A 72,089-nucleotide genomic window follows, 5' to 3' on the forward strand; every position below is an offset into this window, starting at 1 on the left:
GATGAAATCATCAATGAGAGGGCTGGAGGAGAAGCTTAATCTTCTTGGATTCATGATGATTTTGCAAGAGTAATCTCACAAACAAGGAATAAAGGAGAGAAACAATATGCAATGAAAAAGAGTGATAATAGAATACCTATTTATATCGTGGCATCTCAGGATTTGAGTGTGTCTTCTAATCAAGCATTAAGTGCACTGTGCTAATTGAAAATTAAATCAAAAGCCTTTCTTTTTTTACTCTTCTAATTGATTAGCTAGTGGATCTCATCAATTATATTTGTGATTATCTCCAGATTTTGCAATATCTTTATTAATGTTGGGATTTAATCTTCTTGAGGCGCAGGGAAAGCTTCGATTTAATCTAGAAATATGTATTTCAAGCTTTTCTAATTGATTAGCATAACATGCTAATCGATTAGGCTTTTGCAGCTCATCCTTCTTTATGCATTGTTGGGCCTTATGTTGTCTTTTAATTTTTAGCACCCCCAAATGCTACTTTTTAACACCCCTTGGTTAGAAAACACTCTTTTATCAAGAATTCTTTATAAGTATTTTCCAAAAGGGAAAAACACCTTACGATATATCCTTCTTCAGACATCATGGATGTGAGAGTTGGTAAATCTATAAAATGAATAAGTCCATCATAGACTTATTCATTCAACTAATCATTTCACATCATTACTTTTGAGATACCCTTAAATATTTTTCTTTGATCATAATGGTTGACATTTTCCATCATCGTTTATCTTCGGGATTGAAAACGTATATCCCGCGTTGGATGCCTTTGAGCATATTTTTTATTTTTCGTTGTAAGAAGATTCTTTCATGTTTCTCCCTGAGGTTGATGTCTCTCCTTCTCTTCTTTATTCAAATGTAGAAAAAACTTATTCATCTTCTTTGTCGTTTCTTGAACAAGATGATCTTTCATTGGATGTTGAATCTTCTGAAGATCGTTCAACTACAAAGTATGCTCTTTTGAAGGATTGCACATGATTTGTATGATAGGAGCAAGATGAGGATGATGATTCTTTAGTTTGGATTCCCTCATCTTTGAGTAGTTGAACCAGTTCTTTCATCTTCTTTATGATTTCGTTCTTTCTTGATTTTTCCTGAAATTCATGAAGAATCTCATCTATTGATTTAAGAGTTGGATTAAATTTCCAATTATTAATTCTTAGATATTTGTTAGTAAAATATTTTCCAACAAAACTTCCTATATTTATAAATTTAGAAAGACATCCATGACTAGTATATACATCTTCTTCGCTTCGTTTGTTCATATAATATTGCTTGATACTACGAGAAACCCCATATATTTTTTATAGAGTATGCCATATTTCCTTGGTGGTTTTATAATGGCGAACATCAAAGAGTTTACTATCATCTAAAGAAATTATTATAAAATTCTTATCTTTGAGATTTATATCTATCTTTCTCTTTTCTTCTTTGGTCCAAAGAGAATATGATTTTTCCACTACTTCATCATCTACTTAATGGGTAGGGTAAACCAGACCATTGATTAGTGTTTCCCACAATTTATGATTTAAACTTTAAAGAAAAATTTTGAATCTAGCTTTCCAAATATTAAAACTACTTTTTTAAAAATGGTGGTGTATTTAAAAAATATCTTCTATCGGAAGTCATCTTCCTCTTGAGACGGTTAGTCCTTAAACAAGAGTCAGACTTTGATGCCACTTGCTGGACTTGAGAGTTCACACACAAAAGGGGGTGAAATGTGTGGTTTGAAAAAACTAGATTTTGAAAACTTTTGGAAAGTGAAATCAGAGTTTAAAATCATTTTCAAAAACTAAGTAGCAGAGAGAATAAATGCAGAAATTAACTTGCGGAAAATAAAATTTAAGAGAAAAGAGGAACACCAAGAATTATAGAGGTTCGATCAAATATGAAGAACTTACTATTCTCCTCAAGAATTGATCTTGAGAGTTTCCAGTAACATTTTAGAGCTTTTAGTAGGAAAGACTCACAAACCCCCTTATACAAGAAAATGTTTGTTGATCTTCAACCAAATGTTACAAGACGATGGATGTGGGCGTTTAGAGCTTTTAAGAGTGAAGTGGTCAATCTTCCTTCTCAACAGTAAATTGAAGTTGTAGTCTTCTTTCCATGAACACGAACCTTGGAGAGGATAGTCTTCAAGTTTCAAAAATATGAGCTCAATACCTTGGTTTTAACCCGGCTAACCAAAAACTTATGAGCTTTTAACCAGACTGATCTTGAACCGATGAAGCTTTTAATACTCAGCTGAGTTTTAACCTATCTTGGTTTTAACCAGGATGACCAAGAACCTATGAAAATTTTAACACTGGCTAATTTTCAAACAAACCTAGGATTGATCACACAATCCCCAAATATAATTTTTTTATAAGATGAGCTTATAACCCAAATAAATTCATAAATGTACAATATTCAACCAAGGTGTATACAAAAGGTCCCCTTGATGAATTTTACAATTCTACCATTTCCAAAATTAAAGATATATCCTCACTCACGAAGGAATTTTTCTCACTAATGTATTTGGCTAAAATATTTAGTGAGAGAAAGTTAAATTAAAATTTAGAGTGAGTGTGAGAGATGAAAGTGTCAAAATACGATTCTGGATGATTTGGAATGAGAAAAGAAACCTCTATTCGTAGGCTTGAGGTTTTCTCAAAAAGGAATTTACAATCAAGAATTTTATTGTTATCTAATTGATTAGAACATATTGATAACACCTTGTCGAGATTCTGGACATGTTTTGAAAAGAGAGTGATCCTAAGCTTGTGGATCTGTTCCTGAGACTCTTCCAAATCAACCGTAGCAAGCTAGTTGGGCCATCTTAGTCAACGTGACTAGTGTGTCGAAGACTGAGTCTCTTCATACTTAGTTATTTTTCAAATGTGGTTATCCTAATTCTTGATAAATCCTTTAGCTAGAATTTTCAAGCTAACACTATACTACTAGCAAATCCTTGTGTGAGGATTTTTTTGATATGATGCATAATGAGTTTGAGATGTCCGTGATGGGGAGTTTTGTTACTTACTAGTGTCATACCCCAAAATCTTCCCATCATATTTAATCATATTTCAGTCCATTTGACTTTCAAATGCTCAAAGATACACAAAAAGGAAGCATGCAGTCTCTCTCCTAAACAACAGCCTCTAAACTAGGGTTTTGTATTTCTCAAAGTAAAATCAAGTTCTAAGACCTCAAATGAATCTCATGGCCTCTCATATGCTTCAAAGGGTTCTCGTGCCAAGTTTCAAGCTCTGATTCATAGGATTGCTCAGTCAACTACTCAAATGGTCAACAGTCGACTGATTTGACCTAAAAGTCAACTGTGGTCAAAGTACAGCCAAAATTCCTGATTTTTGGTCAACATCATTATTTGAAGTATCATTCATCATTTGATCAAGTGTTGATCATGATTCATCACGGAAAGATCAGAAATCAACAAAACTCAGTTTCTAAATTAGGGTTTTTTGACCTAAAGTCAACAAAACTTTGACCAGCCATAACTTTCACATGGAAAATCAGAAATTTCCCATCCAAATCTCATTTTTAAGGAAATTGAATTCTCTACAACTTTGTCTCTCACATGCCAAGGCCAGAAATGCTTCATTTAAGAGATATAAGCCAAAACATTACAGGTCCTTCTAGAAGCTTGCAAAAAGCTGTTTTTTGTCAGGAGCTATATCATTAAGATAAAATCTCCAAATGCAAAATATGTTCAAAAGTGGCTTGTAGAAGACATCTTGAGCTTTCCAAAAAGTCCTAGAACACCTTCATAGAACAAAAATTGAATGAGTTATGGCTTGCACAAGTTGAACTATTGGGCCTAAAATATGGATTCCAAACTTGTCCATGGGCCTTAAAATGATTTTTTAAACTAATTATTTTTATATTTACAATATTTATTTCATTTACTTGAATTTTAATTCATTTAAATATGGAATAAATCATTATAAAATATGAAAATTAGTTTTAATCAAAGATTTGATTTTTAATCAATTTTAATCAATCAAGATGGTCCAAATAATCACATGGGAGAGTCTAAATTCGTGGAATACACCATGGAAAAGATGTCATGCAAATTTGGAAAGATTTAGAATGATTTTTAAAACAAATATTTTCTTTTTCCAATAACTCAAGGACCAAGCCCATTCTTTGCCCTAGTTCAATCTCCTATAAGTATACAAGGAAATCCTAATGATGGAGGACGAAACCCTAGCCTAAAAAACAAGCTCTCAAACTTCCAAAAATCTCAAAAAGAAGTGAATTTTCATTCTCATATTGGCAGCCTTGTTCAAATCCAAATAATCATCCCAATTCAATCCTCAGGTGATATAGAGTAAGAGTGCATTCTTAACCAAGTCTCATAATACGTATAACCATGGTAGCATGCTCATCATATTCATTCATGTTCTTGAATTTCGTATGTCATGATTTATTGGTTTTCAATGCAAACTAACCATACATCTGAGTTTATAATGCTGTTTAGAAGCTATTTGGACCATCGTTTTGAAGATTAATCGCATGACTCAAAGGATGCCATGGTTAGGGCAAGAGAGGTCACTCTCTTCGGTTTCGCGTGTGCAGTCCGTTTTAGGGCTTGAAACTTACACCATTGAATTCGTAAGGTTTGTTTTAGGGGGTCTGGGTACTTTTTCTAATCATGTAATCTGTATTACGTGAGTTTGATTTTTGCAGATAAACGCTACGAAAATTTGTAGCAAAAATCCTAGCAAAAACGAAGCTGATACTATGCATCGTTTGAAGAAGATGATGAATAGCGATGAAGACCCTTTGACGACGTGTGTAATGCTGTGATTCGTTGGCCAATAAAATTGATTCCTCTCTCCCAACGTCATTGGTGCACGCAGGATGATGTGGGCCCAGTTCAGTTCCTTTTTTACTTTTCCAAACGAATATTATTTTTTTTTGTATATCATGTTTTTCGTGTAGGTTGTTGACAATAAAACTGAAGCAGTATAATTGGCAAAAGGAATGCGTTGGCAATCGTGATGGGTCTGGTTCGAGCCCCGCACAAGACATCTTATTTTTATAAATTTCTTGTTATAATGTGCCTACAGATCCAATACTCCCATCACACGCGCGACCACCATGGGGCTTCATGTACTGGCCGTAGGATTATTCTCTGGGCTGATCAAACGCATGTGAACCTGCATCCTCACTATACACCCTCAAGATCGCACCACACGGGAGCAAAGCTAAGTTTCTTTTAATTTTAATTTTTTATTTTGTGAACCCTTTTTATTTATTTTCTTTTCTCTATTTTTTTTATTTTATTATTTTAAAAATTAGTTTTTAAAACATGTTATTTATTAATTAAATAAATATTTTCACCATTATTTCTTTTAATCGAAAACTCGATTTTTCTCATAACATTAAACATAATTGTTTCTAACAAATTATTATTTTTGTATATACTTTTAACCAATTAATTAATTAGGTTAAAAACCAATAATTAATTTTTAGGTTTGTTAACCTCGATTCATTTATAAACCCTAATAGCCTTAGGTTTACTGGTGGGTGTTGCCCATGTAAGTCTATAAGTGCGCCTAAGAGGGGGGGTGAATTAGGTTTTCAAAAATAATCGGTTTTTATGACAATGTGTTTACTAACTTTTTGGTTAAGTGTTTGAAGGTGTTTGTTGGTTCTTATCTTTTTCTTGGTAATGATGATGAATGAGGTAAATGCGGAAAGATAAAGAACACGGCGATATATACTGGTTCCCCTCACAATCCGAGAGTACTCCAGTCCCCTTTCAAACACGAAAGAGATTTCACTATAGTTAGAATTATTGTACAAGCCTATGCTTTACTATCTAACCTATAGGGTGATCAAAGGTTCTTAACACCTTTAAGATCAAACAACACTAATGTGGATGAAGAACAATCCTCTTCAAACACAACACTTACTTCCAACAATCCTGGATAGTAAGGAATAATAACTTTGAATTTTTACAAGAGATTTAGATGAAGTTTGTATAGCACTTATCAATCTTGGATTGATCTTCTTCTTCAATAAAACAATTCTCAAAATGAATATAAGTGTTCACAATGTATGCATGAAACTTAGAATATTTTTCTCAATGAAAGAGTGTATAGCAAGTTTCACTTTGAAAGAGATGAATGATGAACACTTTGAAAATATTTGAAAAAATGAATAATATATGAAGTTGAATTGTTAATGAAGAAGGTGAAAAATGATTATGAAAGATGTGTAATATATATTGTGTTAAACACCTTTTCAAAAGGGTATTTTTCCATGTAGGAATGCAATGTTTCAATGTGAAGAATATATTTTCGTTTATGTGAAACAAGCAATGGAAAAGTCACACTGGTTCAGTAGGAACCGGTTCCTGTATAGGACAACCCGGTTCCTGCTGAACGTTACAGCAGAATATTTGAATTTTTGCACTGAGGAACCGGTTCCTGCATAGGGACAACCCGGTTCCCCATAGTAAACCACAGAGAGTGAAAATTTGAGAAATCTGGGAACCGGTTCCCCTGTAGGGACAACCCGGTTCCTAAAACCTTTATTTTGAAATTTAACTATGAAAAAGGTTTTAAGTGGTTTCTATGGTATATGAAAATTGTTTATGATTATGATATGCATGAGAGTAGATATTGTGAACAATTATATGTCAAAGTGAGTATTGTTTATACCTTTGCCATTTATTTCTTGATTCTTGAATCTTCACAATATCTTCAAGACTTTGAAAGATGTTTCTTTAGCTTTGACAATCTTTTTGCACATCCTTTATGAGAGCTTGATGTCCATGTTGTCTTCATCAAAACACATATGCTTGAGAAGCTTTTGCAACTACATTCTCCCCCTTTTTGATGATGACAACCAAGTCTTGAAAATGTTTTGAGATTGAGTTGTTTTGTGCTTTTGAAAAAATTGTTGAATAATGCAAGGCTCCCCCTATGTTAGAAACTCCCCCTAAATCCATGATTCCTTTGATTTATGGTGATGAGTTTTAATGTTTAGCAATGGCCTGCATTTTTTCTTTTGAACAAAACAACAACACAAACATGCATACTCTTCTCCCCCTTTGTTATTATCAAAAAGGATGGGGAAAAAGATAATCTTGAAATGAAATTGAAACATAACACAAATATCACACAATGAAATGTAAAACATCACAACATAACACGAATGAACGATACGGAACGTAGTTTTTACGGTTACAAACAAAGACATAATTTAATCCTAAACATCACGAAACATAAATTAAGACAATGTCTAAAAACATGAAATTAAAAGACTAATAAAATAAAAACATAGTAATTAAAAAGCAAAGAAATTAGTCACTTTCATCCATGTTTTCTTCATCTTCATCATCTTCTTCTTCTTCTTCATCACTTCCCTCTTCCTCTTCCTCATAATGTGCCAAGATCCTTCTTTGAGTCCGTTGGATATCCCTCATTTGTTTCTTCATAAGATTATGCTCATAGTTGTTATCCCTCCTATTGTTGTCAATAGATGTTTGGATAGAGCAAAGCTTTTGAAACATCATATCCATGGTAAATCCTCCTTCGGGAGGTTGTTGCATTTGTTGTGCGGCGGGCTCAACATCAACCTTGTAAAAATATCTTCCATCATTACCCATCACAATTCCGGTATTTTTTAGAGCGGATGTTGTGGAGATGGCACACTCGGGTCTATTCATACTCTTCTTTGGTTCCCGTTGAAGAAGAACACCGGCATTTTGAATAATGCGAGAAATTGCCCTTGCATATGGGAGTCCTCCTTGAAGGGAAGCCATTAGTTGCATATGGCGCATGATTGAAAGAGACCAATTTACCTCTATGCCACGTCTTAGAGCATGCAACACCATCAACTCGAACTCGTTTATCCTGGAATGGTTAGAATTCTTCGGAAATAAAACATAAGCTATGATAAGATGAAGCATCCTATCACTTACAGATAAGCTTGAACCGAACATATTAAATTTGGTAACAAGTTGTTGGCGTGCCGTCTCGCGTTGAGTTGGTCGGCACATACTCACAAACACATCAACCTTACTATAAGGTAGCCAATCCTCCGGAATGTTACCTTGAATAAGCACTAAACCATGTGATGGAATTCCTAATACTCTTCCAAAATCTTCAACATCTAAACATATATCTTTATTTGAAACTTGAGACAACAAGGTAAAATCTTCAAATTCATCGGTGACTATCCTAAAGTTGTGATAAAATTCTCGAACTAAATCCGGGTAATAATCACCATGGTCAAGAACAAAGTTAGCTACACCGGCTTGTTCTAGTCTTGCCGGAAACATGAAGCTATGTCTAGGAAAGTCGGGAAGATTACCGTATTTTGCCGGAAGAAGTTTCCGACTCCGAATGTTGAATGTAAGTCTCCGACTTTTGAGAGTTGGTTGTTGTTCTTGTGGATCTTCACTTGTCTCACCAACCTTATTCTTTCCTTTAGCATTTCTTGAAAGTTTGGGTGCCATGGTTGAAGGATTGAGAACTTAGGTTTTGATAATGTATTTTCGGATTTGGTGAGTGAAGGAAATTTTGAGTGGGATATATGGAAGAATGAAGGATGATTTATAGTTGTGAGGTAGTGGGTAATAAAAATTTGAGAGTTATGGTGAGATAGTGGGGTTTAAAGTTTGGTTGAATAATGGAGGTGGAAGGGTTTGGAGAGGATGAAGATGAGAGAATATATATTAAAGTGAGTAAATGAGTGGATGTGAGTGGGTGTGAGTGACTTAAATGACAATAAAAAGCTTTTAAAATTCAAAAATTGAAACAAGTTTACGTTACAGCTACAAGACAGAAAATCTGCAAAAATCACGTGGGAACCGGTTCGTCCCTACATGGGAACCGGTTCCTGAAGCATACCAAAACAACGCCTCTGGAAATTACTATGGGGAACCGGTTCGTCCCTACATGGGAACCGGTTCCTGGACTCAAAAAGTCCAAAATACTTTATTTTATGAAAAGGAAAGTATAGCATATATAAAATTTAAGACATAGTATATTTAGAGACATGCACCTTTGTTTTGTGATAATGAGGAATGAATTTAAACATCACCTTCATCTAAAATTCCAAGTTCTCGACGAATTTTATAAAATGATTCTTTCGGGAGAGGCTTGGTGAAGATATCCGCAAGTTGATTATGAGTATCGACAAAAGTGACTTCAACATCTCCTTTGAGCACATGATCACGAAGAAAATGATGTCGAATGTCTATGTGTTTGGTTCTTGAATGCATGACCGGATTTTTTGTGATATTTATAGCACTTGTATTGTCGCATCGAAGAGGAATGCATCCGAGATCAAGTCCGTAGTCACGAAGTTGTTGCTTAAGCCAAAGGATTTGTGCACAACAACTACCTGCCGCTATGTATTCTGCTTCGGCCGTGCTAAGAGCAACACATGCTTGCTTTTTACAAGCCCATGATACCAATGCATTTCCAAGAATGTGACAAGTACCACTTGTGCTTTTACGATCAGTTTTACATCCTGCATAATCCGCGTCAGAATAACCAATTAAATTGCAAACACTACCTTTAGGATACCATAAGCCAACGTTGGTTGTTCCTTTGAGATACTTCATGATCCTTTTAACCGCCATAAGATGTGATTCCTTTGGATTTGCTTGAAAGCGAGCACAAAGACAAACACTAAACATTATGTCAGGACGGCTTGCCGTCAAATATAATAAAGAACCAATCATACCTCGATACTTAGTGATATCAATTGGAGTACCGGATTCGTCTTGATCAACATATGTACCGGAGCCCATTGGAGTATTCATTGCTTTGCAATTATCCATATCAAACTTCTTCAATAATTCTTTACAATATTTGGATTGATTGATAAAGATTCCATCTTTGAGTTGCTTAATTTGTAGTCCAAGGAAGTAATTCATCTTTCCCATCATGGACATCTCAAACTCTCCTTGCATCATCAATGAGAATTCCTCACACATTTCTTTGTTAGTTGATCCAAAAATGATATCATCAACATAGACTTGAACCAATAAAGTGTTACTCTTGATTTTCTTAATGAACAAAGTTTTATCAACCTTACCCTTTTCGAAACCCTTTTCACACAAAAAATTGCTAAGTCTATCATACCATGCTCTAGGTGCTTGCTTTAATCCATAAAGAGCCTTTCTCAACTTAAAGACATGTGAAGGATTCTTGAAGTCTTCAAATCCCGGGGGTTGTTTGACATAGACTTCTTCATTGATGTAGCCATTTAAGAATGCGCTCTTGACGTCCATTTGATAAAGCTGAAAATTTAATGAACATGCATAAGCAAGTAAAAGACGGATAGCTTCTAACCTTGCAACCGGAGCAAATGTTTCTTCAAAGTCGATTCCTTCTTCTTGATTGTAACCTTGGGCCACCAATCTTGCTTTGTTTCGAACAATTATACCATTCTCATCAAGTTTGTTCTTAAACACCCATCGAGTACCTATGATATGTTTATTACTTGGTCTAGGAACAAGTTCCCAAACTTGATTTCTTTCGAATTGATTTAATTCTTCTTGCATTGCATTTATCCATTGATCGTCTCCTAAGGCTTCATCAACTTTTGAAGGTTCAATTTGAGAAACAAAAGCCATGTGTAAGCAAGCATCTTTGAGATTTAATCTTGTTGCAACTCCTTGACTAATATCACCAATAACTTTATCAATAGGATGATCTCTATGAGTTCTCCATTCTTTTGGTAGATCATTGGTGTTCGATTCTTGTTGTACACTTTCTTGTTGAACACTTTCTTGTTGTACTTCCGGTGCCTTCTCAATTATATCATTTGAAAGTTCTTCCGGTGCCTTTACAATTGTATTATTTGAAGGTTCTTCCGGGGGTAAATCTAAAGGATCATCATCATCACAAACAACTTCTTCCTCTTTGGAAGTGTTAGTCTCATCAAAAGATACATGCATGGATTCTTCAATAGTTAAAGTTCTTTTATTATAAATTCTATATGCTTTACTAGAAAGAGAATAACCAAGAAATATACCTTCGTCGGATTTCTCATCAAACTTACCAAGATTGTCTTTGTCATTGTTAAGAACAAAGCACTTGCATCCAAAAATGTGAAAGTGAGCAATGTTTGGCTTTCTTCCTTTGAAGAGTTCATATGGAGTCTTTTTTAAGATAGGTCTAATGATTACTCGATTTCCAACATAACATGCCGTACTAACCGCATCCGCCCAAAAATATTTAGGAAGATTTGCATCACTAAGCATTGTTCTTGCAAGTTCCACTAGAAACCTATTTTTCCTTTCAACTACTCCATTTTGTTGTGGAGTTCTTGGTGCTGAAAAATTATGAGAGATACCATGTTCTTCACAAAATTCTTCAAATGATGCATTTTGAAACTCTCCACCATGATCACTTCTTATGGATACAATCTTTAATGATTTCTCATTTTGGATTTGTTTTGCATACTTCTTAAAGGCTCTAAAAGCATCACTTTTCTGCACAAGAAACAAAGTCCAAGAATATCTAGAATAATCATCAACAATAACTAAAGCGTATACATTACCTCCGAAGCTTCTTGTCCTTGATGGACCAAATAGATCCATATGCAATAATTGAAGTGGTCTTGTTGTAGTCACCACATTCTTTGGTTTGAAAGAAGATTTGGTTTGCTTTCCCTTTTGACATGCATCACATAGTTTATCTTTGACAAACTTTATCTTAGGTAAGCCGATAACAAGATCATGTTTGGTTAACTTATTTAAATGATCCATATGAATATGGGCTGCTCTTTTATGCCATAACCATGATTCGTTATTGTTTACCAAAAGACATTTTACTTTCAAAGATAAATCATTTAAAGAAATCATAAAAATGTTATTAATTCTTGTACCTTTGAGTTTTACCTCATTGGTGACTTCATCGATGATCAAGCATTCTTCCTTAGTGAATTTGATCTTGAAGCCTTTGTCACAAAGTTGGCTAATGCTTAGAAGATTATGCTTTAGTCCTTCAACATAAAGAACATCTTCAATGGATGTGAAAGGTGGTGCACCAACTTTGCCTTTGCCAAGAATTCTTCCCTTATTGTTGTCTCCATAAGTGACAAAACCCTTGGCCTTTAACCTTAGATCTGAAAATTGGTTTAGATCACCCGTCATATGCTTTGAACAACCACTATCTAGATACCATAGGTTTGAAGTGGTCTTCAAGCAAACCTACAAAACAAATTAAGTTTTGTTAGGTACCCAAATGGCTTTGGGTCCATCATAGTTAGTTCCTTTCTTCACCCATACATAATGTCCACTAGGAACACTAAAGTTCCTTACATAACAAGCATTGGGTGTGTGACCAATAATACCACAATAAAAACAAGTAGGTTCAAAGTTACTTCTATATCTAGGAGGATAAGATTTCTTCTTAACAAGATTCTTCCTTTTAGGATAATGTTGCATTACTTTAGGCTTAATCACTTTCTCTTGAATTGGTTGGTTACTAGCCTTGACAAAGATAGTCTTGTTGGATGTTGGTTTATCAAATTTAGAGAAACCAAGTCCGCTCTTATCATTGGAGTATCTTTGTATGCTAAGAACATTTTCCAATCCAATTTGCCCTTTTTCATATCTTTCTAAAACACGTTTTAATTGGACAATTTGGAAGGAAAGTGATTCACAATTCTTGCATACAACATTATCTTCTTGAACACTAATCATTTTTTCTTTGTCATCTTTATGTTCTACTTCAATTATCTTAACCTTCTCTTCTAACGATGATATTATTTTCTTTTGAGATGAGATAGTTTTATAGAGAATTTTGCATTCTTTTAATAATTCTTCTATTGCACCTTGCGCACCATTATCAAAAAGAGAATTATCATAACTAACCTCGCCTTCTTCATCGTCGGAGTGGTGTGATGCCATTAGTGCTAGGTTTGCACTTTCGTCACTATCGGAATCCGATGAGGAACTTACTTCATTATCTTCCCATGCTATGTAGGCCTTTTTATTTTTGAATTCTCTTTTGCCTTTGAATACATTCTTCTTCGAAAGCTTTGGACATTCTGGCTTTATGTGTCCTTGTTTCCCACATTCATAGCATGTAACTTCTTGTGATGAAGTGGATGCTTCTTTATCTTTATGCTTTGAGAATTTCTTCCTTTTGACATAGTTAGTATTATCAATATTATTTTTATTTCCAAAAAATTTGCCTAACCTTTTTACAAGAAGCAAGAAGTTTTCATCTTCATCTGATGCATCTTTCATTTTGCTTTCTATTGAATCTACTTTTAATGCGATGCCTTTGGATTTCTTCTCTAAGTTCTCATGCTTTTCCAATCTTCCAAGTTCTGTCTCATATTCTTGAAGTTTTCCAAATAGTGTTGCCGAAGTAAGTTTTGATAAATTCTTCTTTTCGGATATCGCCGTCACTTTTGGTTGCCACTCCCTTGTCAAAGATCTGAGCACTTTAAGATTAAGTTCTTCGGTAGTAAGAGTCTTGCCAAGTGCCTTCAAGTGATTTGTCAAATGTACGAATCGTTTTTGCAAATCGAGAATAGTTTCTCCGGGCTTCATTCTAAACAGTTCGTACTCTTGGCTTAAAGTGTTCAACCTTGATCTTTTAACTTCAGCGGTACCTTCATGAGTTTCTACAAGAGTATCCCAAATTTCCTTTGATGTTGTACATGTTGATATTCGGAAGAATTCATCCATACTAAGAGCACCATGAAGAAGACTGATCGCCTTTTTGTCAGCAAGAACCCTTTTTCTATCATTATCATCCCATGACGCTTTAGGTTTTTCCGATCCAACACCATTAACGACCGTTGTAGGAACATGAGGACCTTGTAGGACAGCCTCCCAAACTTCTTCTCCTTGTGCTTCTAGATGAGCCTTCATTTGGATTTTCCAAAAGTCAAAATATTCACCACAAAACAATGGAGGCTTGTTGTTAGAACCACCATCTTTGAAAACTGGTCTTTGATTTGCGGAAGCCATTCTGGATCTTTAGGAACAAGTTACCTATAACTTGCTCTGATGCCAATTGTAAGTCTATAAGTGCGCCTAAGAGGGGGGGTGAATTAGGTTTTCAAAAATAATCGGTTTTTATGACAATGTGTTTACTAACTTTTTGGTTAAGTGTTTGAAGGTGTTTGTTGGTTCTTATCTTTTTCTTGGTAATGATGATGAATGAGGTAAATGCGGAAAGATAAAGAACACGGCGATATATACTGGTTCCCCTCACAATCCGAGAGTACTCCAGTCCCCTTTCAAACACGAAAGAGATTTCACTATAGTTAGAATTATTGTACAAGCCTATGCTTTACTATCTAACCTATAGGGTGATCAAAGGTTCTTAACACCTTTAAGATCAAACAACACTAATGTGGATGAAGAACAATCCTCTTCAAACACAACACTTACTTCCAACAATCCTGGATAGTAAGGAATAATAACTTTGAATTTTTACAAGAGATTTAGATGAAGTTTGTATAGCACTTATCAATCTTGGATTGATCTTCTTCTTCAATAAAACAATTCTCAAAATGAATATAAGTGTTCACAATGTATGCATGAAACTTAGAATATTTTTCTCAATGAAAGAGTGTATAGCAAGTTTCACTTTGAAAGAGATGAATGATGAACACTTTGAAAATATTTGAAAAAATGAATAATATATGAAGTTGAATTGTTAATGAAGAAGGTGAAAAATGATTATGAAAGATGTGTAATATATATTGTGTTAAACACCTTTTCAAAAGGGTATTTTTCCATGTAGGAATGCAATGTTTCAATGTGAAGAATATATTTTCGTTTATGTGAAACAAGCAATGGAAAAGTCACACTGGTTCAGTAGGAACCGGTTCCTGTATAGGACAACCCGGTTCCTGCTGAACGTTACAGCAGAATATTTGAATTTTTGCACTGAGGAACCGGTTCCTGCATAGGGACAACCCGGTTCCCCATAGTAAACCACAGAGAGTGAAAATTTGAGAAATCTGGGAACCGGTTCCCCTGTAGGGACAACCCGGTTCCTAAAACCTTTATTTTGAAATTTAACTATGAAAAAGGTTTTAAGTGGTTTCTATGGTATATGAAAATTGTTTATGATTATGATATGCATGAGAGTAGATATTGTGAACAATTATATGTCAAAGTGAGTATTGTTTATACCTTTGCCATTTATTTCTTGATTCTTGAATCTTCACAATATCTTCAAGACTTTGAAAGATGTTTCTTTAGCTTTGACAATCTTTTTGCACATCCTTTATGAGAGCTTGATGTCCATGTTGTCTTCATCAAAACACATATGCTTGAGAAGCTTTTGCAATTACAGCCCATTAACCTTGATTAACTTGCTCCCCATTTGGAGTTTTGCTTGTTTATTTGTTTACCTAAATTATTACTATTTTAATTTTTGATCTGCCACGTCAAATCTTTAATGCACTAACATTTCTCTTCTTTGTGCCTAATTTTCAAGGTTAACCAAGATCCTTCAGCCATGCGCCACACCCAACCAAAAAGCTAAGTCTCTAACTCTCTCTTTGTTTAAATATCATTTTAATTTTTATTTTGCCTTTTGCCCAAAATAGGGTTTACTTCAAATAGTCAATGAATCTCTCCTACACTCACCCCTATTATTTCCCTTTTAATTTTCAGAGTCAACCGAGGGTTCGAGGAAGATGAAGGCATTCAAAGATATTTAAAACTAATTATTGATCCCTCTTATTTTCTGTCTTTTCTCGTAAAAGTTTATTTACCTCTACTTTATGTTCAAGAGTGTTGTAGCCTATAAATTCTTTATATGTTAATTCCATTATTAATTTAGCAAATTGTTGATTATTTTCTACCATCCATGTATATTGATGTCATGTTTCATCATCAATACTTGTTAAGGATTCCAGCACATTTCCTATTGTTCTATAAGCTATTAAATTCTTGACATCCATTAGATTTATCTTAGAAAATTTATCATTGGTTGCTATAAGCATAATCATATCATTACATTAGACCACCTTTGTATTATATCTTCTGGATTTTTTATACAGTCTAAGTTTAATAATTTTTAGATTTAATTTCTTCACAATGAGGTTTAAATTCTTCCAAAACTTTTGTCCATTTTCCACTAGCCTTTGTATAACCTCTTCGATTCATAGTTTCATTACCATGGTTTTCCCAAGAATTACTTGTTTCTCCTTTTCCATAAATATTTCATTTATATCTGATTCAGATCCTAATTCTGATTCTATTTCTGAAGAGTTATAATTTAATATTACTTCTTCATTTTCTTCCTTAGTTTCTATTTTTTTCTATCTTTTCTACTTGTTTATTTTCTTCTTCTATTATTTGTAGTTGTTCCATTAATTGTCTAATTTCTTCAATACCATTAGATCTTCTTAATGCTTCCATGTATTTAATTTTTATCCCCTTCATGAAGATGATGGATTTATCAACATAAATGTAGTTATAGGTTCTTGTTTAACTATTTATAGTTGGTTTACTTCTTTTGATCTAACTAATATTTCTTCTAAATCTTTTATTGTTATACTTCTATTATTTTCTTCATGTTTTAACAAAGTTCCTAATTGATAAAGAATTTTTCTAATTTTTTGAATATTTATATCTTCATCAATTTCCTTATTTCTATTAATTTCATCAAGTGTTTCTTGTATATTATTTATTTCATTAAGACCATTTTTTATTTTATTAAATGTATAATCTACAATTTTATCGATATTTTCTATTAATAAAATAATATTTTTATTTTATTTCATTCATGTATATTAATTAATTTTTTCAAATAATGCCATTATTTTAATTTTCTTTTACTATTTTAACTTTTTCTAGCAGTGACCAGCTAAGTCATTAGAGAGTTAGTCTTGGTTTCCCTTCCATATTAAATTCTATTACTTTAATTTTTTTTTTATTTTGAAAAAAAACTAACATGTGTCCCAAGGACACAGATTAATATGATATTTATAAAAATATTTTCTTGGAACACATCCATTGAATGTGTTGAAATTTTAAATAAATACCCTAATGTACCTTAAGGGTACATGTGTCCCTTTTATTTTTATGCACACTCAAAAAATTGTTTCTACATACAAGTATTTGTTTTATAACTTGTTTCTTCTAAAGTCTAAAATATTAAGACAACACTATTGAAAATGGAAAACATTCACATACATAAATAAATGCTTGAGCAGATGTTAGACGTAGTATTCATGTTCTAGAAAAACAATCATCCGCTAATAATTTTATTTAAATCTAAAAATAAAATAGAACATGCTTTTCATAATACAAATCATTTGAATCATTTGTTAAGCATCATAAATAGACTTTAGAGAAAAATGATTTTATATATATATATATATATATATATATATATATATATATATATATATATATATATATATATATATATATATATATATATATATATATATATATATATATATATATATATATATATATATATATATATATATATATATATATATATATATATGTCCAATTAATTTCTTGAATTAATTTGTCTATGATTCTATTTCTTAAACATGTCCAAAAATAACAAGTGTTTACTTTCATGTGAGATTATCATTTTCAAGAGAATTGAAACCTTTCAAACAAATAGTATATGTTAAATTTAATTTATTTGTTTAAGAGTAAGTATCATGCATAACTAAATAAAACTTATCTTGATCATAAATACAAACCTACCCTCTTAATGTAGCAAAATCTAAAAATATAATTGTTATTTTTTTACTTAGTAAATTAAAGATAGGATAAAACATTCAATTAATTTTTCTATTATAAGTCAAGTTTTCCATTTTTTAAGCTTAACCTTAACTTTCTTCATCTATATAAATCAAGGATCTTCCTCCTTGCTATAACATCTTTCTTTAAAAAAAAAATATGGTTTTCTCGAGCTTGATGAACTCCATTGCTTTGACCCTCTGTATTATAATTTTAGCAGGTTATAATCATCAAGCTCGGGCATTGAATCGCGCCTTTTTTGGTAATTTCGGAAAGCCTAGACCTTATGAAGAAGGTTTATGTGCTTCTTTGATCACCATTCATGGTTACAAATGCCAGGAACTTGAAGTAAGAAAATTTTGAATTAAAGGGTTTTTGTTTAAATTATTTTTAATTATATACATAAATCGCAAAATTTTGTTTTCATAAGCCTTTCCTAATACGTAAAGATTTAAATTATAGTTAAAATTTTCATTCTAAGCATAATATGTGCGATTAATATTTTCAGGTTACAACTAAAGATGGATACATTCTTAGCGTTCAAAGGATTCTAGAAGGTCGAGTTAAGGCTGGTAATGTCACGAAGGAGCCTGTAATTGTACAACATGGAGTTATGGTGGTAAGTGAAATCAATTCATTTTAATTCATAATTTTACTTTATAGTTTTTTTTTTTTTTGAATTACAATATCTAAGATAAATCATGTTTATATGATATATTGTTGAATATTTTGAGATATGGTTGTATATAGGATGGAGCAACATGGTTTATGAACAGTCCAGAGCAAAATTTACCTATGATTCTTTCTGATAATGGCTTTGATGTGTGGGTTGTTAATACTAGAGGAACCAAACATAGTCGCAAACACACTCACCTAGATGCCTCTAGACCGGTATTTACCTCAAAATAAAAATAAAAATTTATTTTGATGTTTGAACCAAGTGAATTAAATTTTTTTTTTTCTATGTAAAAAAATTGTAGGAATATTGGTCTTGGTCTTGGGATGAATTGGTGGCTCATGAAATGCCTGCTGTTTTTGATTTAGTCACAAAGGAAACCAAACAGAAGATACATTATGTTGGACATTCTATGGTAATGTATCACATGAATAACCTTTTGTTTATATTAAAATAATTTATAATATCAATTGCGGTTGGGAGGGATTGGAATCACTAGTGGTAAAAATAAAAAAAATAAAAAAAATTATAATACTAAAAATGAGATTTTGTTTCGCAGGGGACTTTAGTAGGTTTGATATCATTGGCAGAAGGTAAATGGGAAAATCAGATCAAATCGGTAGTATTGTTGAGTCCTATCGCATATTTGAGCCGAATGACAACGGCAATTGGACGTCTTGCTGCAAAATCCTTACTCGGCGAGGTAGATAAACTAATCAATATCAGCAACTCTTGTTATTTGGACTTGAATTCTCTATTGTCTAAATTATTTTACCGTCATTGCAGCTAGTTTATCTTAGATGAAAATATATCACATAATGACTTTTGCAAAACAAATTTTTGAAATTTAACTAATTGATCTTGACCAAGGTCATTGATTAGAGTGAATCCATCTTAATCATTGGATAAAGAACATATGGCTCACTTCGTGATTTATCAAATAATTTTTTTGAAATTTCCACCATTTAAACTTTACCAAATAATGAGTTTATATAGCGCACTTAATACATTTGATTTGTTGGATAGAGATACACAACTTATATCATTGCTTTAAAAAATCAAAAATTTGAAATTAAACCATTTGATTTTAATAAATGATTAAGATACTTAATCGCGACAAACATGTGTTTGTTATTTTAAAAGTATAAAATTTTATATTAATGCATATACGTTCCTAATTTAAATTAATTATTTTGTTTTGTCAAACAGAGTCTTACTGTTATGCGGATTGCCGAATTTGATCCCAAAGGGTAAGAAAATAGAAATTACAATTTTATCTCCTCATATTTTAAAATATATTAGCATATATTTCTATTATATATATTAATATTATTTTCTTTTCAACATATTTTTTTAGGATTCCTGCCACCACCTTCGTCCAGGGTGTTTGTGCTCAAAATGGACTAGATTGCAATAATTTATTCACTTTAATAACAGGTTTGAATTTTCTTTCATTTATCAAAATTTAAATTTAAATTGACACAAATTCACTTTTTTTTACTAAATGTATAATATTTTTTTTAATTGTCCTATTTTAGGTGAGAATTGTTGCTTAGATAAAGCAGCTTTTGATGACTTCATGAAAATTGAACCCCAATCATCATCAACAAGAAACCTTTTACATTTAGCTCAGAGTAAGAATTGTTGTTTGATTCAAACAAATTATAAATTATATATCTTTTTAATAGCAAAGCAAGAATCATATATAATTATAACAAATTTGTTATAAATTTATGCAGTTGTTCGAACTGATAAAATATCGAAATACGACTATATGAGACCACACTTAAACATGTTGAATTATGGACATCTAACACCTCCGGCCTATGATCTCTCGAAAATTCCTAAGAACCTTCCAATTTTCATGAGCTACGGTGGTACCGACGCACTTTCCGATGTCGCCGATGTTAAGAAGCTCTTAAGTGACCACTTTCATGACCATGAAGCAGACAAGCTTACTGTTCAATTCGTTAGCAATTATGCTCATGGTGACTACATGTTTGCTATAAATGCCCATGAAGTAGTGTACAAAAACGTTACATCTTTTCTCAAACGAAAATTTTGAGGTGTGCCATTTCTCTAATTTCCCTTATAGCAATTTTGAAAAATGTTACAAAGTTGCTGTATGTGGGAAATTAGTTTTGCTATCACTAAACTTAAATTAAGTTTTTGTTTAGTGATGGTAATAATATTTTAGGTTTTATTAGAAAAAAAATTCCATATTTTTGGTATATAGGTTCAAAGCAACACACATGCTTTTTCAGCATTTGCTTTGTAGTAATATATATCCAAATTTGGAATAAAGGAAGCACATCCATCTTACTTTATTGGATCACCTATCTCATTAAATATTTATAATAAAATTTATATATAATTTATCTATCTATCTATATATTGTGTGTGTTTTTTTGATTTAAAAAAGTTTTTGTATTATTTTCTTAAAACTTGTACATGAGTTAAGAATTTGCAAATAATATTTATAACTTAATTTCCAAATGATAAAAAAAAAAACTAAAATTTGCAAAAAAAACATTTATAACTTAATTTCCAAATATTAATTAAAAAATAAAAAATGTACTAAAATAAACAATGTTAAATATATAAAAACATGTCACTAGTAAAAGTGTAGTCAAATGCTATGAATTGGGGGTGTTGAGTGATTGTTAAAATGAGGTATAAGATTTGATCTATGTGGTAAAAAAATTTACATCCTCTAATAAATTAACCTCTAATGTTTTGCTATAAAAAATTGTAAAATAGAACATAAAATATTAGTAATTACTATATTATAGTTATATGCATTTAATTAACTGTACATTAATTATAAATATGTGACTCATGACAACTTTGTTTAAAAGCCAAGCTTTAATAATCATTATACCAACCTGAATATACTTTGAAGCCAATCCAAACTCTGAAAAAAGTTCTAGATGACCAAACTACTTTGTTGAACCAATTTGGCACAATCATGAAATCCTTATATTTATTAATCAAGAAGTCACTTTGAAAAGAATTCACAATTTAATATTTGTTAAGGGTGTGTATGCACATGATATTTTTTGGCCTTGCTTATAAATATATGGATGAATCGGTAGAAATGTTCAAGCAGAAATTAATCTCTGAGAGTGATATAGAAAGGGAAAAAACAAAACATGGGGTGCAAGAACATGATTTTGGTGGTGCTAATAGCAACTTTGATCACAAAAGAGGTTTTAGCAACACAACATGTTGTTGGTGGAAACCAAGGTTGGGATCCTTCCTCAGATTTTGATTCATGGAGTTCAAGCCAAACATTCAAAGTTGGAGATCAACTTGGTATGTTTCTTATCCAAAAAAATTATGTTATCGATTTAACTTTTTTTTTTATCAAGATTATGGTCGCAATTGTATAGGCCCAATTGCGATCATGGTTTTTTAAAATGCGGTCGGCAACTATAATTATAGATGGAACATTGAGATTTTCAAATGACTTTATTTTATTTATTAATTTCTTTTGCAGTTTTCAAGTATTCTCCAATGCATAGTGTGGTTGAACTAGGTAATGAAAGTGCCTATTCAAAATGTGATATTAGCACCTCCCTAAACTCCTTAAGCAGTGGAAAAGATGTTGTGAAATTGGACAAACCAGGTACAAGGTACTTCACTTGTGGTACTTTAGGTCACTGTGGTCAAGGCATGAAGGTGAAGATCAAAATTGTGAAAGGGAATGGATCTTCTTCCACTGTATCATCACCGTCGTCATCACCATCTTCGTCTTCTTCTTCTACTTCTCCTTCTACTGATGCATCTTCAGCTTCCCAATACTTTGCATCCCTTGTGCTCATTGTCACACTATCTTTTGTCACAATGATTTCTTTGTTTTAATTAATGATATGAAGTTGAGCTTATATAATGTCATATTCTATAAATATGTAACATTGTTGAATAAAAGACCGAGAATAGACATACTTTATACATAGATTTTTAAGTTTTTTTCCTCCATATATATAGTATTATAAGAGTGAATGTATATGTGAACATTTTTATCTTTATCTCTCTATGCATTGGTCAAAATGATACAGATGTGCAGACATCAGACACACTTTCAATTAGAAGTCTTTCTCACCAGACACACACAAAAAGTATTTGACATTAGACATTGACACGAGTCAATACAAACGAACACACTTCAATCATAAGTATTGATGTTTCAGAGTATATAACTATCTCGTATAAGTGTTTTTGTTTAACGTAATTTCTTAAACTATTTTTGAAGTGAGTATGAAAATAAAATGAAAACATATGTTATAGGTGGAACATTGTAATGGTTTTTAGGACAGTTGAACTGTTTGTAGTTTCTTGATTTTCGATTTGTAGAGGACATGTTGGATTGTTGATGAAGTGATGATGATGAATCACAAGGTGGGCATTTTACTAGGAATGGTAAACCATATTGACATGCTGATGTGATGAAGCTTATATATTTTTCCTTTCCTGCATAAAAAAAAAAGTTAAAGTTTTCATCATTAATCGCTTAATCTAGGAGGAAAAAAAAAAGTTAATTTCGTTTCATTATAACCAAACTACCTTCACCAAAATGACCACATTTTCCTTCATGGCAAAGTTCAATGAATGCCCTTAGAACAAATAATTCCCATTGATCCTGTAAATATTGACAAGAGCTTCTTCAAAATAAGTACTTATTTGGTTAGAATATATTAAACGCATTGGAATATCAAATCATATATATGTTAAGACTTTCATCTGTCTAAAATAGATTTAATTGTATATCCAAATTTATTATACTATTAGTGTAAGAATTTTTACACTATCACATAACTTCAAATTGTTTGTGCATGACGGTTGAAATAGTTAGGATTAAAGATTAAAGTCAATTTTTAATTATGTTTATGTAAAAAAATTGAATTGGAAGGATATTTAAAATAAGTAAATCAATTTCTTTTTTAGACTTATTTAGTCTTAGCGTGTCTCTTAAATTAATATAAATAAGTTTTACTTTGATCTAGTATCTATCAAAAAAAAATTTTTTTTGACAAAAAGCAAACTCAACTCATATTATTAAATAAAAATCATTCAATATAAGGAGGACTCAAATAAAACACCATGCGTCGAGATCAAGAATTGGCCGCCCGTGTTAGACTATGAGCAACACAATTAACTTGACGCTTTACAAAATTAACCTCGAAGTCATTACGGGAAATAAGAAGATTCTTAATATTAGCATTGATCAAACTAAATTCAGAGTTACGTGTGAAGGAGCGTGAATAACTTGAACCACCAATTGCGAGTCACTTTAAAAAATGATATGATTCAAGTCTAGCTGGATTACTCCTCGAATAGCTTTCTTCATCGCCAACACCTCTGCTTCAACAATGGAAAATCGCCTATGCTCTCACGATGTACCAGCCACCCAAAACCCCCACCATAATCTATAACACACTATCCTCTATTGGTCGTGCCAAGTTGGTCATTAAATCCCGCATCTACGTTACATTTCAACCAACCCGATTGTGGAGGTTGCCAAGCACTTTGATGATATGGATTCTAATCATGTCATCCCCAGGAGGATCTTGGGGAAAAAAACCAATCCTTCCACAAATGGTAACCATGCGCACCTAGGTGATTAACGTCCATTTTTTCTTCATTCCAGATCCAATTGTTCATGTTATTCCATAACATCCAAACCATCACCGCCACTCTCCCTGCTACTTTGGAGTATTCCTTATTACATATATCTTGGATCAATTTCTGCGCCTTGTTCATAGTGGCAAGCTGCGACTTGATAACATGTTCAAGCCCTGCAACATTCTAATAATTATTTGTTACTGTACAACAAAATAAAATGTGTCATTTATCCTCCACTTCAGCATTACACAACTGGCAACTAATGGGGCAAGTAACAAAGCATTGTCGGAGGTTTTTCCTGGTAGGAAGGCAGCCTCGACACAATCTCCACGAAAGATGTTTAGTTTTTGGTGGCGCTGTAATCCTTCCATCTTTTTATTTATAAATTTATGCTCCTTGTGCCACCAGAGCTTATAACCTGTTTTAACACTATATATTCCATTTCGCTCTTCCTTCCAAACCATGCAATCTTCCGTAACATCGGTCACAAGGGGAACTATAAAATATTATTAGCAGTTTCAGTTGAAAATAGTTGACAAATTTTGGTGTGATCCCATTCTTTACGATGAGGATCCATAAGTTCTTGGACCGTCAAATTATAAACATGTTGCTCTTGTGGTGTTTCCATCCAACAACCCCCTTGCCCTCTCATCCACAAATACGACATCACCTTTATACTCCTCCCATCTTCAATGCTCCACCTACTCCATAAGGCTAGCATATTCCGAGCTTTCCATAAACTCCTCCACACAAAGCTTGAATTGTTCCCTATAATCGCTGCTAGAAAAGACGAGTTAGTAAATATTTAGCTTTGAAAACTCTAGACACCAACATATAATGGTTAGTCATGATATGTCAGCCTTGCTTCGCCACCATGGCTTTGTTGAAAGATTTCAAGTCCCGGAACCCCAAGCCACCCTCCTTCTTTGGATACGTCAAAGTCTCCCATGCTAGCAATCTTATACCCTTATTGTTACTACCTCTTCCCCATCAAAACGAGTTTAACATTTTCTCTATTTCTTCCATAAATGTATCAGGCAAAATAAACACACTCATAACATAAGTAGGAATTGCCTGCAAAACAAATTTAATCATGATCTCTTTTCCGGCTTTAGACATAGGTCGGCCTCTCTAGGAATTGATTTGGTTCCATATCCGGTCTTTAACAAAAGCAAATGTCGCCTTCTTGCTTCTGCCCACCATCGACGGTAACCCCAAATATGCCTATACCCAAAACATGAAGGACACCCATGATTCGAGAAAGATCTTCCTGCATTTGTTTACTTAAGTTACGAATGAAGAAAACTTCGAACTTAGTCAAATTGATTTCTTAGCCCGATGCCTCTTCATACACCTTCAGAATCTCCATTAGATTTCGAATTTCAACAAGATTAGCCCTGCAAAACAGAAAACAATTGTCAACAAAAAGTAGATGAGACACCGACGGAGCCCCCTACATATTTTAATCCCATGTATGTTCCCTTTGTTCATTGCGTTCCTGATTTAATCCTTAAAAATTATTGTGCTAGCTAACTTATTCTATTTTATTAATTTTTAATTTTAAATGTTTTAAACAGGACAATATTTTTTATGTCTACCATAGACTTTATTTATTTTTTTAATTTTAACCATTAAATTTTTTAACGAATTTCACATCTTTGGATCTTGATGATATTCGTTTCCATATCTTCATCTAATATTTGTTCCATACTTTTTCATCTTCATCTTTATCTTCACAATCAATTTCACTGATCTTCATCAAAATCTCAAAAATTTGCAGAGAAATTAAAATTAAACTGTTGAGATATTATTGGGATTGATATATTATTAATATAATATCAAATATAATCTAATTTAATAATATCAAATATAATCCAAGTTGTGTAAGCCCAAGCTCAATCAGGGTTGTATATAAATAGTCCTAGTCTGTATCATTATTTGTATAAGAGTTAAATATGTTTTTGGTCCCTCTAAATATAGTGGTTTTCAACTTTAATCCCTCTAAATATTTTCTTCAAAGAATGGTCCTCTTAAAAATTTTAATTTTAACTTTTGGTCCCTCATGGCAAAATCGTAGCTAAAACGGCATCTAATTCTGTCGCTAAATAAAAAACTGTCGCTAAAACCGCCGCTAAAGTCGTCGCTAATTTGTAAAAACCGTCACTGAATTGCAAGAGGGACCAAAAGTTAAAATTAAAATTTTTAGGAGGATCATTCTTTGAAGAAAATGTTTAGAGGGACTAAAGTTAAAAACCACTATATTTAGAGGGACTAAAAACTTATTTAACCATTTGTATAATTCAATTTAATAATATAATCCTTATTTCTTTTATTCTCTCTATTCTATCCTCACTGAAAATGAATCACACACTAACAAACTGGTATCCAGAGCTTCTAGTTATTGTTCTTGAGAACTTCACGTCAGAGACCATGTTTTTAGTGAACATGAATCAATCGCTGCAAAGATGAATGGTACTAATGGCATTCTAAGTTCGCTTCCAATGCTTGACGATAAAAATTGGATCCGATGAAGAAAATAAAAGCAATTCTTGTTTGGCTTTCATGAAACCCTATAAGTGGTTACCGATGGGCGATGGTGTTCCTGCGTTGGCTGCAAATGCATCAGACGCACAGAAAATAGCCCACAATGAAGCCAAGAAAAAGGATTGCAAGGCTGCGTATTGCATTCAAACGGCGGCTGATACATCATATTTTGACAGAATCTCTCATGTTGAATCGACGAAGGGGCATGGGATATTCTTGTCAAATATTATAATTATTTTTTCTCTACAACGGTGCATTTTAATTAGTACATTCTAATATTCTGAAATTATTATTTTTTTATTTTACATGTATTATAACAAAAATACATTACTAAGTACTAGATAATAAAAAAACAAATTTATTAGAATGTGTGAAATGGTTTCATGAGTTTATTATTGTAAAATGCATTGTTTTATTTAGTTAATGTTAAAAGTAAATATTTTCTTGTTTTTGGAATAATCAATTATGATATACCCAAAAATTATGTTTGTACAACGGCGATCAAACGATCCAGTCCAAAACAAGAGATACAGTCAAAAACCAAATCAGCTAACCTAAACTAAGGCATCATAAGTCTAGCTACATACTCTCTCCATTTAGGTTTGGTCCAAGCCATGTATATCAAGCTATCTGTAATTTGTTGTCCTATTTTGAGATTACTTATATTGCCCCTATAGCAAGTATCATTTATGTATTTCCAGCATTCATACAAAAGTTCTGCAAAAGTTGCTTTAATCATAATTGCTTTTACTCATGTTCTGTTACTTTCCTTTATCATCCATTGTAGATCTCTTGTCCAATCTCCAAGTGAGTGCTCAATTTGCATCTACTTGAGAACTTTCGTACAAATAATTTTCATGCCATTGCAGTCATAGAATATATGCTATAAAGTTTCCACATTAGGACAAAAATAACGCTTGTCGTTATCAATTAAACTGAACATGTGCAGTCTTTCTCTATTTTCAAGTTTTTCGTGGCATGTTATCCACACGACAAACTGAGCTCATGGTCTCGCCACACAACCATAAAGCAGTTTCCTCCATTGGACTTCTTGAAGATTCTATTTGATAGCATAAGACATTTTCTTCGCGGGAAACTTCTTACTACTTTGAGCCCGCTGCCACTCCTGTGTTTGTTAAGCCTTGTTTATTTGCTTGATAATTGCTTTGAGGATCCACAAGCACGTCATCTTTATTGACACTATCATGATATTTTCATTTTTGATGTAGTAGCAGTGGATCCACTTGATCCACATACTATCCGCTTTACCACTAAAGACTCCGTGCTTCTTCAGTGTACAGACTTTACTCCCAGCTATAGATGAATTTCTTGTGATTTCATCCTGACCAGTCCATAAGAATGTTCTACAAATCATATTAACTTTCTAAATCACTCTTCTAGTCAAAAGGAAACATTGTAGCCAGTAGTTTGTTATTGCAAACAACACACTTCTAATGAGTTAGACTATACCAACATAGCTTAGAAGACACGTACTCCAATGCCTAATTCTCTTAGTAATTTTTTCCACAAATACCATACATTGATGATTGGTTAACTTCTTACTAGTCAGAGGAACACCTAAATACCTGAAGAAGGGTAAGGGGCCTTTTTCAAAAGATGTGATAGTTTGAATCTCTTTATTTGCTTTCTCATCAACCCCTCAATAATACACTTTATATTTTGCTAGATTAACTACAAGACTTGTGGATTTAGATAGGTCATTGAACACAACTTCACAAAAGTGAGGTCTCCTCTTGCAAACATCAGAGGATCGTCTACAAAGCTAAGATTTATGATATGAAACTTCTCGCACTTTGAGTGAAAATTAAAGTATACTATATCTCTCAGTTTGTACAGGATTTTGTGAATATATTCCATGACAATGACAAATAGTAAAGGGAACATGGGGTCACCGTGTCGTAAGCCTATTTTTGCCTTCATTAACTTTGTGTGCTCTCCATTAATCATGAACCTGTAAGAAACTGTAGTTACAACCAGCATAACCCAATAAGTAAATCTACTTCAAAAGCCAATCTCCTTCAAAATAGTTTATACCGCGTTCCAGTCAATCGAATCATAAGCTTTATGGATATCCATTTTCATCATTACTCTATGTGACCCTCTCTTCCTTGAATAACCTCTTAGAAGTTCATAGGCAATCATTATGCGATCTTGAATGTGTTGGCTTGACACAAAGGGGTTCTAGCTTTGATCAATAATGCTGAAATAACAATGACCCCAATCTCGTGGTTATAACCCTAGAGATAATCTTGTATATAGTAGTACAACATAAGATAAGTTGATAATCTTTGATTGTTTTAGCTGCAAGCCTTTCAGGGATAAAGGTGGCCAACGTGCTATTGACTGTAGGGTATATATAACCATCCACACAAAAAATTGAACAACTGCCACTACATCTTTTCTCACTATAGTCCATGTAGCTTTGAATTTTTTTGCTCCGTAGGCATCCACACCAGACGCTTTAATATCCCCTATAGTTTTCAAGGCTTGGTCAATTTCCTACTTTGTTACTAGCCCTAAGAGGTACCTTATATCCTCCATTGTTAGTTGCTTTCCATTCCTTAGTGCAAAAATATTAAATTCCTTCTAGGCTATTAGTTGCAGTACCCATAAGGCTGTCATAGAAACTAATAACTTCTTTTTCAATATCCCCTTGATTTTTCACAGTTGTTTCATCCTCTTTATAAAGAGTATGCATTCCTATTTGATTTTGTTTTGCCTTCAAAGATACATGGAAGAAGGCATTGTTACCATCTCTCAACCTTAACCAATATATTTTTGTTGTTTGTCTCAAGGCTTGCTCTTGTAAGTCATTCCAACGAATCACCTCTTCAGTGCATATTTTCACTCTCTCAATCTTTTGGCCTTTCATTCTATCATTTAACAGCTCCCTATGTGCATCTTCTAAATCAATTATCTTCTTTTCAATAGTAATTTTGATTTCTCCAAGAGGTTCACTCAATTTTCTTATAATGTATTCTAACCTTCTCAGCTTCCTCCATAAGAATTCCATGGTGTTACCTCTGATAGGGGCCCTCCAATTATTTGAGATTTCTTGTGTAAATCCATCCATGTTGATCACACCGTTGAGAAATTTAAACTCAACTTTTGGTAGAGTTTTTTGTTCATCTTCTTTCGGCCACAACAGTGCATGATCAAAATCCCAAGAGCAAGATAATGCAAGTTTTTCTCTGTATTTTGATGAAACCAGTCCACATTCCTAAGGCCTTTGTCTATTCTAGAATAGATAGTTCCATCAACCTGTTTATTAGACCAAGTGAAATGGTCCCTTGTGTTATCCATTTCAAACAAGCATGTGTTATTCATCATTGTTTACAAGTCTACAAACTCAGTTTCACTAACTTCTTTTCCTCCAATTCTGTCTTGAGCATTAAGAACATTGTTAAAATAGCCAATAAGACACCAAACCCCTTGTTTGTTATAATGCATGCCCACAATGTTTCTCCATAATAATATTTTTTTTTGTCAAGTTGATTATGAGCATAATGTAGTGAGCCAATACATGAATACACCTGTCTGTTTATGGACCATATAACGTAGCATTTGAGATGTACAAGTAGCATATTTTATCTCCACTTTGCTATTATCCCATATTATCCAAATTCTTCCATTATCATGCTTCGAATTTGCCTCGAATTTTGTTAGCTTTTGTACTTTTAATTCTTGTTTCAACTAAGATAACAATCTCAGGCTTCGGACTATAGAGACAAGAGCTTATCTCTCTTATCTTACCAGCCTTATTTAACCCCTTAATGTTCCAAGATACAATCATTGATCATTTGTTTAAAGCCCCTATAGGGTCATCCCAATCCCCTAATGTAGGTTCAGTAGTGATCTTCTTCCCCTTATCTTTAATGATTATGCTACCTTATGATTTTTGCCTCACCTCAGTCCACTTTTCTCCCTTTTCAACTGTAACTTCACTTGCGGCTTTGGTTGTCTCAATCCTCCTCTCCGTCTCTCTCACTTTGGCTCTTCACTACTTTGGTTATGGTTTGCTTCTTATTTCCTGCTTGCATTTGTGCCCCACTTTTTGACATGTTTCACAATAAGGCGGCTTCTATTCGTATTTAACAATTTGGTTTATATGCTTACCTTTCTTTTTGTTGATCGTGATGACTTCTCTCACTTTTGTGTTATATCCACCTCCATCATGATTCGAGCATAAGAAACTCTAAGTTTGTTTGTTGTGCACTCGTCAGTGAACATTGGCTTCCCTGGCGCACTCCATATTTTTCCCAGACTTCGTTGACCCCATAGATGAAAAGGTATTTTGGGGAGCTTCACCCAAATAGGAATTGTGCGAAGCATATCTTTTTGCAAGCATAAATTTGATTTCCATTTCGTCAAGAACATGGGCATGTTGTGAATGGTATACGGTGCCTTCATAAGTATTTCATCTCTATCTTGAGATGACTTGAATCTTAGGATGAAGTATCCTTCTTTATTGTAGTACATATCTAGAAGCTGAATTTGATTCCAATATCTGACCATGTATTGTTTGACTGCATTTAGGCTCATGTCTCCTCCTAACACATACATAATCAGTGCTGATTCCTAAAATTTGATCTTTCATTCAACATCTTCATCATCAATTACGATTTATATCTCTCCCCTTACTACTTTTGGGGCTACAAAGTCGATAGGTATACCACTTGAAGGCACTCAGTTCCCTCGAATGCTATCGACCCACAACTTTTCTAGTTTTTCTTTTCCATTATGGTTTCCATCAACTTTGGTAATTGGATCTGTATCTGCATCAAACCCTAATTTCTCACTAATTTCTCGTTCTTCACAATTTTCACTCACGTCTTTCTCTTTAGTTTGCTTGGAGCTAGATGCGTGAATTTCCGACAGCAGTGGTACCTTCTCCATCGACCGCCCTCATCTCTCTTTCTCCATCACGTTACAAAAAGTATTATATTTTTAGTATTTTCATGTTTTAAACTAGAAGAAAAATTACAATAATTTATAATATAACTTTTTTTTTAATTTTAAATAAGTTTATGAAAAGGTGTAAAGAATTTTTTTTTTTAAATGACAGTGTAAAACAATATTACTCGATCATTTAATCGTGACCGTTAAATTTTAATTGAAGTTTGACTTTGATTTTAATCATTTATAAAATCATATTAATGAATGATTGTAATTGCACTGATGGTGTAAGGAAATTTACACTGATAGGGCATAATAATTAATCTCTTAAAATTATTAATTATTGACGGAAAGAAATAAAAATCAGTTAAATCTTGTTATATTTAATTTATTTTTATATATAAAATAATAAAATTTAAATAATTATTAATTAAAAGAATCAATTAGAATTTTGATAAAGGAGTATTTTTAAAATATAATTTTAAAGATTCCCGCAGCTACGATCGGGAGGGGACTGGAACCACTTGATGTCAGACCCCATGTTGATAATATATATATATATATATATATATATATATATATATATATATATATATATATAATTTTTTATATGTATAATTGATTGAATCATTTTAAGAGAATCAATCAAACTAATAAAAATCAATTGCAATTTTATATTTTTATCCTATATAAATTTTAAAAGAATCAATTTTGGCTTAAATAATGATTTCGTCCCTGTAAGTTAGCGTGTTTTTGGTTTTAGTCCCTGAATCTTTTTTTTTCGTTCCAAGTCCCCATATGTTCAATTCGCTTTGGCGTTAGTCCCTGCTGTTGGTGAGACGTTAAAAAAAAGCTTATGTGGCAGGCGTTGGTGACTTGGCATACTCCTTAAACAATTTTTTATTATTTTTTTATAACACACGTGGATATTAGTTTTATACTTTCATTCATCATATGGTACATGGACCATTTCCAAAATACATATATGTTACAGGGACTGAACTAAAAAATAATAAACAGTGTCACCTTCCTCTTCTCCTTCTCCAACTTAATCTTCATCACCATTTGTGACAAGCTGCAAACAACTGGGTTCAACACCATTTGTGACAAGCAACAAAGAACCCCATGACCCAACCAACAACAACTTCAACAGTGTCACCTTCATCTTCTCCTTCTCCAACTTAATCTTCATCTTTTCCTTTTTGCCAATCTCAAAGAATCCCCATGACCCAACCAACAACAACTTCAACAGTGTCACCTTCATCTTCTCCTTCTCCAACTTAATCTTCAATTTTTCCTTTTTGCCAATCTCAAAGAACCCCCATGACCCAACTATACATTAACCCTACATTTTAACACTTCCAAAACCTCCTTTTAAGGTTATCAATGGAGTTTGACATAAATATTTTCATGCTTCTATTGCAACCACAAACCGGTGCTTCAACGTGATAAGATTTAGCAGACGAATTAGAAATCATGGCAGAAGGGAATGAAAAGGTGCAGCGAAGAAGATGAGGGATTTTGGAGTTAATGACCTTGAAGGAGAAGAAGAACAAATTCTATTTTTTTTTTATTTGGTCCCTATTTAATATATTGCAAAGAGAAGATGTCCACATGTGTAATGAAAAATAAAATAAAATGAAACAATGTTATCCATGTCAGCAACGTCTGCCACCTAATCCTTTTTTTAACGTTCCTTTGACATGAGGGACTGAAGCCAAAGCGAATTGAACATATGGGGACTTGTAACGAAAAAAAAGATTCAGGGACTAGAACCAAAAACACGCTAACTTACAGGGACGAAATCATTATTTAAGCCATCAATTTTATATATTTTTATCAGATATAAAATTTAAAAGAATCAATTTTTATATTTTATCAAAAAAAAAAACGTATCAGAATAAACTTGCTTTAGCTTCTTCTCCCAAACGAAAACGATTCTGTCTCGTGCAAACCCTCCGCCGCCGTTCAAGTCCGGCCCGGCCACGATCTTCACTTCCGGTGGTAACGCACGGAAGCTCTTTCTACCTCCGTTTCTCTACTCCATATTCCACACTGATTCTCTCATTCGATTCCATTACTGCACTTCACTCCACCGAAGAATCAAATAGTACTGAAGAAGAAAATCCATCACTGAATTCAAAATTTTACTCCATACGCAGTTTATATTAATATCAACTAAAGTAAAATTGTACTGATTCAGTTCATTGTTGCCACTATTGTGAACAGTATCTTCAAAATATGGGAGCACCGAAGAAGAGTGCCGCTAGGGTTTCAGAGGATCACGACGACCTCGTTCGCGTTCCGTTACAAGCGATTCTCATAGCCGATAGTTTTACTACAAAGTTCAGACCTATCACTCTTGAACGCCCCAAAGTAATTTGTGTATTCCTGCATCGTTCATACATAACACAGTTCGTTCAGTATTATTTCTGTTTGAATTTTGAGTTATTGAATTGTGATATCTTTGTTGATTTGTTGATTGAAGGTGCTTTTGCCACTGGTGAATGTTCCGATGATAAATTACACATTGACATGGCTTGAATCGGCTGGTGTAGAAGAGGTTTTTGTTTTCTGTTGTGCTCATGCGAAACAGGTGATTAACTATTTGGAGAAATCTGAGTGGTTTTCTCATCCTAATTTCACTGTAACAACTATAGAGTCGCAGAATTCTGTTAGTGCTGGAGACGCAATGCGTGTTATCTACGAGCGCAATGTGGTATGGCTTTTCTTCGTTTTGTTCTTCAATTCTTCCATATAAATTTCAATTTGTCTGATAATCACTGGCTATATAGTTGATAGTGATATACTACACTTATGTTCGCATGTATTGTATGACTTAAATTCGATATTAGAATTTAGGATTATAAATTTTATTGAACAATGTTTGTCCTGTTCCTGCTTAGTATATTATGGATTCGTACTGTTAAGGAGAAAAATTTGAAAATCAAGACATTTGCGTTATCATTTACTCGTTAACACAAACATTTTAGCAGTTAATATATGATATATGATGATCATAAATAATTGTGATCCTACCAACTAGGCATATTTACATATATTTCCCACATCCATATTAGTATTTCTTTTGTTCCTTCTACTATGAATGTCCTGTGGATCAATAATCATATTTGAGAGAGAAAGAGTATGAGAGAGAGAGATAGAGAGAGACAGAATAAAAGAAAGGGTCATGCTAACATGTGCCCTAAGGGCACATGTTAAGGATACTATAATTAGAAAAAGTTCAAAGTAATTAAATGCAATAAAGTCATATTTAAAGTTTCGATACATTGAATGCACGCGTTCCAAAAAAATATTTCTATAAATATCTCATTAACTTGTGCCCTTAGGGCACATGTTAGCTTTTCCCTAAAAGAAATACCTGCTGGGATTTCTCTTCCAAGGGAGGATATCCCTTTTCCAACTGAATACAGTTTTTATTTAGATCAATCACAATGAATAATCCCAAACATGAGGTGCAGCAATATTCATAAGCCCCCCCTATAACTGCCAGTTTTCCCCTCCCTCTATCGACTTCTTACTACTAACTGCCACTTACATTTAATGGTCCCTTTTCCTTCGAGAGTAAACTCTCAACTTTGGAACGTATTGGTTCCTAACAGCAGAATGTGTCACAAAAAACAATCAATTTTGTGTCTTTAGTTCGTAAGATGTATCCTATCTGGACCACAGCTGTGTCTTTAGTTTATAAGATGTATTGGAGAAGTATTGGTGGAAATGTATATATAGAAAGAACATAACTATTGAATATTTACCGAGTAAGAATCAAAATTGGATACATCCCGCCTGAGTAAGAATCAAACCCACATCAGTATCAGATAAACTTCAGACAATGGTACTTTTATATTTTTGAAGTACCTGAATTATCAAGGTTTTCAAAAGAGCCGTCTTCTCATGTGTAAAGATCCCAAACTAGCTCTTAGTCTTGATAAGGTTGTGATCATCTTACAATTGACTTCTCTCTTTTTGTTGTAGTAGTAAACAGGCTTTGGTCTTATAACAGATAAGAACTAGTCATTCACACCTCTTGTTGTTTGTTTTATTATTATTAGTAGTAGTTGCATAGCTGTAAGATGTATGGTCAGTTTTATAGCTTCTTTAAAAGAACAAAGAATAAAAATAGAAGCTTTTATGTGTTGTAGAGTTTTGTTTTTATGACTTGGTGCATTATTGTAAATAGTTACTACTGCTTACGCATTTAATACATACTTTTCATGCTTTTACTAATTCATTGGGACCAAGTTTTGTGTAGTAACACTTTTGGATAATTCATTTTTTTTGAAGATACAAGGAGATTTTGTTCTTATCAGTGGAGATACTGTAAGCAACATGTCACTTACTCAAGCACTTTTAGAACATAAAGAAAGGAAGAAGAAGGATAGTAATGCTGTAATGACCATGGTTATCAAACGGTCTAAAACCCATCCAGCAATCCATCAGTCTCGACTTGGTACCGATGAAATTTTCATGGCCATTGATCCGAATACGAAGCAACTTTTGTCTTATGAGGATAAGGCAGACTATTCAAAAGGCACTTTACATCTTGAAAATTCATTGCTTGCTGATAATCCTTCCCTCTCTTTGCACCATGACAAGCAGGTTGAGCCTCCTTTTTTCATATCTATCTACCTTGCTTTCAGATTAGCTTCATGCTAATTTCAGGACAAAATGTATGTATTTGTTTACTTTTAAATATTATGTTCATGAAAACACCTGCAGAGTTCAGGCTCGGTTAACAATACCTGTGATGTTTACCTCATGATTGGGGCCATGCCAAGAAACTATCTATTGATTATCAATCAATGATTTATTACCAATTGAAGTTCTTTGTCAGTTGGTTACAAAACTGACTACTGTTTTTTGTTATTAATGCTGCTTTCTTTGGCCATATCTCTCGCCTGATAAACCTTATTAAAATTTCTGAAGTCATTAAGCCAATGATTTATTTTCTGCAGGATTGTTACATCGACATTTGCTCACCAGAAGTCCTTACCCTATTTACAGACAATTTTGACTACCAACATCTTCGGCGACATTTTGTCAAGGGACTGCTTGTTGATGATGTAATCTCTCTTTCACATTCTAAATTGACATGAATGATTTTTTTGAAAGTTCTTCTTAAGTCATTAATAGATCAAAAAAGCTTATCCTTTTGATTCACTTTTTTGCATGAAATAAATCTACATTTCTGTCTCTTACAGACCTATATTCCTTCTGAGGTGCCCTGTTTGTTGAGAATATTTATAAGATTGAATGCTTTTTTGTATTGATCATATGTCTGCATGTGTTGGGACTTCATCCATAAAATGTACATAAGTACTAGAACACTTATTCAAAAGTTTTTGGACCTGCATTGGACATTTCGACTTGTAATTGTAAACGCATCTTATGTGTTTCTTGCACATGTCCTTAAGTCTTTGATATAAAAGCTCATCATTTCTGTTTCCAATATATTCCAGTAGCATTCTGTATACACCACATCAACGTGACCATATCTTTCTTTCAGATAATGGGATATAAAATTTTTGTGCATGAAATCCGCTCAGACTATGCTGCAAGGATTGATAATTTCCGAAGCTATGCCACTGTCAGCAAAGATATAATTCATAGATGGACATATCCACTGGTCCCTGATGTTATGAATTTTGGCAACACAACTACTAAGCTTGAAAGACAGGGAATATATCGTGCCTCAGGTATGGATGAAAGTTTTGGTGTTGACTGGGTATGCTAACGAAAAGTTTTTAACATTAAATAATAGAATGGTATGCTATTATACTGGCTGTTTGCTTAATTCACACTGTTGTTCCCTTCATATAAACTTCAGTTTTTTGAATCATGTATTCAGCAAGTAATTATTGTATTATTTTCTTAAATAACTAATTATTGTATTAGGACTCTTGTGGATTGCTGGGTCAAAACTAATTTGACATATTTTGTTTCCCTTTATTTAATGTACTACGTCTTGACAAATTCTTTTCTCCCCTTTCAGAAATTTCACAATCACAGTCAGCTGTTGTCGGCCCGTTCTCTGTTATTGGATCTGGCACCAAAATTGGCAACAACACTAACATTTTAAATTCCGTTGTGGGAGGAGGATGTAAAATCGGATCAAATGTACACATAGAGGGGTGCTATATATGGGACAATGTCACCATAGAAGATGGTTGCGAACTTAGGCATGCCATTGTATGTGAGGGGGTGATCATGAAATCAGGATCTGTTCTGGAACCTGGTGTAGTATTGTCTTTTAAGGTTTGTGTTCTGTGCTGTCTATATCATTTTAATACCTATACTTCCATCCTTAATGTTTCTCATACGTTTGGTCTGGTCTGTGTCAAAATTATTTACACTTCACCACAGTCGTCAGGTTATCCCTAAATCTAAGTCTCAAAATCTTTTAAGTTACATGCTTTACTTGATGCTTGAGAATAATTGAAGCCCTTAATTTTTTGGTTTAGTATTTTAGTATTATTACAATATAGTAACTATTATTAGCTGCCATAATGTTATTTTTTATGCTGTACATATATAATCTAGTGATTTTCTTTCATATTTGACGGCCCCAAATGTATCTAAGATGTTTGTGAAATTTGCAGCGCTTTTTTATGTCTGTGTTTTGTCGTTAGATGGGAATGTATATAAATTTTTTCAGTTATTCTTTGCAAGATGGAAATTTGACATTGTTGTCTTTCATGCTTCCAGGTTATAGTTGGGCAGGAGTTTGTTGTTCCTCCTTATTCACAAGTATCGCTACTACAGCAGCCAATTGAGGAAGATAGCGATGAAGAGCTCGAATATGCTGATAGTACTAGTGGTATTACTGAATTTTTCGTAAAGCTTTTAACTGTGCCTGGAAGAATAAACCCCATCCTTCATTATCCTATTATTATTATTATTATTATTATTATTATTATTATTATTATTATTATTATTATTATTATTATTATTATTATTATTGCATTTAATTATTAGCTATTGGAAATGATATACTGCTAGCATATAAATAATTGCCTGGGAGTTAACAGTTAGTGAGAAAAAAATTGTGTAGGTGACGTTATAGCCACCTATGATTTTTTCCTTAGAATTGAATTAGTGGTATCTAATTCTTCGAATGGGTAGTTGAGCTGGATTAGATGTTTAAGTTTTTATAAGGACTTGATTTATTTAACTTTGATAATATTCAAAAGAGATACTCGGGTGCACTTGATATTTTATAAATATTTTGAATTGGAGTAAATTTCTTTTATGCATATGCCTAAAAGATTTATTTATTGTAAAGAATTGAATCATTAGGTTATTGCATTAGCAAAAGTTCTGAAAACCAATTTTTTCTAATTAAGTGTTTTGATGAAACTGTTGTTGATTGAGCTATAAGTACATTGTTTAGCTAATTTTGATTAGTCAGTATATTTTTGAAAGTGCAATAATCACTATCTCTATCTACTAAGGTCAGGTTGAGTACATGGATTGATCTTGCTATTATGGTTTGTTAAAAACAAATTTAGAGAAGCTGTATAGATTTGAGTCCTTTTGGATGGATGATCGCACTTAATTTTTCTTAGTCTTCCTCCTCTTTCTCTAGCTACTAAGGAAAAAGTGTTTAGGTTCCAATTTTACTGTAAAGTTAAGGACCTCAACTCATTTTGATTATCAATAAGTACCATTTTTTTTTTAAAATTATCAATTAAAAAAACAATGGGAATAAATACCTCGTATATGCAATGTATTTTGTTCATATTATAAATCACTCTCATATATCAAGTTTGATATTTGTCTTTTCATCTTTTAATTTAATTTATAAATTATAATATGCTTTAATTTTGATAAAGCTGAGCTCCTTAACTGGTTGTAATATGTAATTGGTATTAAATAAAATGTTTAGGTCATAAAAAATACTTTACTTGATTTTCGGGTTATCATCCATTGAGTTGTAGCTTAATTTTATTTTCTTTATACTATGTCTGGATGTGTTAAATGCATTTATATATAGCTTACTATTACCTTTTTCACTTATGCAGTCATCACCAGCACAGTGGATAAGTCAGAGGGAGAGTTTGCTTCAGAATTATCGGATGCACATTATAACCCTACTTCAGAGGTTTGTTCTGTAAAGCTTCTTAGTTTATGATGTCAACCATCGTTTAGCTTTGTTGCTGTCATATTGTTTCTACAACTTAATGTTTAATATTATTATTATTGCCAAATGACTTTTTAGAGATGTAAATTTTCTAGTTCCATCAATCAAATTGTATAATTAATACACATTTAACTTTGGATAGATGTTGATCTGTTTAAATTTAAATGCACCTTTTTTGTGTGACCTTTTTGGTTGAGTAGTCCAAGTCAGAAGATATTACGTAACTGCTTATTTTAGAATTGTGTTCTATTTGGTCATTGTTTTCTTTATTGATGTGAGAGGGAGATGTCTAATTTATGACTGTTATAAGTGGCACCTAAACTAAACTGATAGATATATGCGGGATAGAGGTGCCTCTAGTGTCCACTTTGTGCTTGATGTAATTCAGCTCTTTGTGGATTTTGTTATGTGATCCCTGTTTTTTCCATTCATCATGAATATATAGATTGAAGTTTGAAGCTGATATGTGGAAGGTGTCTTTCTTACTGGCAAACTTCTTCACAATATATTATCTTATCTGATATGTCAAGTATTACTGGTAGTGTATAAGCTATATGTCTGGAGACCTGCTTGATTCCAATCTAGAAATTTGCTGATACTTTGTGTTTCTTGGCGAACAATTCAGCTGGACCATGCAAATGGTCATAGTGATGCATCCTATGATAAAGATGTTGTGTTTTGTTATACTAAGATTTGATTGATAAAAATTTCATTTTATAGGAAATTCACTGTTTCTTATTTTTCTTTCTTTTATTGATCAGCTAGGTTTTGGTGGGGTTGGTTATGTTTGGCCAAAATGTGAAGGAGGGCACGAGGAAGAGTGGAGGCATTCAATGGCGCCTATTACTGAAGATAAAATTTTGGAGGCAGTGAAAGCTATGGAAAATGAACTGGAGTTAATTCATGATGGCAATACTCTTCCACCTTCTGGGGAGCTGATACCTAATTCTAATGATTCAGACGATGATAATGACGATTTAAGAGATGACTTTGATAAGGAGGTGAGTTTTTTGACAAGTAAACTTGCATTGATCGCATCTTGCAGATATCAGTTTTTTAATTGTCTATTATGTGCAGGTTGAAGCAACTTTTCTCAGGGCTGTGCATGAAAACATACAAGACGTCCATTTGACTTTAGAAATCAACTCTTTGAAGTATGCAATATACTTTTATGTCTATTATTTGCAGTTGAATGTTGACTGCTGGATGCCCATTCAATTTCATCTGATTTTAAAGCATAAACTATGCGAGTCATATATATCTGGTATCACTGTATTTAGGATGTTAGACATGGAAAACCTTTGAACATAAGTTGTTTTCTTATTTCTCGTGGATGCATCATATACTTGTTCTAAAAACCTTGGGTTTCCTTCAGTTTTCCTATCCGACTTCCCATTTGCTTCTATATTGCTTCTACATTTATATATCCCGTGTTTCTTAAGTACTTTATTGTTTTACGTTATTCTTGAAAAGAGTTTGGGAGTTTTTTCCATAGACTGAGATTCTGGAATGGTAAAGAAAATGAAAAATGTTTTCCGAGTGTTTTTCAATAGAAGCTATGCTATCTTCATGGAATGTGTTCATAACTATTATCTTTCACATGTTTTGATTGTTTTTATATGATGACAATTTGAATCTGCATTCACTCTGAACTAATTTGTAGAAACATTGCTTTTATTCGTGTTAGGTTGTCATACAATAAGATAACTGCTGATTGTGCTGGAGCTTTATTTTATGCAATGATGAAGCATGCTGTAGACATGCCTCATAGTTCAGCTGGTGAGCTTTCATCCATTTTTCTATTGTTACAGGGTCTTCTTAATCTCTACCATTCATTTTTTATTCGACATAGAACATGCTTAGGAAACTTGGCATCTTGGAAAAAACTTATCAGAAATAATCAGGTTAACTGAATTTACTGGGAAGCTCCTGTGAGGAAAGTGTTGAATCAAATAGAAGATACTGAAATTAAAAAGGGTAAAGGGATACCTAAGGAGATATCAGAAACCACTGAGTGAGTATAACTTGGCTGTAACTATTGTATTGGCTATAGTTTAGTCATTCAGCCAAGTGCTGAACTGTGTGCTACTCTAGTACCTAATTCAGTTTTTAGTAAAAGTAGTTACACTAGTATAAATACTAGTTCCCTGTTACCGAATCGTCTGAGGATTAAATACAGAAATTCATTTCCATTTTTTTAAAGTTTTGTTTCATTATATTTTGTATTCTTAGTGGTTGCTTAATGATTTTATGAATGTATCTGGGATGACTTTTTCAGATAGCTTGATTCAGAATGTAAATGCCATAATTACAAAATGGAAAAAGGTTCTTAAATCCTATCTGAATGATATGGACGAACAGGTGCATCTGCCAATTCTTTCTCCTTGCTGAAGTTACTCATGTTCATTTGCGTAGTGTTCTTTAATTTATTGAATTATCGGTTGAATTATTTTAATTCTCACCTGAAGCCTTTTTGAGATTATAGGCCTCTTGTGATTTCCTCTGCTTCATCAATTGTTCATTTTATAAGGCTTAAAGGAAAATACTATCTTTTGCAAAATTAAACATTTAATAATGATGTTTTTAGTTGTATGGTGGCTAGAGTTGATGGGTATTGTTTGCCTTGTTTTCTTACTGATTAACTCATTAAATTCATTTGTTTCATGTTTTCGCTCCAGATCGAAGTGATTCTAAAGTTTGAAGAAATGTGTTTGGAATCTGCCAAGGAGTTTGCTCCATTGTTCACAAAGGTATGCTTATCTTTTACTGGTTAGGTTATTGATTGTATTCATTCAGTTGGTATGCTTGTCAGAAAGGTTATTGAAGTATGAAGTAGCAGTATATCATACTCGTACATACGTTCCTTGAAAAATGATTGGAGTAGCAATATTTTTTTACTCTCACCACATTGTTCTGACTTCTTAAATGCTTTTAGATTTTGCACTACCTATATAATGAAGATATTGTAGAAGAAGATGCTATTTTGAGTTGGGAAGATGAGAAAAAGGACGCAGATGAGTCGGATAAAGTATTCGTAAACCAAGCCCAAAAATTAATTCAAGTGAGTATTTGTTATCTGCATCTATTTTTACACACCTACAAAACTAATTATGTTACTTGCTTCTTCATAACTATTCCATGAGATGCATTACTTTCTTGTTTAAGCCATTTATTTGATCTTATCTGTAGTGGCTAAAAGAGGCTCCTGAAGAAGACGATGACGAGGAAGAATAGAAAGAATTTTGAGACCAGAATATCAATATTTTTGTTCAGGTGCTGTACCATCTTGGGAGCTTAAGAGGGATTTTTGTGCATTAATCTAACCTTTAAATTCAAGTGTGATTCTCTTTTCACATGGAATTTTTGTTCTTTTTAGTTAGGATTCAAATTAGGAAAACACCAGTTGAGTCATGTATTTGTTTTAATAATTACCTTAAAAGAGACAAAAAGAAAAAGGCTTATACAATACAAATATACTTTATTGTTAGAAGAAAAAGGAGATTAGATACGATTGTTTTCTACATCTCTCGAGAATCTAATCCCTTAAATTGACTTTTTTCTTTGTTGCGAATCATATTTGTGACTTATAGCATTATTTGAGGAAGCAGCTTTATCCATCTCCATAATTCTAGAAAATCACAAAAATTGTATTTATGTATGTACTTAGTGACTTCACGAGTGGAATACTTTCCATACAAACACGACTACTAATGGGACTAATTTGTTCCACACTATTGAGTAATTCGTCTCCACCTCTTGTTCTGTTGTGTGTGTTAAGCTATAACAACTTGATAAGCCTCTCAAATCGATTAGCATAATCCTCCCTCCGTCTCATGATAATTGTCTTATGGATAATTGTCTTATGAGTTATGTCCGACTCTAATTGTCTTATGAGTTATGTCCGACTCTAATTGTCTTATGAGTTATGTCCGACTCTTAAAAAAATAATTGTCTTATATGAGTTATGTCCGACTCTAATTGTCTTATATGAGTTATGTCTGACTCTTAAAAAAATGATTAGATTTGTTGATTTTAATGATAAAATTTGTATCATTTACTAAAATACCTTTAAGATGACCTGTTTCAGAGAAACACATCCATTTTTCATCTTTAATGGACCGCTAATGCAAGGAATAAGAGATGTATGAATTTTATTGAAATGTTCTTTTTTTCGTATAGCAGTCTGTATGATTTCTTATGTGCCTTCATCTCTTTCATAAGATGCCGGACACGTGTATGATTCTTCTAACTGTTACCTAGCAAAGCTTAAACATCACAATAAATGAAAAATTTATTGTATCTTTTCAAGCATCCAATATGCTTTTCAATATCACACTAGGTTTGACAATTTTCTATCTTCACCTTGATTTGTTTGGTCCCTACCACATGCTTAAGTTTGCCTCTCATATTTATTGTTATATGATACCTACATGGTAAATCATATGATGTAGAAAACACCTTTCCAACCGAATTCATCATCAGCGCAGTATCGTGATTGGTGACTATCACCTATGACACATTTTCTCAGCCTTTCAACATAGTCTGCCACATTTCCAAATCTCACATAAGAAAACCTCCTTTTCACTTTCCAAATATGCAAATCGAATTGAAAAGTCACACGTGTAGAAGTAACACTAACAACTTCTAGAAGTGGTATCATGTACTTCTTAGTCTTATATGTTGAATTAATTATGAGAACAGTGGGAAAATTGTTGAACAATTTGATGGAGTCAGGATGTGTCCAAAATATATCTCGAACGATTTTTCCATCCTTACAAATTTTGTACCTAGATACATAATGATCATCATCTAAGCTTCAACATTTATTGCATTTCGGATATTGGACCTATTTTTTCCATGTTGTTTCGGGTGCAAACATTGTACATTTGCATAATATTTAAGACACTTTATGGTCTTTTCCTTTGGCTTCTTATTCTACACCAAATTGTATTGTTCAAAGTTGGGAGGATCTCCAGACAGACCATCAGCCTTCCCTATAATTATATCTTCTTGCTACAATCTAAAATCATTCTAGAGAGATGATTCAGACTCCTAAGACAGATGTTGGAACATCTGTTCTGACATCTTGCTTTGACTCTCCATATTAGCTTTATAAATCCCGAGGTCTTACATGCCCCCAAGTCTTCCTTAGATATGACCTTCTTCATAAGAACTCCTTTGCCTTTGTTGGGTACATCACCCTCGGAATTGTTGAAATTCATATTCCTCCTTTGATCACAATAAATAAATTTCTTGAAGATCTTGATTCTTTCTTTTTCTCTATTGTCAGGGGTGACATAAGCAGTCTTTTCTTTAGACTTGTGTCAGATACCCTTATCATTACAATGCCATTATTTACTTGATGGGCCTAATGATCTAGTAGTCTTAGCATTGTGTTTCCTCTACTTCCTGGCTTCCTTGATCTTCAACATTTCATAAAAATAAGGCCTTGTATGTCCATGTTTTCCACAATGGTGACATATCAAATTGTTACTATGGTTATGAGATGATACATGTTGAGCACGAATCTGAGACATGTGGTCTGACATCAGAACCTTAGCGTTAGACGATAGGCTACAATCTAGAGGGGGTTGAATATATCGCAAATGATATTTTGTTATTAAAGTTATGTTTTGAATTTTTTTTAACTATGGTGCGCGGAAGCAATCTCAGATTGACAATTGTCTATCCTGAACCATTATCGAAAAGACTGGATATGCGATAACCGATAGAAAAAATATGTAAGATGAAAAATAAATCAATATATTTTCAGCGAATACGTCTGAATAAAAATCACACACTAGTAGTCAATTTCCAATAAAATAAAACAAAAACCGACTTAAGCAATTTCTCAAAAACTTGATGTGCAATCTTTTCAAATCAGAATTTTCTTTGATTTTGTTGATATGAGAAACCAATTAAAATCATATAGATTGCAATCAACTATACAAAAATAGTTTTAAGTATTAGACAAAGAAATTATATCTATGTATCGATTGCACAATCAACAATTTCACAATTTGCAAGTAAACGTAAAAGAAAGAGATAGTGAGAGAGAGAGAGAGAGACATAGATTGGTTTAGGCAGTTCCCTAATCGGCCTCACTATGGGTACGTCTGCCACCAATTCCAAAGGAATTGAGATAATGAAAATTAACCTTTGCAAATATAGTTTACAAGAGAAAAAGTAGCAATCCAACCATCCAAACCCTATGGTTAATGTTGACTCTATCTTCTTCTCTTCCCTTGATCTTGAGCTCGATCAAGTAACCTGATACTTGCAATTTGATCATATGATTACCATTACTCCTTCGATAGAACCCTTTTCTTCGAAGCTTTCACTCAGTTGAATCCAAATTGCGAATGTATCGTGACCCAAGGCTACCAAAATGATCCTCAAGTTATTGTTACTCCTTTGACAGAAATGTCTTTCTTCAAAGCTTTCACTCGGCTGAATCCAATTTGTAAAATCTTGTGAAAAACCCCCAAATCATTCCTTGATTTTGGAGGAAAACCCCAATTGGATTTATCTTGAAACCCCCAAATAATTCTCAACCCAATTTTGATTACACCAATCCTAAATTGGACCTTATCAACCTAAATCTAGATGGCACCCAACAAAATGATTATGTAATTGTTGTGTGTATGCCTAGAGAGAGGTTGAAGATAATGAGCAATACTTTTTATATTTCTGGTTTCAATCGCTTTGAAATGATGCATGAATGATTATATATATGTGTGCGAGGTAAAAGAATGAAACAGAAAAATCAGAATTGCAAAATTACAAAATTGGACATTTTTAACAGAGGGAGTCGACACATACAATGAGGGAGTGGACTCCCAGAAGGCAGAAACATTTTAATTGAAAAACACTACAGAAGGATTCGACCCACAACTTGAGGGAGTCGACCCATTCGTGCTGTGTGTCGCCCATAACACCTGTGTGTCAATTCATTATGGACAAAGACTTTTTTTCAAAAATATTTTTAGCGGAAGTCGACCCACAACTCGAGGGAATTGACTCCTTAGTGATGTGTGTCAACTCAAAGGCCCCATGTATCGACCCATTTTTTACAGAAATAATTCTTTTCAATATGCTTCAGAGGGAGTCGATTCCTAACACGGGTGAGTCAACTCCAAACATAATTTTTCATGAAAATGCATATTTTTGACTTGTCCAAATGCTTTTGACTTATTCTATAAGTGTCCTAATATGAAAGTGCAACCTTGACATATAGAGATAAGGTCCAATATACAAATACTTCATATTGTCTAGTTTTCACATCATTTAAAACTTCTAAGAAAGGATATTGCATTCACACTTAGTGTTCTTTTCAGGTTTAACAACCTCTTATGAGGGGATCTCCATCTCTTTCATGCTCGTCCCATAAATTATTCTCTTCATATCACATGACATATCTCCAAAATCCATCATATCATCAAGTGAATTTGAGTCAGTTATCAAATTGCTTTTTAACCGCAACAAATTATACTTTTTGGAGTTTAGTGAGGAAACCTCCTTTTCTACATATGTGATGGTTGATCCAAAATCCTTTAATTCATTTTGAAAAACAGCTAGGGTTTTCTTCTGATTAGCTATTCTTAATCTTGCTTCTTTCCACTTAGAGTGCAAGATTCCGAAGTATGTAGCAAACTCTTCTTCAAACAGGTCTTCAATACTGGATACACTTGCAGATTCATATCTTCCAGAATTAACCATATCATTGTTGGAAATTTCTCACTCACTTTCACTATCAAAATCAAACCAGGTGATGATTAATCCCCCTTTTCTGTCTCTTTAGAAAGGTAGGACATTCCACTTTAATGTGTCAATAACCTTCACATTTATAACACTTAGTACCCTTGCCACCATTAGAATCATCTTCACTACTGCCTTTGTTCTGGAGACTGATGTTCGACCTCTTGTCTTGAACATTTGTCATCCACTTTCTGTTTAAGTACTTCAAGGAATTGGTGAACTTTTACCCAAGAAGAGCAATAGCATCTGACATGCTCTCCTCTTCATCATCATGACTTCTTTCTTCCTAAGAGTTGGATACAAAGGCTATATGCCTTTGTTCTTCTTTTTCAGTCCTGTCATTAATGTATATCTCAAAGCTTTTTAAGGAACAAATTAGTTCATCAACCTTGATACTGCTCAGGTCCTGAGCTTCTTCAATAATAGTCACCTTCATATCAAATCTCTTAGGCAATGATCTAAGAATTTTTATGGCAAGATTTTCTTTAGACATCTTTTCTCCAAAGGCAAAAGAAGTGATTGTAATATCACGAAATTTGATGTGAAACTCACTGATTGACTCGTCTTCATTCATCCTTAGATTTTTAAACTTGGTGGTAAGTAAATGCAGCCTTGACATACAAACTCTGGATGTGATTTCATGTGCATTCTTGAGAATCTCTCGTGCTTTTTTGGCATCTGAACATAAGTTGATCAACCGAAACATGTTCTTGTCCATACCATTGAAAATAACATTCAAAGCCTTGGAATTTTCAAGAGCTTCAACATCTTCAGCCTCAGTCCAATCAACTTCTGGTTTCAAACTGGTTAACCATCTTTAGTAGTAACAACTGGATGTTTCCATCCTTTTTCACGACTTTCCATGCTTTGTTATCCATTGATTTGAGAAATAAAATAATCATTGACTTCCAATAATCTTAGTCAGTGCCATCCAACATAGGTGGTTTGTGAACTGATCATCCATCTTTCATTGTCTCCATTTGAGCTGAATTTATCTTCCCTGGAGCTCACCAAACAAGCTAGAGTGCCTACTCTGATGCCAATTGAAATTATGTGTTTCAGGGTACAGATGTCGAACATGATGCTCTAACAACAAATTCGACAAGATATACTTGAACTAATACAAATATAACAATATGAGTTGTGCAAGTTGATGGAGCTGAAAAATAATAAATAACACAGAGAATTTGTAATCCAATTCGGTGAAATCACACCCACGCATGGAGGGTTGAGTCCACGACCCAAAGAAAGAAAATTCACTATTAGTAGCTTAGTACATTTAGACTTACAAAACAAGCCCATGTTGTTCAATGTCTCTTCCTAACACTATCCAATGCCTTTCTATTATGAGTCTCCCCCTAAATATGAGAATCCACCCACTTTATTTCTCTATCATACAACCTGCGATAGGAGATTACAATCACTAAACTCTAGTGATCAACTTCAATCAACACATTGAATGATGTTGAATTTTACAACTTAACTAGACAAACCTTCTATGCCAAGTTATTGAAACATAGAAGTGTAGATATAGATTCTACACTAATCCTATTAGGGCATTAGCGTGGAATACAAGACACAAAACCTAACACTATAAAGATCTTCAATGTGTATACTTGAATGCTTGAATTCCAAATTCGGTTGTGTCCTCCTTATATAGCAATTCTTCTGCGCTTTTCTTCATAGATTTGAGATTTGATTTTCTCCAGAAATACTGCAGATTTTGTTGGATATTTGATTTGTTTCCTGAATATCTTCAACAAAAAGATATGATTTAGTTTGTTACAAATTTAAATTTAAATCTCTTTAAATTTTATTTGATCTTCACAGTTGTCCAACAAATCATATAAACATATTATTAACTTAATAACAATAAAGTATAATCCAATCTTAAATCAGAGATTCTTCCAAAACGCAACAGCCAAATCCCGATGCGCAAGACCCATATGTCGTACAGTAAGTTGAAACATTATTCCAACATGTGTACCTTCTCCACCTCCATACAACTTTAATAAAGTTGATCAACTTGAACGCTGTTTTGCAAATCAGCCGATCCAAAAAACTATTTCACATAAAACTTCAGGCCTGATCAATAAACTAAGTATGTTTACCATAAATAATAATTACATCATTTTTCAATACAATAACTACCTCTCTTTTGATTCATTAAAGATTCTCCTTTACTTATTATTATAGTAATAGAATATTGCCCCCACGACTTGAAATTCTAGAGTCATCTTAGAAATAATATATTGCATACCACATCATAGGTAATAAAGTGGAACATTGAAGCATTCTTCTTAATCCAATTTGATTTGCACAAAAACATGCGGATCTAAAGATTCATGAATATTAACTTGACCCTTCTTTTTGATAGAAAATACTTGACCCTTCTACATGAATATTTGGCCCTTTGTGTGCACATCAAACCAAGAGTATAGGTTCTAAACTCATGAGATAGTAAACTTTATTAGATCACTCAAAATCTAATTAACTTGAACTTTACGTGTGACATTAAATGGTTGGTCTCTTTTTTAGTTCTTGGGAACTCCTTATAATAATACTCTCTTTTTACATAGGAATGCTAACTCACCATACCTAGCATCAACTTTGGCTTTTTGTAATTAGATATGGCTCTTCAACTCATGAGATGGTAACTTTAGATGATTCGCGACATTTTTTTTTTTAATAGAGAAATGCTAGTAGTTAATTTGTGAGGTGAGCAAGTTTATTAGTAAAGAATATTCTATAGTGGTCTTATTTAGTAACAAATTAATTGTGATAAATGAGAACATAAGTTTTATTTAACGATATTTTAATCGTGATAAAATATGAGGCTTTCGTTATATTTGTACATCATAAAATCAATGGAGCGGAGCAGAACGGAACGAATATATCATTCAATTCTTTAAAAATTTTAGGACGGAACAAGGTAAATTATTAATTCCGCCTAAATCGAAAGGGAAGAAAAATGGTGGTAAGTGATAGAATGAAATGGAATCCATACTACTCCATTCCGCTCCATCATTTTTTAAATTATTCAAACAATAAAATATCATTTTATTTCATCTCATTCCGCTCCGCTCCATCCAGTTCCATTAATCCGAACAAACAAAGTGCATATGTTATAAATTATAACCGTCTTTATAATACCCATTAAGTATTTCAATTCATATGAATAGAGGTGTTAAGAATAGAACCGATGCAATAGAAAACTGCTAACTAAACTAACACAAATAGAAATTGCAAAAAATTGTATTTGATTCGAACGTGTTCGAGTCATTTTTCATAAAACTGCACGGTTTGCGGTTCAGTTTGCGGTTTGTGTTTTGGAAACCAAACCAAATTGAATTAAAAATTAGTTGACCATATATATATATATATATATATATATATATATATATATATATATATATATATATATATATATATATATATATATATATATATTAATTTTAAAAACTTAAATATTTGTACATAATCATTATTTATTTTAAAAATATTTTCAATATTATTTTTAATTATAATTTAAGCTACAATATCCCTAAAAAGAAATTTAAATTTAAATTTTTTTATTTTATATCAAATAATATATTAGAGAGGGAATGTTTCCCTCACAAAAATATGGAACATATTTACAAGAGATTTTGTTACGAAAATATTGTAGAAGAATATAATTCATCTCAAATTCTTTTACTAAATTTATTTTAATCAATTTTGTGAGGGATTTTATGAAGAACTTTTTGTGACGGAAAAATTATCTCAGAAATTTCTTCACTAATTCTTATTCATTTATGATTCATTATCTTTTGAATTTTCTCTAACTAAATTCATTGCAATTAGTGAGGATTTAATTCTCTCACAAATTTTCGTCCATAATTTGCATTTTTTTAGTAGTGTGTATATGTTATGAAATCTTACAAATCATTATACATTTTTAATTTTATAGAAAAACTAACTAGTACTATGTGTATATTTTACTGTATCCATTGTATGATATTTATTTTAATTTACATATTAATAAAAAATATTATTTATTTATAAATATTAAAATTATTTTTATTTGAAATGAAATTGTTATATATTTTCTTTTGTGTGTGCGTGTGTGTGGTCTAGTGGTGAAACGTTTGAGTTCTGAGAGTGTGCTCCTCTCAAGGTCTCAGGTTCGAAACCTGCTAGATAGAAATTGCTTATTATATATATATATATATATATATATATATATATATATATATATATATATATATATATATATATATATATATACACTTTTGTTTTCATTTTTAATTTGTTGACCTTGATAAGGATAAGATTAAAAGAAAAAAAATTAATTTACATTACTTTTGTATTTCTTTAGATATAAGATAAAATTGTAAGACACAATTCATATTTATGCATCAAGTTATAAATTTATTTTGATAATTATAGACTTATTTTATAGTAATATATGAAAGGTTAAACACAAAATTATGTTGTCCTCTATATATGATAGTTCAATAATTTTTTTGTAAAAAATCGACTAACCAAATCAACCCAAACTGCATTGACTTAGTTTGGTTTGGTTTTGTTTTGTTTTTAAAAACCAATTGAACCAAATCAAACCACTCTTTTTTTCTCGTTCAAATGACTTTTAGCGTAAAAACCGTCCAAATCGCATCGTAAACAACCCTACTACGTACAACTGAATTATACTATTACAATCTTTGTTTTTTATTATAGTAAATATGGTGTAGATAAAAACTATAAATATTAAAGTTAGAGTTAAATATGTTGTTCCTATAAAGTTAGACATTTTCATCTCCGTCCCTCTAAAAAATTTTGTTAAAGAATCGTTCCTTTAAAGTTATAAATTTTAACTTTTGGTCTCTCCTACTAAAACCATTGTTAAAATCGTTATTAATTCAGTTATTAAGTAGTAAATCGTCGCTAAAAACTGTTGTTAATTCAGTCGCTAAATTATAAAAGCGGTTGCTAAATTACAGGAGGGACCAAAAGTTAAATTCCTAACTTTAAATGGACGATTTTTTAATAAAATTTTTTAGAAAAACAAAAAATAAAAATATATAACTTTAAAGAGATTTTAAATATATTTAATCCTTAAATTATTAGTCATACATTCAAAATATTTATCAAAATATTTATGAATGTTTGATCACTAAATTCAAATTCAAATTATATTGTAGTCATCGGTGAATGTTTCGTCACACTTATGATAATAAATCAAATTTTGATTTCTTTTCTTAACTATATCAAAATTATATATTCTCTTCCCACTTGTCAAGTCCATCTGACTTAAACAATGGTTATATGCCGCGAAAATGTTACCTAATAAATTAACTTTTGAGGTTTATTTAAATTCAATTATTTATATAACATATAAGAATATTCTTAATGTAGATTCTATAACATGATTAAAAAAATATTTTCCCTTCAACATGTTTGTTATCACTAACTCATATAAAAATAAAAGATAATTGTATCTCCATTTACCATTACCAATATTTTGATTTTTAGAGACTTTATGTTTTCAATAAATCAATCTCTACAATAGAGGCAAAGCTAGTAAACCCTAATAAAGCATATATAAATAGGCTTTAAGCATATCTCTTAACCTTTTAGTATATCTTAGTAAAAAGAATTATTTGGTTGCCTTACATGGAGACAAAGAATTCTATGGAGTTACATGCAATGTTCAATGTATATGAAGATACGAGGTATTTTCTTAATGTATATTAAATTAAACTAAACTAAAGTATTATCACCATCTTTGAAAAGCTAAACAAATAAATAAATTATTCTTTTTCCAATTTTGAGGCACCATGACTAATTTTTGCAGCCCAAAAAGTGATAGTTTAGGTAAATTACAAGTGCTACTAAAAATAATTGTTTAATAAAGCATTAGTGTTTGAAATTGTTGGAAACCAATTAGAAGAATAATTAGTGGGTTTGTTAAATATAAATTAATTAACTTTCCTAATTAGCATAATCTTAGGTTTCTTGTCTTTGTGGACTATTATGTAAATTAATCTTAGCTTATCCTATATACTTCCACTAATCAATTATGCTATTATAGATAATTAAAAATAAAAATAAACATCAAGTGCTACTATATTAAAGAAAATTTAAATACCACACTCTTCTTCTGACACGAATGTTAAATGCTTGATTAGTTTAATAAAATAATAGATTCCTTAAAAAGTATATAGAAAGAGGAAAACAAAATATTTAAAGGCAAATCCACAATATCATAATCACAACTAGATCCTAGTCTTAGAGATTAAATTAGTAAAATAATTAAGGAAAACAGATCATGAACCTATAGATTAAAAAAAGACAAATCCATCATACCTATTGGATCTCTTGACAATTGTTGTCACTAAATTAATTATCGAATCTTATACTATATATAAATATAATAAATTTTATATTTATTCGTTGTGTTATGGATTTGACAAGCTCTCCAATAAGACTGGCTTAAGTTGAAGGTTCAATTTAATTTCACGTCTGGTAAAATTGACAAATACGCACTCTCTCATAAAACAGTCTCATAAATAAAAGTGAGTCACCGCTTCATCTCAATAGTTAGGTCTATCCAACAGTCCTTCACACGAGACGTCGTATTCATCGGAGATGATTCTAAATTTTCATGGTTTATTCAAATCATGCATGAACAATTTTTTTATAATTCACCCCAGGTTGTATGATTTGAATTAGGTGATTGTTTTACTCAAATCACATAATTAAGATCCGAATCAAACATATTAAACCCAAACTTCATCATCTTTAATCAAGTCATTCTTTCACTTGATTCAAATTATAATTTTAGTTCTTACTCGAATCAAATTGCTTTTTTTCCACCTATTTTGCGTCTTATCTCTAGTACATATATAAATCATTTTTATTTCTCTCTAGATGGACTAACTCATACTTTTCACAATCCTTGAAAAGTCAAGAGTGTTCTTTCATTCACAAACACTTTTTCTCTCAATTCAAACTTAAAGAAAATTTTTCTTCAGTGTTTATTTCGTGAGTTCTATTAAGTGTCGCGTGAAATTCTTCCGAAAACCAATCATCTTCTACTTTTAGCAAAAAATCTCATTATTGTGGTACTAAGTCTAAAATTGAGTGTGAGTGATAGGTGCAAAGTACTTTAGAGATTATAATATTTTTTGTGAAACTTGTTGTGTATTCTCATATTGAAAAATCAGATTGTAATTATGGATTATTGAGACCGACTTCCAACATAGGAAAAGACTTTAAATGAGGTTCAACGAGTTAGACCACGTGCTCGATACATTGGCAAGTTCACAAAATCAGAGGTTTCCTCGTAAGTAAATCACCCACCACAATCTCTAATAGAATAGGATCAAACTGATCAAGACCGGAAATAGTCATAAATCTCTCCATGTCCCATTAGGGACCAGTTTGTTTCGGCTTTTAAAAAAATGGATTTTTTCTTTGTATTTTTGAAAATAGATTTTTCAAAACCGTTTTTTAAAAGATTACAAATTTTTTTATATTTGTTTTTTCTAAAATGAAACACTCATTTTGACATCCTATAACATAAACATACATTATTAAGACCAAACTTAATCAAAATCTCAATTTTATTAAAAAGTTGTATTTCAAAAATGATTTTTATGGAAATCTATTTGAAATAACTTCAAAATTAAGTGATTTTTTGAAATTTTGATATCCAATTTTTTTACCATAAATAGATGAAATACCTAAAATCACATTTTAAGAATAACTATTCAAACTAAATTTTCATTTAAAGCTTTTATTAAAAGTTTATTTGTAAAATTTTTTTATGCAAAATTTTGTAACACTATAAAAATTATTTTTAAAATAAGCCAAAACAAACGGGCCATAGATTATATATATATATATATATATATATATATATATATATATATATATATATATATATATATATATATATATATATATATATATATATATATATATATATATATATATATATATATATATATATATATATACTCACCTCAAAGATGAGGGTGTGAGATTACATTATTTACAAATCAATGGCAAAAGACTTCTTACTTATTTCATTGCAAGTGAGGTTACTTCTATTGTGCTAAAAGTAAATATACAGAGTAAATCTCTTTATGTCTCTACCTCTCTTAGTATAACAAACTTTACGTAAATATAAATTCAATAAAATTTAAATAAAATTTGCTAAAAAAATTATCCTAGCCAAAATTTAAATTCAATTTTTCCTAAAAAACTATCTATCCTTAGGTATGCAGATTTATGTATTAACTCGTGCACAACTATATGATATTTTAGCTTGTCTTAAGAGATTATGATTGGCATAGCTTTAATTGTGGATGCCACGAAAGAACTTTGTTAAAAGTATTGAAACTTATACAGCAATTGAGGCATTAAGAATAAACATATGACGTGTGTTTGATTCCCCTCTAGTTACTAAGTACATATAGCAAATATTAAATACAAAGAAAATTTCTTTGGCCACCTCCCAACCTTCTAGTCCACCTCTAGTGAAAAACCCAGACTACCCCTGACTTCGGAAATGCATTTCCGAAATGCAAGAAAAAGGTGTTTTCGGAGATGCATCTCCAAAAGCGCCTTTTTTTTTTTGAAATAATTGTCTTATTTCGGAAGTTCATTTCCGAAAACAGCATTTCAGAAATAAACTTCCGAAATAATGCGCGTTTTGCAGATTAAGCAAAACACTCCCCCTCCCCCATTCATTTACCCTAATTCAACATCAAACACAACCAAAGGAGAAATTTTGTGCAAACACACTTCCAAGGCTGCATGAAAGCTCCAATCACATTGCAATACTACATTCAAAAGCCCTCAAATCACTCAATTTGTAAGTTTTGAATTTGTTAGATCCATTATTCAAATGCATGTTATTTAGGTTTTCAATTGCATAAATGATATATGGGTAGGTTGTTAGTAGTATTTAGGTTGTTTAGAAGCATTTTGAGTTGTTTTTAAGTCTGGTTTTGGGGTCTGCCATGGAAGTTGCAGAAAACTTCATCGCAGGGGTGTTTCGGAAGTTCATTTCCGAAAACACCTCCATCCCAATTTCGGAAATGAACTTCCGAATTGTATCAGAAGTTCAATTTTTTTTAGTTTTTTCTTTTGTGTGGCATATTAATTGATTTCAATTGTTTACAGGAACATGTCAGGCAACCAACCAGCACGCATCAGAAAAGGTAGGGAGATCCAGACTGCGTCGGCTAGACGCGAGCGGGCGGCGGCGCAGCTGGCGTCGACACAGGGACGGGGGCAGGGCCGGGGACGACGTGTGCGAGTTCCCGTGGGCGAGGGAGAGGGTACATCTGCTTCAGGATCTAGGAGTCGGCTGGCTCGGGTATCTTCTTCCCGCCAGCGAGAGGAGGAGGAGGAGGAGGATGAGGAGGAGGTGGCGGCAGTGCCCTACCACGAGCCGGAGGGGGTACCGGATGTTGACCCTCCAGCCGGGGAGGAGGATGAGCAGGAGGACAGCTATCCGGGAGGGCCCTTTGACACTTCCATGCTGATTAACTACCACGATCACGTCGCTCGGCGTATCTGGGAGGGAGAGGTATTTTTTATAATTTAACCGTTTATTTGTCACCATTTTTTATAATTTAACCGTTTATTTGTCGCTTATTTAATATATATCGCTTATTTGTTTTTTTTGTAATAGGAGAGAGAGCCGTTGAAAATGGTGAACCACGCCCGGAAGATTTTCAGTCTGTTTAAACCAGCAGCTGAGTGGTTTAACGACCATGTGCGAGGTTCAGGGCTTAGCGGGCTCTGCATGACGGGGTACACCACCATCAGCACCGGCATGCAGGGGGCATTTGTGGAGCGCTAGCACAAGGAGACGTCCTCTTTCCACTTGCCGGTTGGGGAGATGACGATGACCTTGCATGACGTGCAGTGTCTTCTCCACCTGCCGATTAGGGGGCCGCTGTTGCACCACTCCCGGATCCAGAGGGTTGAGACCATTGAGTGGATGACGCTCTATTTGGGCATGGAGCACGAGGTTGCTCACTTTGAGTGCGTCACGAAATCTGGGCCTCATGTCCGGTTCACCACACTGAGCTGCTATTTTGAGCACCACCTGGACGCGGCGACCGAGGCTGAGGAGGCGGGTGACGAGCTATTCACACACTATCACCGCGGCTGCGCTCTTCGGTGTTGGTACATGCATGTGGTAGGCGCTGCATGCTTTGTGGACAAGAGTGCAAGGTAAGTCGACGTGACCTACCTCCGCTACTTCATGGACCTGGATACCGTTCACCAGTGGAACTGGGGGGCAGCTACTCTGGCATACTTCTACCAGAAGCTGAATGAGGCCTCCAACTGGAGGACGAGGCAGTTGGTCGAATCCTGCACACTACTTACGGTACGTTTTATTTTAATACATTATCGTATTTATTTATTTATTTATGTTTCGTATTTATTTTTAATACATTATCGTGTTTCTGTTTCAGAGCTGGATCATCTCCTACTTCTCCCGCATCCACGGCTTTCACATCGATCCTGCGTATGTGGACGTCATGCCCAGGGCCGCCAGATACGTTCTCCAGAGGGGGAACGATGCGATGGGACCATACCGTGCATACCTGGACCGCACGATGCACGACGACGTCACCTGGAGGCCGTTCAGCGACTACGCTCAGATTGTCCCCTTTGATGGCATTGCTCTATATTCAGGCTGGCTGGCATGCGGGACTACCATCATGGTCCGGTATCTCCCTGAGCGGTGCATGCGTCAGTTCGGATTCGTGCAGCGGATACCCAGGTCACCCTTTGAGGCTGCTCCCGACACAGTGACCCGAGTGCAGCTCACTGCCATATGGGAGGACTGGCAGCATCATGTGGTACCGCAGGAGTACCGTCTCACTCGGGTCACACAGGACTGGCACAGTGAGGAGAGATACGTCACATGGTTCTATCGGGTGTCACATCCTCTGCTGAGACCCGACGTTCCCAGCGCTCCTAGGCCAGCACACGAGGAGATCCTGGAGAACCAGCAGGCCGAGGATGACCACGCCATTAATCTCATGCCGATCTGCCAGCGGATAGAGATGCTTGGGCGGGACGCGTTGGATCGAGGTGTCGTTCAGCAGGGCGGTCCAGAGGCAGTCGCCGTGATGGAGATGATCGTCACTGATGCGGGCCGTGCGGCGACATACAGGCGGCAGAGGAGGTCCCAGGGAGAGAGGGTTAGGTACACCCAGTAGTGGTCGGGTTTGTTTATTTTTTGTTTTCGGATTGTATCTTTCGCACAGTATTATTATTATTTTCGGCTTGTATATATTATTTGGATTTGATTTATCATATTAGTATTTTCAGTTTATCTGTTGCTTATTTTATTTGGTGTTTGCGTTTAATTAAAAATGCGAGACTGTTAAGAAAAAACATAAAAAAAACACAGTTTCTGCATAATTCGGAAGTTCATTTCCGAAACCCCCCAAAATCTGAATAAATGTGTTTTCGGAAGTACATCTCCGAACACACCCCCCATGAGGTGTTTTCAGAAGTTCATCTCCGAAGACACCCCCCATGAGGTGTTTTCGGAGATGCACTTCCGAATTGTGAAATTTTTTTAAAAAAATCAATGCTTCGGAAGTCATTTCCGAAGCAGGGGTATTTTGGGTTTTTCGCTGGAGGTGACCCCCATAGGGAGGTGGCTAAAAAAAAAACCAATACCAATTAGGAAGTGGTGTTTACTTTCATTTCTCTACAAGTATTTCTTGATGTGAGAAATACAATACACTTCTATTCTTAATATTATTGAATATGATGCATAAATATAATTAATTAGTGACTCGATAGTAAAAATTTGGTAGGAAATAGTCCAACGAATAATATCAAATTAATCTCCTTAAAACAATGTGATTTTGAGAAGGTTTTCGATTAGGTTGTTTGGGATTATTTATTTTTTGTTTTGAGGAAGATGAATTTTGACTCCAAATGGATTAAATGGATGAAAGGTTGCATTTGTTCGAGTACCTTGTCGGTTATGGTCAACGGTAGTCCAATGTAAAAGTTTAACATGGAAAGAGGTCTGCGACAGGGCAATCCTCTATCGCCGTTGCTTTTCATCATAGTGGCAGAAAGATTAACGGGTTTAATGAAGAATTCAATTTCTACTTTGACTTTTCATCCTTTTAAACTCTCAATATACTTGCAGTTTAGTTTGCTCCAGTTTACAAACGATATGGTGATTTTAGGAGATGCAAATTGGGACAACATAATGGCGGTCAAAGTTCTTCTTCGGGGTTTCGAATTGGTATCTTGCTTGAAAGTGAATTTCTCTAAGAGTAAGGTCATTGGGGTGAATTTGGATAACAGTTTTATGGATTCCGCTTCAACGTTTCTCTCATTCCCCATAGCCCGCATTCCTTTCATCTTTTTGGGAATTCCAATCGGAGAGAATCCGAGAAGAAGAGTAACTTGGGATTCGATTTTGGTGAAGCTTAGGAGCAAGCTCTCCTTGTGGAAAGGAAAGCATATCTCTTTTAGGGATCGCTTGGTGTTAATTAACGCGGTCCTTAATTCCATTATGTTATTTTTCTTCTCCTTTTTTAGAGTGCCGAAAGTTGTTTTTCAAGAGATTATACATATTCAAAGGGCTTTTCTTTGGAAAGGGGAGAAGCATAAACATAGGATCAATTAGGTATCGTGGTCGGATGTTTGTAAATCTTGAATTTATAGTGGGTTGGCAATTAAGGATCTTGAGGTTTTCAACATTGCTTTGATGTCAAAATGGGCTTTGAAATTGTGTTCAAATCAATATGTTACAGGAGTTGCAATTCTTAATTTTAGATAGAGAGACATTCTTAGTGTTTTACTCGAACTTTCAAGGTTTCCTTCTTCTTCTTCAAAATTGTCACTATGGTGGAGGGACTTGAAAGAAATTTTGGGAAATTGGGGAGCTGAAGAAAATTGGTTTGGAAATATTGTTTCGTGCAAGCTAGGCAGCGATAACTTAATTAACTTATGGAATCATCATTGGATTGGTCCACAAGCTTTGAAACTGGCTTTTCTCTCTCTGTACGGGGCAGTTTCGAACAATGCAGTTAATATATCCTCCTTGGGTTCTAGGATTGAAGATCATTGGGTCTGGAATATGAATTAAAGTGTTGATTTATTGTCGATGATTGCGGTCTGTGAGCTTTGTTAGCTTATGTGTATTTTGGCAAAAATACATCTTTTTCCGCTTGAGCTGGACATGTTCATTTGGTGGAGGGATCCGCTTGGTTTCTCGGTTAAAGCGACTTATTCAAGATTGATTTCTTTGCGGTCGACAGGGTTGGTACAGGCTTTTTCCTCCGCGTATATGTTTTTCAGGCTTTTGAATGAATGGAATATGAATCAGAGATTTACAATAAACTTCATTAGCTTCAACATGGTATCAATTATTGTTGATTCTCCACCATCTGCTAGCTAATGCTCCTTAATCTTTTTCCTTGGTACAAATTATGATCAAGCTTCATACAATGGGAATGTCGATTAATCATATCATGTCTAAAAGACTAAGCCCTAGTCACAAATTACAAACTCTTTGTTTGGAAGCTCGTCATGTTTAAACTACTTTGCTAAAAAAATATCAATAAAGTTGCATGATAATAATTTCTTGCTATAGAACCATCAAGTTGAAGGTTTGTTTTTAACACATAAGTTTCATGGATATGTTACCAATCAAAAAATTCCTCCTATGTTCAAAACATATGAGACCGTCTCAACAATGCCATCTTAGAGGAGTATGAAACTTGGATCGTACAAGATCAAGTTTTGTTATATGGATGATTTAGACAACTTCAAAATTAGTACTACCATGACTTATCACGTGTAAACGATCATGTGAAGTTTGGGACAAAGTCCACAAACACTTTCAATGCAACCATGAAGGCATGTGTGGGTAAATTATGCATAGAACTCAAAACAACCAATAAATTGAATCACGATGATTCTCAATTTGTTCTTCAAATTAAAGTTATTGTTAATTCTTTCATATCACTTGGTGGCTTAATTAGTGAAAAATATCAAATGGATGCCATCATCTATGTACTTTTAAAGGAGTAAAGTTCTTTTCTTATGCGAGTCTATGATCACCCTGAACATTCCACAATGTATGATGTTGATGCTCTTTTGTATGTTCATGAAGCTCAACTCGATAAGTCTAGGAAATAACTTTTGATTTCCAATGTTTCTGCTAATTTAGATCAACATGAGTCCAACTTCACTCATGGTGGTTATGACCTTCCTGGTTGTGGACATAATTTTAGGGGCAGATGCCGTGGTTGCTCTAGAGGGAACTCATCATGATGAATATTAACTTGTTAGCTTTGTGGAAATTATGGTCATGTTGTGTTAGAATGTTGCAACATGCGTCATAAGTTCTTAGTTCCTTCATTAAAGCTTTGTATTCTGATTTTGGTGGTGAATTTAGGCCTTTCATTAAATACTTGAATGAGCTAGGCATTATACATAGACTAACTTGTCCATACACTTCTCACCAAAATGATTGTAGCGAAAGAAAACATAAGCAGTTTATGGAGATGGGTCAGACTCTTATTGCACATATCTCTCTATCTCTATTTCTCTCTCTATCTATATCTCTATCTCTCTCACACACACACCTATTAGGACCACAACTTTATCATGTCAGTCTAACTCATAAACAGGCCTCCCAACAGGCCTTCACAACTCCTCCCCGCCTTACTTTTCCCTACATAAAATTACACCTAATTATAATTCCCTCAAAAAAAATTGGTTGCTTATGCGTCCAACTTATTAGGCCTTATAATTAATATAAGTTGCAATTCAAACGTGAGGAATGTGTCTTTTTAGGTATTTCACCTCATAACAAAGGTTATAAATGCATTAACAAAGATGGTTGAATCTTCATCTTAAAATATGTTTTATTCAATGGATGTGAGTTTTCTTATCACACCTTGTGTTCATCCAGTTCAACAACTTTACATACAAAGTCTATGATCCCATCTCTATTGTTAGCAAAACCCACTTCCTATGATGTGAATCCTCTCTCATATACCTATGTCGTGTTATTCATACAAATTAAGTATCATTTTTTATATGATATATTGTTCATATTTACATTTTTAGAAGAATATTAGTTATACTTTTTAGTATATTGAATCACTCAAAAAGCATATATAAAAAAAAATTTAAATAAATTTTAAAAAAAAGATTTACATATAATAGCACTTTTTAAACAAGCGATATTAAATGTCTCTATCTACTATAGCAATTTATAATAAAACTCTATTATATATATATATGCATTTAACATAGCATTTTTAAAAAGTAAAGACAACCTTGGTAAAAAAACGCTATTAAAATTTGGAATTATATCAAGCATAATAACGGGCTATGTTAGCGGTTTTAAAAAAACGCTATTAAAACGAGCATTTAATAACGTTTATCAAGCGCTATTATAAGTGACAAACTTTTAATAGCGGCGGCTTTAATAGCGCTTAAAAGCGCTATTAAATAACCTTTTTGGCGTAGAAATCAGCTGAAGTCTTCAAATTGCGAAGGATTTGAACCTTGACAGGGGGCTTATTCAATATGATGCATTTAATGCGGTTGACTATATTAATTACATGATGTCTATTGCTGACATTGATCCCATAACTCTTGACTGCGGAGTTCTTTTGAATAGTTTAAGGTTGTCTCTATTATGATTTTGAGCAAATTGTTTAATGTGGATGCTCACCACTTGGTTGGTTTAGGCATATGTATGGTTCTAAAACTTGTCTTGGTGGTTTTCCTGTTGATGGAAACACCCCATTTGTTTCTACTATTGTCTTTTAATGGAAATACTCATTCTTATAACAAAAATAGTTGAGTTTAACTCAACCCCACATCATATTGAAAAGTGAAGATTGCATCTATTTATAAATAAATATTCAGATAATATATTATTTGATGTTAAATTTTTAACACACGTGTCATGTCAACATTATTGAGTTTGATGTAGATATAAATAGGAAATAATTTGATAGCGGAAAATAAATTGCCCAAAGGATATTGTACAAAGTCTAACTAAATATCATCATAAAATTGTGATTTGACTTAATTCAATCTTATAAAATCGACTTTTAAAATAAAGGTCGCCCCTATCTATAAACTTATATTGAAATCATATCATTTAGTATATGCTGTTAATGCACCCCACGAGTCAAGACTGAATCTAATAGTAGAAACTTGATAGTAATTAGGCTAATAAACTCATACCATGGTGTACAAAGGGATGAATAATCATTCTCACCTCATTATTTACATATGAGCCTTTTCTATCAAAAATAACATTATTATGAGTCTTTTAAATGAGCAATGCTATACTTACACCTCAATCTTACACCAATACTTACACCAAACACTGTTCACCGTATTTATACGGTGAACAGTGTTTTTTAAAATAAAATAATAATATTTATAAAAAATATTTTTTATTTTTTTTAAATTACGGACGACACTGTTCATATAAGGACGTGCATTAACCAACTTCATTACTGCATTAACCAAGTTTTTACACTGCATTAACCAAGTTTGATGACTGCTAAAAATTATTTTTAATACTTGGATGTTGCATTAACCAACTCCATTACTGCATTAACCAAGTTTTTACACTGCATTAACCAAATTTAATGACTACTGAAAAGTACTGTTCATGGGTGTAAGAATAGCATTACTCAAATTTGGTTAATGCAGTGTAAAAACTTGGTTAATGCAGTAATGAAGTTGGTTAATGCAACATCCAGGTATTAAAATTGATTTTTAGCAGTCACCAAACTTGGTTAATGCAGTGTAAAAACTTGGTTAATGCACTAATGAAGTTGGTTAATGCACGTCCTTACATGAACAGTGTCGTCCATAATTTTAAAAATAAAAATATTTTTTATAAATATTATTATTTTATTTTAAAAAACACTGTTCACCGTATAAATACGTTGAACAGTGTTTGGTGTAAGTATTGGTGTAAGTTTGGGGGTGTAAGTATAGCATTATTCCTTTTAAATATGCCAAATCACCAAATATTAGATTGAAACCAAATTTAGAAGATTTTCTCATTAATGTTTGTCAATTCTAAAATAGTATATGTCACTCAGTCTACACCTATCCTAAAAAAGCTAATATGGTCTAAACTGCCGCAACACACTTTTATTAAAAATTAATATATCAACAGATTCTCCTTTTAATTAATCACAATACATAAATTGTGCCTCATCTTTTTCTCCTTTCTCTTTTGTTCACTATTTTATTCATTCTTTAACTTATTTTTCAACTTTCTGTCACATTTCTAGTGCTGAAAAACCATTGAAAAAAACTCAACTATACTATATGTGAACTATGAAATCACCACACAGTCTCTTTCTCTTTAATGCATATTCATTCTACTTTATTAAAAATGAAAAAAAAATAAAAATAAATGACAATGATAGTTGTGTGTTAGTGTACTCAATGATAATCATGATGATGACACATGTCATAAAATATTAATTCTCTAAGAGTATATTTAATCTCTAAACACTCACCTTATTTACTTAAGCACTTATTTTCCTAACACAAAAATGGAATGTATCTTCATGTTTGATCCTTCTTAATGGCTTAATCTTTCCTCCTTTCATCTCACTTCTATCATTTCTCATCTAAGAAAACATGGACAAACCCTAAAGAAATCAATGGTTTTTGTTTCTATTGGCATGTTCAATCTCATGATGTGAGGTCTTCTAAGGTAAGTATCTTTTCGGGTTATATTTCCAGAGTCTGTTTGGATCGATTTATTTGAGATTATTTACTGTGTTTGAAAGAACTTATGAAAACAACTTATTATTATTGCAGATATTTAGTTAAGGTGTGAACTTTGAAGCCTTTTGTTCATCAAAACAATCAAAAGAAAAGGAAAAAAAATTGCAAGAAAATGAGTTATATTGTGTCTAGTAAAAGATCATTACCTATGTGGAGTTTCTATAATGGTGGAAGTTGCAGAAACTCACCAAACTCCTCTAATGAAAATTCTAGAATTCTAGAATTGTCACTTTCTAGTGACAATGGTTTCTCCCCAGGTGAAGAACCAAAGGATGCAGATTATGTTCTACCGTTACCATATCTCAGTGATGAGATAGAGACAATGATATTGTCGAGGTTTCCTATATCAAAACACTGGAAAATGTGTTGCTTAAACAAGAAGTATTTGAATGTAATGAAGAGTGGTGAGATTTATAGGATGAGGAGAATGATAGGGTTGAAAGAACCCTCAGTTTTTATGTTGGCAAGTGGTGAGAGGAATTGGTGTGTGTTTGATGGTGAATTCAAGTCATGCAAGAAATTGCCAATTATTCCATCTGATTACAAGTTTGAATTTGGTGTTAAAGACTCCTTTTCTGCTGGCACACATTTGTTTGTTTCAGGTATGTATTCTTTCGCACCTCTGCAATTAAATGACGTCTCTGCAGTTATCAACTGCGCTGACTTAACGAGAAACTGTAGTTAATCATTTTAGTCATTGAATTGAATGTGTGAAACATGTTAGTTTGATTCTCGTACATATAGTTCTCACACGTTCAGGGCTATAGATTATAATGACAAGGCCGCGCAAATTTAGAGAACAAAAATGACAATTTACATCAAACTTAACTGATTAGTCATTTTAGTCTTTAAATGTGTAAAGCGATATTAGTATATCTGAACGTAATTTTTATTAGTCAGTTGGTTAGTGTATGTTTCTTTCGTTCGTTAGTTTGGTCTTTAAATGTATCTTTTGTTATTCGGCTTATTTGGTTACTAATTGATTTTAATAGGTATGGAGATTGATGGAGCAGTTATATGGAGATATGAACTAACAACAAATGAATGGTTCAAAGGTCCATCAATGATAACACCAAGGTGTGCCTTTGCATCAGCTTCATCTAACACTTTTGCTTATATTGCCGGTGGACTTGAAACAAAGAACTGCATTGAAATTCTAAACTCAGCTGAAAAATACAATTCAGAAAACCAAACATGGCAAAAACTCCCAAACATGAACAAAAAGAGAAGATTCTGTTCAGGTTGTTACTTGGACAACAAGTTTTATGTAATCGGAGGACAAGATGAAAACCAAAAGAATCTAACATGCGGAGAATTCTTCGACGAAAAGGCCAACAAATGGAACTTGATTCCAAACATGTTGAAAGATATTATTCTTTCGAGTTTAGGATCACCGCCTCTTATAGCCGTTGTTAACAATGAATTGTATGCGCTCGATGCTTCTTCGAACGAGGTTAAGGTTTATGTGAAAGGTAAGAATTTGTGGAAGAAATTAGGGTTTGTTCCTGTGAGAGCTGATGTACTTGGTTGGGGGATAGCATTCAAATCTTTGGGAAATGAGTTGCTTGTTATTGGTGATAGTTCACATACAACTTTGATGAAGATTTATACTTGTTTGCCTCATCATGATTTGGAGGTTTTGGAATGGAAGCAAATTGTGTGTGGTAGTGGAAATCTTAATCCTTTTATTCATAATTGTGCTGTTATGTTAGCTTGAAAAGTTTGAAGTTTGTATTTTAAGGAATAAGTAGGGTTTCTTGGAAATGAAACTCTTCAAAAATATAATTTACCTGAGTAGGGTTATAAGAATCCATCCGAGTTTAAAAAGTCTCTGATTCAATCAATAGAATTCGAACTCAAATTTTTGTGAAATTTGAGTTAGTAGAATTCTTTTTTGGTTGAACCGATCTATTTTCACGGAGTTTGCTTGATTACTTTATTATATTTTATCATTTGATTAATGTTTTTAGTATATGTCATATGGTGTCATTTGATGAAACTACTTGTAGTTGATCATCATTGGCTTAGTTTGTTATTAAGTTTGCTTATGTAATATATATGTATCTTGTTTTTTTATCTTGAAATTAAGTTGAAAGTGTTTAAGTCGTGAATATACTTTAAAAACTTTAATTATGGTGAGTAAGAAGAAAAATAAACCATTATTAATTACCATGCATCAATTTGGTTATTTAAAATTATAAGGACATTGATACTGATGTCTACATCACTTTTCTAATAACTATCAAACATATTTAATATCATCAATAATTTACCTATGATTGGGTATTATTTTTTAGGATTTGTGATTAAGTACATAAATATATGGAAAATGTTAGTCAAATAAATTAGTTGATTTGTTGTTAATAGTGATGTGTGTGTATGATTAGCACTATGTGATAGAACCCAACAACTGTATTAATATATTTGAAGAGAGGATAAGGAGAACTAAGGATTCTCCGGCCTGTTTACAAACGGAGACGGCAACAGCCCGACAAAAAAAAATTACGCACCAATTACAATTACAACAAAAAGATCATAGGATCTTGGCTAAAATCGTAAAAGGAGTAATTGGCATGAGTAATATCTCCACAAAAAGTTCACCTCCGAACCATAGTTTTGATGTTCCAAACAACATCACTAAAATTTCATCCTTCCTTCCTAAAGCACACTTCATTCTTAGTCAACCATAAAGACCATGTCGTGGCTAACCAAACCAAATCTAACTTCTTTACATCTAACTTTTTAGATTTACAAAATAGGTGTCAATCCATAAAACTTGAAAGACACTCATCTTCCTCTATCCCCTCTTTACCTATTCATATAGCTATCTCTTTCCATATATTTTTGACCAATAAACAAGCAAAAAAAGAGTGATCCCGATTTTCCGGTAAAATCCCACAAAAAGATCACTTTAAATTATCATAAGAAAACAGAATACCTCTTAGAACCAACAAATCTTTGGTAGGAAGTCTATTAGCAATGAGTCTCCAAACAAAAGCCTTGATCTTGAATGGCACTTCCGCCTTTCAACATACAGTTGAAGACTAAAGAGAATAAAGCTATTTTATTTTTTTGGGTCAAAGTGTTTATCTTTATCCTAATAGACACATAAATTGTGTGTTGTGTTAATAGTCTATGTTTGGAACCATAGCAAGGTAAAGGAAAGATGGGAGAGGAGAGAAAATATTAAAAAAAAAAAACATTAAGGATTTTATCTCCAAAATAGAAAGAAGTTGATAGGTGATGAATTATCGGCTAAGGTACCACTATAATTTATTTATTTTTGCAATTTTACTTTTATCTTATTATAAAACAAATTATTTTAAAAGGTATTTACATCTTTTTATTGATAGCATTACCGTGGAGACTTCAAAAGAGTGTTGGGAACAAATAATGAGTTAATGTTTTAGGATCGTAAAAGAGGAGGACTAATTATTCATAAACAATGTGAGACTGACTGCTAATCACTCACATTTAAATTCAACAATTTGTCTTTTAAATGTGAATCTCTCAAATTAGTGTATTTGATCTAAAACTAGAATCTCATTTTAGTTCCTTCATCAAGTTAGACCAGAACTCTAATACCATTTCTTAAGGAGTTTGTGAAGATGTTGGGAGAAACATCAAGTTAATGCTTTCGATCACAAAAGAGAGAGACATCTCACACCCCGTAAATTCTTAGGGTCCGTTTGGTGCGCAGGATATGATAGAGACATGATAGGATATCAAGAAGGATAAGGGGTAAATTAGTAAATTAGTAAATCATTTTCTTATGCTATCCTGCTGGATTCTAACCAGTTCATATTGAGGATAACAATTTGAACTAGTGAGGCAGGATAGGATAAGTTTCAGGATTAACTTATCCTATCTTGTTGTGTTAGCAAACGCTGGATTGAGATAGGATATGATACATATATCCTATCCTATCTTTTATCCTGCGCACCAAACGGACTTTTACGGTATTCGATATATAATCTATATTTCTTATTCATTCAATGTTTTACTCATTTATAATTAATATTCAATGTGAGGCTAATCACTCACACTTGAATCATAAGCATTCTATAAGTTATACACACTTGATAACACCCTTTAAAAGTTATAATATACATCATCCTAATGAATACATGTTTTTTTTAAATTTATAATTATTTTTTATTTGATTAAAATTAAATTAAAAATAACACTGCTACAAAATATACATTTTGTAACATTATATTATTACTATGGTTATTTAGTCAATCGTAATAATAGTTTATTTTTAGTCTTTTTTTTTTTTTGTTATTTACTAAAAGACGCTTCAAAACTCTTGGTAAGAGTTACACCTGTGTCGATTATGTAAAGAAATTTTTGAGAATTCTACCCAACAAAACGAGATCTAAAGTCACTCTTATTCAAATAATTACTTATCTCATCAAACTATCCTTGAAACGAGATGATGAATCCTCTTAGGTCTAATGAATGTTGGACATGAGATTCCAAACACAAAAAGGGGAGTGAATTGTGTGAGATTCAAAATTTATTTTCAAAATAAAATATTTTACAAAACGAATTTAAAAAGTTTTTGTAAAACAAACAGAGTAAAAGCTACGAAAATGAGAAAAGAAAAATACAGTAGAAACAACTGACTAGAAGTTAAAGAGTTACAAGATAAGAGAAAACACAAGAATTATAGAGGTTTGATCTTAATAAAGTGACATACTTCTTTGTCAGATAATTATTCATTGAGAGTTTATACTATCTTAAGAGCTTTTAACATGATATGCCCATGAACATCCTTTTACAGGGATTGGAGTTTTTTAATGGCTAACTAAACTACCAAAAGTAGATTTTTAAGTACAAATACATCCACAACCAATTGACAGATTTTAGCCCAAGCTTAACTCACGAATCAAGAGAGAGCTTTTAATAGGTGGCTAAGCTCACGAACCGACTGGAATTTTTAATAACATAGATCTCCCTAACCAAATAGAGATTTTACTTGGTTTAACTCAACAACTAAAAGAGAGCTTATTGTTGAAAGTATATTGGAGTACTTTTAGATTATATCGTTTCCACAGGGATTATTGCGATACCACCGCCGTTCTATAGTCTATGTTGTCTTGAGTTAAGGTTACTTTGGGTTTGGTTTAAGATCATTCAACAATTTAGTAGCAAGGATTAAAATTAAGAAAGTTCTAAGTTTAAGAGAATGTATCAAGATTCGATTTCACCGACCTAACTTTGTATGTCAACCTATAAATATATATATATATATATATATATGAACTTGTTAACGATCAATATAATTACGTATCGACGTCTATACCGTCCGTGTCCGCAACGATATAGCTAGATTTACCGTATTGTTTAACCGCCGATTTCTCCTCCGCTTAAACAATACAAATAACGTTTTATAAACCGATACAACGTAAATATCAAACGCTAAATCCATGTCTGCAATTTATAGTTTGATAGATGATAAAATTAGGTCAAGGTACAAATATTGATGTCTCAAACATTTATACCATAGAAAAGCTTTAATAAACAAACTAAACCATCTATATTGATCATCACTTGTTCATACACATATATTCACAAGAAAAACATACAAAAGTAAAGGAAGATTACATCTTATCTTGATACAAAAGAGATTTAGCTATCCATAGACATGATAGCTTGCTCAATAAGGTAAGGATGAAGAATAACAAGCATCTACGGCGATTAATCGACGATCAAAGCTTCGATTCTTCACTTCTCAGTTTGCTACAGTAGAAAATGGTGTAATGAGCTCTGAAAAAGATGAATCCTCCACAAAATATCTGATTTGCTCTTTATATAGCAATTATGTTTTCTGTCCAGGGCGCGTCGCGCCCTCTAGCGCGCATCGTGCCATGTCACTTGCAGATCAAACCGCCCAAGCGCACAATTCTCTGTTGGAAGCTTCACAAAATATCTAAACCCAGGGCGCGACGCGTCCTAGTACCGCGTGACGCGCGCTAAGCTCTGCCCACCAGACTTCAATCTTGGCCAAAACAAGCTCAAAGCTTCCAAAATTTGCCAAGACCTGTAAAATCATAACTAAAACACATATTAACATGAAATAAAAGCTAAAATTATAAACTACAAATAATTATATAAAACTAAAGGGAATTATACGAATACTTGATAAAATCGGTCGAAAGGTGCCACAAATTAAACTTGATATTAACATAATTTGGCACCTAACACTTATCCCAATATGAGAAAATAAAAAAGAGGGAAGAGAGTGAGAGAATGGTATTTCAAATATGTTTTCTTCTGCGTTGGAAATGATAAATGAGTCATCTATTTGACAAAAGGTGATTCAAATATGAAAATAATTTATGGGTTTTTCAATGCTCGTAATCGATTATCACAAGTTGTTACCAACCATTAATGGACTTCTCCAATCAAGTTTAGGCACTAGAAAGTGAAACAATCAACTATTCCAAGGGTCAAATCGATTATCCATGTGTAAAACATGCTTTTAATTGATTAGTAAATTCATTAGGCTTTTAAAACATTTTTGGGTGTTTTATGAAATCAATATAGGATTTTGAAGAGGTTTGTGTGTGTGTGATTTGCCTTACTATAATTGAGAGTTAGTCTTATACCTTTACAGACACTGATCACTCGACACAGACTGGTGAACTTTCATACTTCCTCTATTTCACAATTTTGGAGCTTCTGGTTCCTTGCCACATTATCTTTAACTTTAGTACTTGACTAGAACCTTGAATCTTATTCTGATGAGGCTAGAGATAACTTGTCATGATAACCTCAATCATTAGACAAACCTCTTTATTAGAGATCTTCGCTAACTTCACCGAAAGTCG

General features: G+C 33.0%; 5 protein-coding genes across 6 annotated transcripts; 4 read left to right on the forward strand and 1 right to left on the reverse strand.

Moving 5' to 3' along the window:
* Window positions 1–6,865: 6,865 nt before the first annotated feature.
* Window positions 6,866–8,730, reverse strand: LOC131647447 (uncharacterized). Its single transcript, XM_058917336.1, has 2 exons — window positions 8,347–8,730; window positions 6,866–8,085 (listed from the first exon to the last, which is right to left on the reverse strand). Exons 1-2 carry the CDS (start codon window positions 8,489–8,491, stop codon window positions 7,334–7,336), a joined length of 897 nt encoding a protein of 298 aa, XP_058773319.1. The 5' UTR covers window positions 8,492–8,730; the 3' UTR covers window positions 6,866–7,333.
* A 9,155-nt stretch (window positions 8,731–17,885) lies between these two features.
* Window positions 17,886–20,797, forward strand: LOC131647448 (triacylglycerol lipase 2-like). The gene is made up of 9 exons (XM_058917337.1): window positions 17,886–18,085; window positions 18,246–18,356; window positions 18,488–18,628; window positions 18,718–18,828; window positions 18,973–19,116; window positions 19,623–19,663; window positions 19,771–19,850; window positions 19,952–20,047; window positions 20,153–20,797. Exons 1-9 carry the CDS (start codon window positions 17,897–17,899, stop codon window positions 20,476–20,478), a joined length of 1,239 nt encoding a protein of 412 aa, XP_058773320.1. The 5' UTR covers window positions 17,886–17,896; the 3' UTR covers window positions 20,479–20,797.
* Window positions 20,798–21,495: 698 nt separating this feature from the next.
* Window positions 21,496–22,478, forward strand: LOC131647449 (mavicyanin-like). The gene is made up of 2 exons (XM_058917338.1): window positions 21,496–21,728; window positions 21,913–22,478. The coding sequence occupies exons 1-2, from the start codon at window positions 21,566–21,568 to the stop codon at window positions 22,275–22,277; spliced, it is 528 nt and encodes a 175-aa protein (XP_058773321.1). The 5' UTR covers window positions 21,496–21,565; the 3' UTR covers window positions 22,278–22,478.
* Window positions 22,479–33,387: 10,909 nt separating this feature from the next.
* LOC131652974 (uncharacterized) lies at window positions 33,388–43,183 on the forward strand. Of its 2 annotated transcripts, none has more exons than XM_058922977.1 (16): window positions 33,388–33,609; window positions 33,729–33,875; window positions 33,988–34,218; window positions 35,805–36,119; window positions 36,476–36,583; window positions 37,027–37,216; window positions 37,513–37,775; window positions 38,226–38,337; window positions 39,542–39,621; window positions 40,422–40,661; window positions 40,738–40,814; window positions 41,348–41,439; window positions 41,939–42,021; window positions 42,339–42,410; window positions 42,596–42,721; window positions 42,850–43,183. In XM_058922977.1, the coding sequence occupies exons 2-16, from the start codon at window positions 33,741–33,743 to the stop codon at window positions 42,892–42,894; spliced, it is 2,169 nt and encodes a 722-aa protein (XP_058778960.1). In that variant the 5' UTR covers window positions 33,388–33,609; window positions 33,729–33,740; the 3' UTR covers window positions 42,895–43,183. The 2 variants fall into 2 exon arrangements, with proteins under 2 accessions (XP_058778960.1, XP_058778961.1); XM_058922978.1 differs by having other exon boundaries at window positions 33,390–33,503.
* A 21,801-nt stretch (window positions 43,184–64,984) lies between these two features.
* On the forward strand, window positions 64,985–67,360 carry LOC131647450 (F-box/kelch-repeat protein At3g27150-like). The gene is made up of 3 exons (XM_058917339.1): window positions 64,985–65,179; window positions 65,287–65,855; window positions 66,246–67,360. Exons 2-3 carry the CDS (start codon window positions 65,366–65,368, stop codon window positions 66,968–66,970), a joined length of 1,215 nt encoding a protein of 404 aa, XP_058773322.1. The 5' UTR covers window positions 64,985–65,179; window positions 65,287–65,365; the 3' UTR covers window positions 66,971–67,360.
* Window positions 67,361–72,089: the final 4,729 nt, after the last annotated feature.

Source organism: Vicia villosa, linkage group LG2 (genome assembly GCF_029867415.1).
Source record: "Vicia villosa cultivar HV-30 ecotype Madison, WI linkage group LG2, Vvil1.0, whole genome shotgun sequence".
Taxonomy (NCBI): Eukaryota; Viridiplantae; Streptophyta; class Magnoliopsida; order Fabales; family Fabaceae; genus Vicia; species Vicia villosa.

Bases quoted from the DNA above. Each gene is read 5' to 3' on its own strand.
- LOC131647449 (XM_058917338.1), top strand. From the start codon at position 21,566: ATGGGGTGCAAGAACATGATTTTGGTGGTGCTAATAGCAACTTTGATC. The intron at 21,729-21,912 runs GTATGTTTCTTA...TTTCTTTTGCAG, and splicing joins CAAAGTTGGAGATCAACTTG to TTTTCAAGTATTCTCCAATG.
- LOC131647447 (XM_058917336.1), bottom strand. From the start codon at position 8,491: ATGGCACCCAAACTTTCAAGAAATGCTAAAGGAAAGAATAAGGTTGGT. The intron at 8,086-8,346 runs GTAATCTTCCCG...TGCTTATTCAAG, and splicing joins ACTTCTTCCGGCAAAATACG to GTAACATTCCGGAGGATTGG.
- LOC131647450 (XM_058917339.1), top strand. From the start codon at position 65,366: ATGAGTTATATTGTGTCTAGTAAAAGATCATTACCTATGTGGAGTTTC. The intron at 65,856-66,245 runs GTATGTATTCTT...TGATTTTAATAG, and splicing joins CACACATTTGTTTGTTTCAG to GTATGGAGATTGATGGAGCA.
- LOC131647448 (XM_058917337.1), top strand. From the start codon at position 17,897: ATGGTTTTCTCGAGCTTGATGAACTCCATTGCTTTGACCCTCTGTATT. The intron at 19,664-19,770 runs GTAAGAAAATAG...ATATTTTTTTAG, and splicing joins GCCGAATTTGATCCCAAAGG to GATTCCTGCCACCACCTTCG. The intron at 20,048-20,152 runs GTAAGAATTGTT...AAATTTATGCAG, and splicing joins CCTTTTACATTTAGCTCAGA to TTGTTCGAACTGATAAAATA.
- LOC131652974 (XM_058922977.1), top strand. From the start codon at position 33,741: ATGGGAGCACCGAAGAAGAGTGCCGCTAGGGTTTCAGAGGATCACGAC. The intron at 33,876-33,987 runs GTAATTTGTGTA...TGTTGATTGAAG, and splicing joins TCACTCTTGAACGCCCCAAA to GTGCTTTTGCCACTGGTGAA. The intron at 42,411-42,595 runs GTATGCTTATCT...AAATGCTTTTAG, and splicing joins TTGCTCCATTGTTCACAAAG to ATTTTGCACTACCTATATAA.